The following is a 72089-nucleotide window of genomic DNA, read 5'->3' on the forward strand; positions in this document are numbered from 1 at the left end:
TTTCATAGTCAGTGTTGTCCCAGGCTACCCCACCAGGTATAGGATTGGCTGTGAAGTTGGCTGAAGAAAGTTCTGAAGAAAGTTCTCTTTTCTCGACGTGTGAAGATGTGTGTGGTTTGAGGATCAAGTTGATGTTCTGATTTGCTGTGTCCATTTTAGCATATTTTCCCTCAATGAAGCGTCCCAAAGTAAATACCATGATGAGCCAAAGTATGAGGATAAATGCACCAAAACCCACCCAAAATTCAATCCATGGAGAAACCAGATATGTTTCTTTCAGTTGTTTCAAAAGTTCCTTAGCTTTGTCTTTAAAGGATTTTGATGATGGCTGTGTCTTTGATTCACTGAAGCCGTCAGAGGAATCATCGAAGTTGATGAAGTACCCGGATGCAGTTCTGTCAATTGTTCCAATTGCTTCAGGATTTTTGTTCCTTGCATTTTCACTTGGTACTTCAGTATAGATTGGTGTGTCTCTGCTAAATGTCTTTATTTGGGTTTTAAGAGGTCTGAGTTCTATTGCATTGTTGCATAGTCCTTCTTGTTCTTCTGTAGGCGTTTCGAATGTGATAAGCCTCTTTGTTAGGACCTCTGTACTGGTAGCAAACCTTGGTGTTCTGCTACTTATTGGGAGTCCACTTGGCCTACTGTTTGTTATCGGCCACATGTTGTGGTTTTACCAGGTCGATGGATACAACTCTGTTCTCCTTTTTTCCAGCAAGTGGTGGTAGTACAACTGATCTTGTCCCGTTGACAGACAAGACAGGAACTGCTTTTCTGTAAGAAGGCCCAAATTCCTTCTTTACCGCGATCTTCTCCCTGACTAGATCCCCGACTTTTGGAATCCAGACAGGTCTTGCTGGGACAGGTGGTGATTCTTCAGTGGTTGTTGGCTGTTGTTTCAACTGTATGTTGCTCAGGTCTTTTCTTGTTTTGTTTAAGTCCTGCAAAATAGCCAAACGGTCTTTGACATCAAAGCTTTTTTCTATTACCACTGAAGTCTGACTATCAAGGTCAGAGATCAACATCCTAGTTCCGAATAATAATTCGTACGGACTGAATCCCTTCAGAGAATTTCTTGGCAAGTTATTTAGACTACGTTGGACACTTATTAGATGTTTGACCCACCCAGTTCCCGAACCTAATACCTTTGCCGTTATAGATTGCTTTATGTCACGGTTTTTTCTTTCAACAATTCCGTTCCCCTCAGGGTGAAATGGACAAGAGTACCGCAATTGCACGCCCATGCTGACCATGGCCTCCTTATAAGCCCTAGAGCTAAAAGCAGGACCATTGTCCGAATGCAGCATGCCAATTGCGTATGTGCCGATAAAGACTCGCAAATCTTTTATAACAGTTCTGGCGTCAGCCGTTCGCTGGGGCCACATCCATATTATAAGTGGAAACTAGCCTGTATATGTTAATCGCAAGCCATTCTTTTTGCTGGTAATATTATCTGCCTTGATACGACGAGGTATTAAACTGCTTCTCTCCCCACTGCGATCTCTGTTGCAGTTTGGGCAGTTTTTTACAAACATGGTGTAGTGCAGGCTCATGCCTGGCCACCAGTACCGTGATTGTAATTCTTCCAGAGAATCTTTTAATTTAAGGTGTCTGTGACCCTCGCCCATGTGTGCGTCTGCGATTAACAAGTTTCTCCTGTCCATGTTTGGAATCACTCTATCCCCCACTCCAGTGATTCGAGCAAAAGGGACGGAGTTTGCATCGATTATGTATGTATAATTGAGTGGATAGTTGATCGGTAACGCTGAACAGTCGCCTTTTGATGACGTTTTCACCGCCAGCATTGTTTCACCGTCAATGTATTTTAATGTACGCTTTTTTCGATCTACGGGAGCCGATTTAGTGGCTGCCGCTGCGGCTGTTTCAGCCAATGAATTCCCTACAACGTGAACGCCATCACGTTGATGACTCAGTGAGTGAGTCACGTGAGTCTTTGGTAGTTCTTTTTTCAAAAGAGCTACTTGTTCCCAGAGCAGTCTCTGCTTTATTGGTGCATCTGTGTCATCTTTGTAACCGTTCTGAATCCATGTCTGCAAATCCTTGTTATATGCTTTGACGCAGTAATATGAATCTGACACTATAAGCGTCGGGAATTCGCGATCCGCATTATCTAGCGCCATTTTCAAAGCTATTATTTCAGTTTGTAGTTCTGAATTAGTTTCTACTGAGTGTGATTTTGTTAATAGAGGTCTTAGTTTACCTCCGCGCCACACTTCTTTTGTAATCTCACATGTGGGGTTGTATGCATGTTCTCCCCAAACGGAGGGTTGAGCATGTCCGTCTGTATAGATTACACAGGCGTAATGTCGTAGAGGCAGAATGTCGATTGGCAGAGGATACGTCTTTTCATATTTTAGATTTTTTAATTCTTCTAGTTCTTAAAAAATTGTCAACCAGGCTATACTTGATAATTCATATCCTTCGTATAGAATTTTTAGATGGGCAATTCTGGATTTTTTGAAGTTGAATTTGTAACCCTCTGCAGCGAACCCAAGTATTATGGTGTTCACTCTTTTCAAGTGAGTCTCCAAGTCATCATCTGTTAGGTAAATGTCATCAACATAAGATAATGCTTCATCATCATATAGTAATTCTGTTACTCTCGCTGAGAATACCCCCGGGCTGTTCTTGTACCCCTGGGCTAACCGACAGAATTGTTTTTGAGTGCCATTTACTGAGAATGCAGTTAAATATCTGCTCTCCGGTGCTATGTTTTGACAAAAGAATCCATTGGAAATGTTCAAGGTAGTTTTGTATTTTTTGCGCACTATGTTATTCATTAGTGCAGCACTGTGTGAGTTTTGCACTGCAAAGGTTTTGCAACATGTGTTAAGGTGTCGGTAATCCAAAACTAGACGGTACGAATTGTCTGGTTTGGAGACCGGAAACAAAGGATTGTTCATTTGTGAGGTGCAAGTTTCAATCACCCCCTGGTATTCTAGCTGATCTAGTATTTCATTTACTTGTTTTTTAGCTTCTTGCTTAATTGGGTACTGCCTTTGTGCAGTTGGTTGTGATTTTAACTGGATTTTGTGAGGAGGAGAATCCTCATCCCATCCTACATGATTTTTATATAAAGCAGGTGCTAAGGCCACTGCCCACTTTCTAGCAAGTGTGTATTTTTTATGAATCGGTATTTGATTCGAGAAGGCAGGCATAATTACTTCTTCGCCATGAGGGCACTCCCTGACAAACTCTGGTGGCCAGTCTTTTTCAGCTAGAAGGATGTCATAGCCTTTGGAGAGGTTATCCCAAAATAGTCCCCTTATTTTCCTAGTCTTATCTCCCTCTATACGTAATGTTATCTCGTATATCTTGTGGGGCTTGCTAACTCTGGTGTCTGCAGTTTCCACTTGAAGGTATTCATTCGTGTCCACTGTCTCCAGATGATTCATAAGGACTTTGCGAGCTATGCTCACCTCTGCTGCGCTGTCTAGCATTGTCTGAGCCCACTCTCCGTTTTTCAGTTGTGTCCTCAGTATTCTCGGCATTGTTAACTACCTTGATACTGGCTACCTTCTTTTTTGGAAATTGTAATTTCTTTTTTAGCTGAGCAGGTTCCTTGTCTTTGGACTTGGCGTGCTCTTCTGATCGTCCTCTTCTTTCCGATTTCTGCGAGGAATTCTGAAAAGATTGAGAGGGACGTGTATCAATGTCTTGATATCTATCAGGTTTTTTAATATTATCCCTATTTCTAAGGTTATATCTATTCCCAGAGGGGTCACTCTGTGGTGACCTCTGTCTTTGGTTTGGAGATTTCTCTCTTCGCCTCGGAGACCTTCCTCTGGACTGGAATTTCTTTTCTTTAGGATTGGATTGTTTATTTCCATCCCAGTTCTTTTTTGGTGAATTATTATTATTAAAAAATATTTTTTCTGGACTTGTAGTCAGTTGCGGTTTTACTGGTATTCCACCTAGACTATCTCTGCCTAGTTCTTCATAGGATTTTTCTATGATTCTGGCAATTTCAGCTGGTTGGTCTGCTATATCTGTCTCTTTTAACCTCTGGCGGATCGCCACGTTTGCTGCTTCACCTTTTATGTTGGCTAATAATATAGCCGAGACCTGCTTGAAGTCTTTTAGTAATTTCATACCAAGAGTTAAAGCAGGTTCTGGACCGTATTCATCTTGAATTTGTTTTAGCACATCTGGTATTACCGAAATGGATGGAACACCGTGCGTTTTTGTGTAGATGGAAGCAAAGACTGTACCCCAAGTGTCACAGTCCTCAATGTGTGGTGCGATTCCCATTGGGAGACATATAGTCAGAATCCTAATGGGGTGGTGTCAGGAAACACCGCCTCTATTTGGGTGATTTTCTGTGCCAACCAGAATGGTATTTGTTCCCGTTTAGCTGGAACTTTACCTAGGCAGGATTGGATGTTCTGTGGTGTAATTTTATTTGTGTTCCCCTGGTGAGGGGTCAGCTGTGGAAGTTTAATCGCTGGCTGAATTGTTGAAGTCCGCATTACATACTGAACTAATTGTCTATGAATTTTTAGTAGTTGTTTTAGCTGTATTAACAGCTCTGCTGTAGACATTCCTTCGATGTCTGGATGTGGTGTGTATCCGGCTAAGACCGGCCACGTTGCTCCTGGTCTTCCTAAAGGACCAAGCCTTGTAATGTGATTGTTATGTTTTAGGGCGCCATCAAATAAGAGCAAATGCTCTTGGAATTTGAGTGGTACTTCCACCTCCTCGAAAGGAGTGTACGTTTCAGGAGGTTCCTCTACTTTGTAATAGTGGAAGTACTTTGTTACAGCATTTGCTGCTGGAAAATGTATCCATGAATAGTATACCTCTGTCTGCCGATATTCGTGTGCCTCGATTACGAATATGACTGTGCCACCTCTAGGTGTCAGTCCATTTTCTATAAGTTTTAAGGTTATAGATCTCCTTTTAATGACCGGAATGAGTGTTATATTCGGGTCTGCTGCTTGCATGGTAGCATCAGCATCTGCGAGTTCAGTTGCTAATCTAACTGCCTCTCTTTCATCATCACTCTCTGCCATTTTACAGACAGGATGGTATTATGTTTGTTTGCAGATCAGGTTTCTTTATGGAAACAGAGATTAGATGCACAATATTTTGGAACTGTTTATCCTTCAACGTTGACTATACCAAGAACCTTACATAGGAGTTCCCTCCTGCGAGGTTTTGGAGGATATTACCTTTCACCCACTCCAGACGTCTTTGGAGTATTTGGGAAAAGGGGTCTGAGTGAGAAAGCACGACTGAGTTACTCTAAATGTCTTACGTTAGTTTTATCGCCCTTTCCAAACGCGTTGGGCGCCATGTAGTGTAGCTCCTATTTTCCCAATAGGCTCTGCGCATTGGAATAGTACCTACAGCAGTAAAGGCCTAGGCCAGACGTTAACTAGGTCTACTACTGTCGATACTAGACTTAATTTTTGGGTTTGCCAGCTAAGCTCAGAGTTCGCTAGAAACTTTCTCGAATGTTCAAGGAAGGATTAACTTCCCTGATTAGACAAGAAGGGATTTAGTTTCTGACAACCATAGAACATGACAACTTTGCTCTCCCCTAATCAAGAGTCAATCTCAAGAGTCGTGTGAGCACAAGGCAATTATTTTACTCAGTCAGTACGTGCATTCTTAGTCTCATCAGAATGTAGAGAAAAGGAAGAGACGGGCGTGTTCAATAAAAAGGTGTTATTTATTGACCAGTCTCTTTTCTCGTACAAGAGAAATGGATCGATATTATTGCAATACTTATAGTTAAGTAAAGTGCATACATTAGAAGCAATAGTATAAAATAATACTGTAAAAACATTGATATGGTTTCTGAGCCATATGATGTTTAAAATGATTAAAATATATTTACATACACATATACATTTGACTAAACGTACTCAACTGGTGTTTCTAAATACGCCTACCCCGTGTACCTGACCTAAGTCTAATGCGTGGGCGGGAATAGAAAGTTACAGTTTAAGTTAAGTTTGTTTTTGCCAAGTGAATAACTAAAGAATTCTCTGTGAGGGGTTATTCAGTTCTGTACCTGGAAGTTAGGATGAATGAGGAATGGTATCTCTTTCTCTGCTCTCGATATTCCAGGCTGCCTGCGAGGGCTGCCCAGAAGCGCCGGTGCTGGGTCTCTCGGCTTGAGATAGCAGCGCGTCTCTCAGCGCGTCAGGAAGGCGGGGCTGCTGCCAGCGGGGTCTGCTTCTGCTCTCGGCTTCGGCAAGTATGGCTGCTCCGTCTTGTCACCACGCGTGTGTTTGCATAGGGCAAGGTCGGCAATATTTATACCTTAAAGGTGCCGAGATTGACGTAAGGATGGACATAGATACGTCAATAAAGATGTCATACGACTTGCTCGTTAGCACATTCTTTACTAAAGTTCTCTGTGAAATCAAAACAATGGCCGCACGGATTTTCCAGGTTGTCATAGGTTTGATTTGTTATGAGAACGTCGTATGCCTTATCAGGGGCTGGAGGAATGTCGCTTGTCTAATTAGATCTCAAGCGTTATGACCTAATCAGATAACACGTTCCTGTGCCGGAGTGTGACTGCGTCAGATAACGGTATCTGCATCATGGGGGTTTTCTTGCCTCTTGGGCTGACTGTTAGTTAACTTGATAGTTAGTTTAACCAGAATAGGGTCAGGAATAGGGGGACTGATTCAGAACCTATAGAAATACACGACAATTACACCTGACCCGATTGAGGCCATCCGTGAAATTGAGAAGCTGACAATAGAATACGGTAAATGCTCTGGATACTCCCTTAATAGAGAAAAGACAGTTATTTTGTGCACCGACAACATTGTATGTTTGGATCAAAGGAGAGTCGAGAAGGCTACCTATCTTGGTGTAACCATTTGCTCTAACACTAAACAATTAGTGAAGCTTAGTTTTGATCCTCTCCTTGTTAAGATAAAGAGGGATCTGGACAGGATAAACAGTCTTCACCTTTCGATTATAGGCAGAGCCAATTTCTTAAAAATGAATGTGTTACCTAGTTGTTTATATTTATTTCGAGCGATTCCTCTAGCTGTAGAGCACAAAATGTTAATACTGATTAAAAAAAGAAAAAAAAAGAAATTTCCCCGTTATAGTTAGTTGTACTCACTATAACTCGCTCGTCCGCAATCCACTGCTGATGATGTCACATATTACATCATTCATGACATGGGTCAGTGACATCACTGATGACATCTCAAATGACATCACTGATGACATCATCCATGTGACAATGAAATACACCTTATCACACACTAGTATAATATTTCTACACTCTCTGTAAAATAGAAAGTGTCATATTTGAAACCATTTTCACACCAATAGTAATTTCTAAACACCCACTCAGTGATTCATAGATCTATACACACATCTTATCACTTACCTATAGATTCAGTGTTATATGCAGAGAATAATTAACAGAACACTAACAAATATGTTTATACGCCTATTTCAACATTACACACCAGCACTTATAAAGACATCTTATTGACTTATGCAAACAATGGATCATACTTACATTTACTCACCTACACACTTATACAAACACCACTTCATCTATTCATATAGATAGTAACACACACTTAGTGTGTTATAAAATGACTATTAGAAATATACAGTTATCCATACAGTGACTCATACAATTACTAAGTCTTAGGCTCACTAATTAGATATTACTGTAACATACACTGCTGTTTTTTTCAAATTTAATGGAGATATACTATTGAGAGACATTTTTCATCACCACCACACCTATAAACATATACATTCACTGAAAGAACTATTATAACAAGTAGTCCTAACCTCATTTACCTACTGAATGAACTATTCACACATTTTTAGGCAATTACACCCCCCCACCAAACCAAATAGACATTCATTTACCCATACAAATACTTAGTTAAAAAACCAATAACAAATATAGCCTTTAATATACCAATTAAGTCAAAGCAATAAAGACTTTAACACAGTTAAATAACTACATAATATATATAGTGAGACTCTACAAATTAGACAAGGAAACAATCTATGACACTGTTTCTAAATCCATCATTCACACATTTACATTTATATATCCACTCATTCTTCAATGCAAACTAGTGTATTTATAACACATATTTAAAAATCAAAGCAAACCACATTCACTGGATGATGTCATCAGTGATGTCATTTGAGATGTCATCAGTGATGTCATCAGTGATGTCACTGACCATGTCATGAATGATGAAATATGTGACATCATCAGCAGTGGATTGCGGACGCGCAAGTAATAGTGAGTACAACTAACTATTACGGGGGAATTTCAATGGTTTTGTATGAGTAAAATGTCCAGCTAACTATAACTGGTGTAAAACCTATGTTTTTTTAGTGAATTTATAAGGTTTTTTAAATGCTAATTCCTAACTATAACGTGTGTCAAACCTATGTTTTTTTCAGTGAATATATATATATATATGTTCACTGAAAAAACCATAGGTTATAGACCATATATAGGGGCTCATTAGGATGGCGGTTTTTCCGCATCCTCTGGGCCGGCGGAATCCACCGCCGGCCCGGAGGATGCGGAAAAACCGCAGCGGACCCACCAAAGACCCACCGCCACATTAGGATGGCTGGTGGGTCCTGGTTTCCGTCCGCAGCTTTTCCGCCGCGGTTGGCTTACAACCGCGGCGGAAAAGCTGTAATATGGTGACGGTGTCTCTCAGACACCGTCCACCATATTAGGATGCACAGAAAGAAATGCTTTTACACGGCGGATATTCCGCCGTGTAAAAGCATACGGAGCTTCACTGCGGGGGCCCGTTGCGGGCCCCCTGGGTGAAGGGGGGGTGGGGGGGTGCACATGGGGGGTACCTATGGTACCCCCCTGCATATGTATGCAGCAAGCGGCAGGCACCGCGCGGTGCCTGCTGCTTGCTGCATACATATGCAATGTATGCTTTTTTAACATTGCGGCGGGTGCAGCTTGAAGCTGCACCCGCAGCAATGTTAAATATCCAGGATGTGACCGCCAGGGTGGCGGTCACATCCTAATTTGCACGGAGGGACCGCCGCAGCCCATGCGGACGGTCCCTCCTACTCTAGGGTGGTGGACGGACGCAAGTCCGTCCGCCATCCTAATGAGCCCCTTAGTTAGGAATTAGCATTTACAAAACCTTGAAAATTCACTGAAAAAACCATAGGTTATAGACCATATATAGTTAGGAATTAGCATTTAAAAAACCTTATTTTACTCACACAAAACCATTGAAATTCCATATATAGTTAGTTGCACTAACTATATATCGCGCACCCGCAATCCACTGCTGATGATGTCACATATTACATCATTCATGACATGGTCAGTGACATCACTGATGATATCACTGATGACAACATCCAGTGATTATGTGTTTCTGTAAAGTTTAAATATGTTTTACATATTGAAGAATGAGTGGATGTATAAGTGTCTGAATGAAGGTTTTAGTAGGTGCGTGATTGACTGTATGAGTGAGTGATTAAATGCGTCTTACTGAATGCACGGGTTAGTGACTAAACTGTCTGAAAGTGTGCATCAGTATGTCTGTTGTTGTGCAAGCTGCTGCATGTGTTGATCAGTAGCTATATAAGTAGCTATATGGGTTATTGATTGGTTGCACAAGTATTTGTATGGGAGACTGAGTGTGTGTATGGCTGGCTGGGAGGTGTGTGACTCTGTGCAGATCAATGTGTACTTGTATCAGTGATTCTATAAGAGAGTAAGTATGTGTTAGTATATGTTTCAAAAATTTAAGGTGTTCTGTGTTTAACTGTATAGATGAGAAAATGGAAGTGTGATTGATTCTTTTCAGGACTGACTAGGTGTGTGAGTAACTCCATGGATGAGTGGCAGAGTGTGAGTGTCTGTATAGGTGTATGAGTGCATATGATAGTGTTGTAAAGATGAGTGATTGTATGTATGAATGATTGTATGAGTGAATGTGTGTGTAGACATAGGAATCAGTGAGTGCGTATGTAGTAACTAGTAATGGTGTGTCAATGGTTTCAAAAATTATACTCTCTATTTAACACTGGGTGTAACGGAGGTTATATTAGAGTGTGAGGAGATGCATTGTATTATCACATGAATGATATCATCAGTGATGTGATCATTGATGTCAAGTGAGATGTCATCAGTGATGTCATTTGAGATGTCATCAGTGATGTCATCAGTGATGTCACTGACCATGTCATGAATGATGTAATATGTGACATCATCAGCAGTGGATTGCGGGTGCGCGATATATAGTTAGTGCAACTAACTATATATGGAATTTCAATGGTTTTGTGTGAGTAAAATAAGGTTTTTTAAATGCTAATTCCTAACTATATATGGTCTATAACCTATGGTTTTTTCAGTGAATTTTCAAGGTTTTATAAATGCTAATTCCTAACTATATATGGTCTATAACCTATGGTTTTTTCAGTGAATTTTCAAGGTTTTGTAAATGCTAATTCCTAACTATATATGGTCTATAACCTATGGTTTTTTCAGTGAATTTCAATGGTTTTTTAATAGCAAATATCATAAGCTGTCGAATGTCAAATACGTGGTAAGTAAAAACATTTTCGTGTTTATGCACACTGATCTGCTTTGAATGCTGCCCCCCCCCCCCTCATTTCTATTAGGAGTACTCTCTCTTTGCAGATAGTGAAAGGTAGTTAACGCAGGCCTTTGCCCCCGTTGTAATACGTGGTGCCTGCTTCTCTCTCCATTTGATTGATTGTTATCCAAGCATTTACTGTTTTAGAATTGGTTCTCTTTGGTTCATTCTCTATTTACAAACAAACACAGAGTCGCAATACTCTGTTTAGTCTTTGCAGATAACGAAAAATCGTGTAAAAAAACATAAGGAATCGAGCAAAATCAGTAGGCCACTAATGGGATCTCTTTTTGACCTCGCTAAAATAGAAACATTAGGAACAACCCCTCATGACAAATACGAAACTAGTGAGATGAACTAAACTCCACACCATGATGGCTGCAATACAGCTCGACTCCGCCACCCACCCCGCCCAAAATAACGATAAAGAGCGGCTGCCATGATTGCTCGCGGAATGGCCACGACGGAGCTACGAAATGGTGGTGCTCTCATGCTAACCCCAGCTTCAGTCTGAAACATCCAGAAACACTGTAGACTACCAATTCGATCAGTTCCGGTAGCGCCCCAACGTAACCCGGTAGAGAAGAACTAGCCCTCCCCTCTTTGACTGATGGTTCTTGTTGCCTGTCCCTTCTGTTGTCATTTAACAGAACTATTTAGCCTGCTGAAAAGGGTTGTGTTCCGACCGCTGGTTGGTGGAGACATTTCGACTATATTCTGGACCTGCGTTGTCGCGTAATGCGTCATATGACGCGCCGCGTTAGCGCATCCGGAAGTGATCCGGGGCGCGACGCGCAGCGCGTAACGTAAGCATAACAGGTCATGTGACTTGTTAATAAAACTTTTCATTGGTTCATTTTACTTTTCTTATTCTAATGATGAAAGGCTTGGTCATATGACCTAAAAATTACGCTTTTTATTACTTCCGAACATTATTTTTTCTTAAACATATATGTTATAATGTTCCAGGCTAATGTACTTTCCCGGAAAATTTACAACTGTCCTGCAAGTAAAATATTTTCTTTTTTCGAGAAAAAGGGCGTTTCTTCGTCCCATGACGGAGCCGTTGAGCAAAAGAGGGTCGACCTGCTGTCTTAGTCGCCGATACTCTTGAATATGAGATTCTTATCGATCACTTTATGTTGCAGGAGTAGAAAACACAACAGCCCTTGACCATTTATCTTTACTGCGTTCCTGCGTATTATACCTTTTACCCTTCATGTAATTGGTCTGCTTTATTTCACTTGCCTTTTACTGATTCTAAAACAGTGACTATTATTAAAAACTTTACCAATGTAAATACTACTACCATGTTTTCTTTTAAAAACCTTTATTGTGAAAATGTCAGTATACAAATACGGGCCTATAACCACGTGCGCCGGCCACGGAGCAAACTGTAATCGTATATGATGAGGAGACATTTACACTGTAGAGAAACGTTACGGGCGGGCCATTAGGTTGCAAGAACTAAGGTGTCTAACAGTTGCGGAATCGGTGGACGTACATTTTATAATTAAAATACGACAGGGCCAGTTACAATAAAATTATCTAGATATACATTTGCGGGCAAGTACCATGGGTGACGTTAATTCGAACTTTCAATAGTACAGTAATCAATAACACATCACAACTTAATATCAATAGAGATGTCGAAATATTCAATCTATTCTCGTCCCCGCCCGCCATGTGCTTCAAAACTGCATACGTATCTCGTGATATCAAAGTTTTACAACAAGTACACAACAAGGAGTTACGAGTCCCATTTATTCCGGCGCCATTTTGGGCGAGGACGGGCAGGTCCAGGATATAGTCAAAATGTCTCTACCAACCATCGACTATGATGATGTTCATATGCTGTATTTATTAGAGTAACACTCATCTGTCCACATGAAATTAATTTGCCACAATCTAAACATGTCATTTTAATCTTTCCAAACTTCTTCTAAATATTTGGGACCGTTTCCCTTGCCTCTGATGCTGTCAGTGCCACTTCTTTGATGAATGTACTGGCAGGTCGAGGGTTCTTCTCCAAATCTCTCTTTTATGCAGCACTATAATTAATCGGTGCCACCTCTCCATATGATGATGCATGGTATAGTTACCATAACTATATTTTTTTTCGGTTCCTCTGGAGAGTACATCGTGGCAGATGAAGCTTGTAACGTACCGGGCATTTACCTTTTTTTGCATGTAGAGGAAAGGAAAAAAAATTCAAGCGTCCGAGTTCTAAGGTGTCCCAGGGCCATTTTAGTGGACCAGGCCCAAATCCAAAGAACAGGCCGCCATTTTGAGAGTCCTGTTGCAGCCGCCTGTCGCTGTAGCATCAAGAGCGGCCGAAACTCAGCTGAATGGCAACTGAAACGGTAAAGGGGCGCCCCACTACAGCAGACGAGCCTCTACCTGGGAAGGCCCGTTCACGCCGCCTCCCCCCCCCCTTCGGGCACCCCACGCCGTTATTCGGAGCAGTATTGTAGGATGGCCACACCAGTGCAGCAACTTGCTAGACACCACCTCGGTGGTAACCGAATCTCAGCGCCTTGTGGTGTCTCCTATTCAGAAAACATTGTTGTGCTGCCTTCGACCTATTCGCCGCAAGTGCGCACGCAACTCAGCTGCATAGCTTGCTAGACACCACCTCGGTGCTAACCGAATCTCAGCGCCTTGTGGTGTCTTCTATTCCAAAAATATTGTTGCGCTGCCTTTGGCCCCATTCGCACATCGGTCCGCTACTGACGCCACCTCACAGGCCAACGGGGCGCCCCACGTCGACTTTCAGCATTGTAGGATGGCCACACCAGTGCGGCAACTTGCTAGACACCACCTCGGTGCCATCCGGATCTTGGCATCTCAGCGCCTTGTGGTGTCTTCTATTCAGAAAATATTGTTGCGCTGCCTTTGGCCCCATTCGCACATCGGTCCGCTACTGACGCCATCTCACAGGCCAACGGGGCGCCCCACGCCGACTTTCAGCATTGTAGGATGGCCACACCAGTGCGGCAACTTACTAGACACCACCTCGGAGCCATCCGGATCTTGGCATCTCAGCGCCTAGTGGTGTCTTCTATTCGGAAAATATTGTTGCGCTGCCTTTGGTCCCATTCGCACATCGGTCCGCTACTGACACCATCTCACAGGCCAACGGGGCGCCCCACGCCGACTTTCAGCATTGTAGGATGGCCACACCAGTGCGGCAACCTAGACACTAACTCGGTGCCATCCGGATCTTGGCATCTCAGCGCCTAGTGGTGTCTTCTATTCGGAAAATATTGTTGCGCTGCCTTTGGCCCCATTCGCACATCGGTCCGCTACTGACGCCATCTCACAGGCCAACGGGGCGCCCCACGCCGACTTTTACCATTGTAGGATGGCCACACCAGTGCGGCAACTTACTAGACACCACCTCGGTGCCATCCGGATCTTCGCATCTCAGCGCCTTGTGGTGTCTTCTATTCAGAAAATATTGTTGCGCTGCCTTTGGCCCCATTCGCACATCGGTCCGCTACTGACGCCATCTCACAGGCCAACGGGGCGCCCCACGCCGACTTTCAGCATTGTAGGATGGCCACACCAGTACGGCAACTTACTAGACACCACCTCGGTGCCATCCGGATCTTGGCGCGTTGTGCTGCCTTCGGCCTATTCCCACATCGTTCCGCTACTGACGCCGCCTCACGTGCCAACGTATTTTCTCCGCATTTTATACCCTATGCCACATAACAGGTCATGTGACTTGTTTATAAAACTTTTCATTGGTTCATTTTACTTTTGGTTTCCTAATGATGGAAGGCTTGATCATATGACCTAAAAACAACACTTTTCATTGGATGAAAACTTTTTTTTTCCCCAAACGATGAAAGCCCCACCTTGTTTCTGGATGTTTCAGACTGAAGCTGGCGTCAACATGAAAGCACCACCATCTCGTGGCTCCGTCGTGGTCATTCCGCGAGCAATCATGGCAGCCGCTCCCCACCAGAAGCCTGCAGGAGTCGGGGGCCCTCAAAACTTTTGTTGAATCCTCAAGGCGGAGGGGACGCTTTCGAGAATGGGGTCCAAGACCTAGCAGACAAGCGTGCGATTTCCAAGGTGTCCCAGGGCCATTTCAGTGGACCAGGCCCAAAAAGGAAAGAGCCTGCCGCCATTTTGAGAGTCCTGTGACAGCCGCCTATCGCTGCACCGCAAGAGTGGGCGCCACTCAGCTGAATTGCGGCTTTTGACACAGTGGACCAAAAGCGGACGGAATGGCAACTGAAACGGTAAAGGGGCACCCCACTACAGCAGACGAAACTCCACCTGGAGAGGCCCGTTCACGCCGCTTCCCCCCCCCCGGGGCGCCCCACGCCGTTATTCGGAGGGCGGCAACTTACTGGACATCACCTTGGTGCCATCGTTCTGCTGCCTTGGAACTATTCGCACAACAGACCGCTACTGATGACCCACCCCCCGCGACGCCCCACGCCGGATACCGAAATCAGTGCGGCACCCAGGCAACATCACCTGGGTGCCGTCCAGAAATCTGGACGTTGTGCTACGTTGGGACTATTCGCACAGCCGACCGCTACTTCCTTCATTTTCCCTAAAAATGTTTAAATGTTTTTACTGTTTTTGTTTTGTTGTATATATTTATAAGTTATTAAAGTTTTATAATCTTACTACTTTGTTGGAGTGCTATATATTTTTAATGTGACACATAATTGTAAAAACTTTGATGTACAAAGAGTCATCCCTGGAATCTTCCGCTTCAGGCTCGGTCCCCTCCCCAATCACAATACAGGATGGTTTTCAGATAGTAGGAACGCGTGTGCTGTGACGGATCTCATCGGGTGTGGGCCTTGATCTACTATAACTCCTTTGAAGAGGGGTGATTCTTTACAGCTGGGGCCATAAACTACATCTGCAGGGCTAGCTGATAGCCTAGGACCGGCCTGGACAATTGGACACAGAGGAAAAGGAGTGTCAGACGGTGCGGTAGTGAATAGGGCGAAAGGGAGGTGTCGGGCGGGCACAGGGTGTGATTCTCAGGGAAGAGCAGCGCAGATGGGGGAGGTTTATTACCCATGCATAAGACAGAGAGCGGAGGTGACCAGTGCCTGGGGGAGATGCTTGCGAGGGTGGGGAGCCATGCTAAGGATCGACAGCGTACAGAGAGTGGGTCTGGTCAAGGCATCTAAAATGGCTGCCGTGCACGACAAAAGTGTGGCATTTGAAAAAAGGCAAGATGGCGCAGACAATGTTTTTCAACACTTCCTGATTTCCTTCGAATCGAACGTTAACAGACGTTCGTGCATATTACCAAAGTTAAGCGATATTTATCCCTAACGATGCTTAGCAACGAATTTTTTACCGCTAAGCATCGTCAGAAATTATCGCAGACAAACCTTGCTATTATCAAGGTTTATCGCAAATGCGATGAAAAACGACCGCAATGCATTAATATCGCTGAAAAGTCAGCGATATTCATGCATTACCGAGCTAATGCTCTTAGCCATGTTATCCACCTCCCATTGGATAACATGGCTAAGAACTGCTCAGGGCAGGTGTTACTTTTTGGAGATATTCGCGCTTAGCGCGAATATCTCCAAAAGTTGGTAATAGGAGATAGCGATGTTAGCGACTGTTTCCAGTCGCTAACATCTTGACATGCCCACTTTGCATGTCATTAGTGATAAATATCACTGACATGCAAAGTGGAGCCCAAGATGGTCGCTATCTCCTACTAGCGGTCGCTAACTGGTGTTAGCAACAGCTAGGTAATAGGGAGATAATTTTATCTCCGCGAAGCGGAGCGCTGTTACAGATATATATCTTTTTTTGAACGTTAATTTCTCAAAATCCACTGGAGCACATATATTGAGACCTAGCAAAGGCACATCGGGCTACCAGTCCCTACAATTTTGCCAAGTTTCGTGCAAATCCATTCAGCCGTTCGATTATTATTATTTTTTTTTTTTTTGCCCCGCGGGGGGCCCTTTTAAAACCTCCACATCAAACCTAAGAGGTCAAGGAGGATCTACTATGCCCCCTTATGGTCATTTGCCCCTTCGCTTTGGCCTCCTCTTGACTCTCGATCCTACCGAGAGACAAGATGGCGGCCGCTACGGACTGTTTGGAATGTTTACAGACGCCGGAGAACCAATCAGCTTCGCAAAGCTCCGTAACGCGAAAAGTACGCGAAGCGGAGCGCTGTTACAGATATATATCTTTTTTTGAACGTTAATTTCTCAAAATCCACTGGAGCACATATATTGAGACCTAGCAAAGGCACATCGGGCTACCAGTCCCTACAATTTTGCCAAGTTTCGTGCAAATCCATTCAGCCGTTCGATCGGGTGTGGGCCTTGATCTACTATAACTCCTTTGAAGAGGGGTGATTCTTTACAGCTGGGGCCATAAACTACATCTGCAGGGCTAGCTGATAGCCTAGGACCGGCCTGGACAATTGGACACAGAGGAAAAGGAGTGTCAGAGGGTGCGGTAGTGAATAGGGCGAAAGGGAGGTGTCGGGCGGGCACAGGGTGTGATTCTCAGGGAAGAGCAGCGCAGATGGGGGGAGGTTTATTACCCATGCATAAGACAGAGAGCGGGGGTGACCAGTGCCTGGGGGAGATGCTTGCGAGGGTGGGGAGCCATGCTAAGGATCGACAGCGTACAGAGAGTGGGTCTGGTCAAGGCATCTAAAATGGCTGCCGTGCACGACAAAAGTGTGGCATTTGAAAAAAGGCAAGATGGCGCAGACAATGTTTTTCAACACTTCCTGATTTCCTTCGAATCGAACGTTAACAGACGTTCGGGCATATTACCAAAGTTAAGCGATATTTATCCCTAACGATGCTTAGCAACGAATTTTTTACCGCTAAGCATCGTCAGAAATTATCGCAGATAAACCTTGCTATTATCAAGGTTTATCGCAAATGCGATGAAAAACGACCGCAATGCATTAATATCGCTGAAAAGTCAGCGATATTCATGCATTACCGAGCTAATGCTCTTAGCCATGTTATCCACCTCCCATTGGATAACATGGCTAAGAACTGCTCAGGGCAGGTGTTACTTTTTGGAGATATTCGCGCTTAGCGCGAATATCTCCAAAAGTTGGTAATAGGAGATAGCGATGTTAGCGACTGTTTCCAGTCGCTAACATCTTGACATGCCCACTTTGCATGTCATTAGTGATAAATATCACTGACATGCAAAGTGGAGCCCAAGATGGTCGCTATCTCCTACTAGCGGTCGCTAACTGGTGTTAGCAACAGCTAGGTAATAGGGAGATAATTTTATCTCCGCGAAGCGGAGCGCTGTTACAGATATATATCTTTTTTTGAACGTTAATTTCTCAAAATCCACTGGAGCACATATATTGAGACCTAGCAAAGGCACATCGGGCTACCAGTCCCTACAATTTTGCCAAGTTTCGTGCAAATCCATTCAGCCGTTTGATTATTATTATTTTTTTTTTTTTGCCCCGCGGGGGGCCCTTTTAAAACCTCCACATCAAACCTAAGAGGTCAAGGAGGATCTACTATGCCCCCTTATGGTCATTTGCCCCTTCGCTTTGGCCTCCTCTTGACTCTCGATCCTACCGAGAGACAAGATGGCGGCCGCTACGGACTGTTTGGAATGTTTACAGACGCCGGAGAACCAATCAGCTTCGCAAAGCTCCGTAACGCGAAAAGTACGCGAAGCGGAGCACTGTTACAGATATATATCTATTTTTTGAACGTTAATTTCTCAAAATCCACTGGAGCACATATATTGAGACCTAGCAAAGGCACATCGGGCTACCAGTCCCTACAATTTTGCCAAGTTTCGTGCAAATCCATTCAGCCGTTCGGGCTAAAAGTGAGGCCAACCGCCCTATGGAAAACTCAATGTTAAAAACACGTTTTGGGACCCCCCTTTTTTCTCGGCCCTCCCTTGACGAACCCCCCCCGAATTTTCAGGGGCTGCTCAGAAACAAAATGTTTCATTTTCCTGAAAATTTCAGCCAATTCCGTCCACAAACGCCAAAGTTATTAGACATAGAATTTTCAAAAATCCCATAGAGAAAAAATCCTAACTATATATACCTACTGGCGACCGCCAGTAGGTAATATACATATATATATATATATATATATATATATATATATATATATATATATAGGTTTCACACATGTTATAGTTAGCTGGATATTTCACTCATACAAACCCTTTGAAATTCCCCCGTTATGGTTAGTTCAGCTAACTATAACTCGCACGCCCGCAATGCACTGCTGATGATGTCACATATTACATCACTCATGACATGGTCAGTGACATCACTCATGACATCACTGATGACATCTCAAATGATATCACTGATTACATCATCCTTGTGACAGAGTGGCAGACCTGCTCTCAGCGTAATATAACCGTTGATACACACATTCAAAAATAGAAACTAACATTTTCCAAAAAATGGAGATACCAATACCACTTACAACAACCTATACAGTAATTCTACCATCTACATACACATCCACTCATTCACCAACACTTCTATATAGTCACTCATACATGTAATCACTCTTCATTTGTACTCATACACCTATACATGCTGTTACACCGACACTCATCCATAGAGTTACTCACACATGCAAATAAACTATCAAACATCCATTTACTTGCATATACAGCTATACACAAACCACTATACTTACTTTTACAGAAACATACACATACTTACTCTCTTAAATAATCACTTATAGAAACACATATTTTTTTATACAGGAACTCTTCCAATCTCTCACTCTCACATATACTCACTTACATACATCAATACTCACATATAGTAGTTTAAAGCATATGTACTTACTCATAAAGACACTATTGAGACAGTCATTCACTCACTAACACACCCATGCACACAGTCATCCACCTATACACTCCTGCACACATGCTGTCTTCAAAACACATACAAACAGTGAGTCACTCATTCATGCATCTATGTACTAAGTAATATCCCCCACCGAACCATACAGACACTCATAGTGATACTCAAAAAACAACTAATCACCTATATAGGCATTATATACACATTTATGGGAAGAGTATTTATTAAAGTGTATAGTGCAAAACTATGTAGAAAATGTGTGTACTAGGCAACCATTCTTAAATGTGCACATGTGCACCTTTAGTTGAAGCCTAAAGAATTTTGCTCTTGAATCATGCTCATAGCTTAATAAACATTTATTTAGAACACCTTGACTAGCATCAGCAACTTGCTTAAGAATTTGCTGACTTAAAACTTGTGTTTCTTTAACTGCCTCACATCATATTAGATCACCTACCTAAATACAATGAGGTTGTCTGTGACTGCTTGAAGAGATAATGATTTAGATATATTCTAAGAATGCTTCACAGAATAACATTGCTTAGAAGGTTCCCATGAGAATTTTCCTCCATGTAACAAAGTCCTGAAACAATGTTTTATGGTGTATTGGCGTGAATGATTACCAAGGGAATCGGGAGAAGAAGGTGTATTGGCGTGAATGATTACCAAGGGAATCGGGAGAAGAAGCAGTGGAAGTTGACGACTCAATGGAATGAGTGGTTTCCATTGGATGAGAGGAGATAACGTCTAATAAGTTTTCATATATTATTTTGTGATTTGATGTTAAGTAGTGTTCCTAGCTAGTTAGGCGGAGACCGTCTCATACTCTGATCCAGATCTCTTGTTCCCTGCCTAGCAACTCTTTTACCGGAGAGTTGGTCTTCTACTTTTGTTGCCGACAGCTACTGCTGAAGGTGACTTTATTTTTCTTTACCCAAAGACCATTTTCTGATCAATGCTACTGCAAAGATCATTCTATTATTGATGATTGTTACTGCAGCTGTAGGGAACTCGACTGAGTTTCCAGAAAAACTCTTTATGGGTAGTTCATCTTATATTCTGAACCTTGCTCTTTTCTCTAGACAACTCTTCATAGCTTTCATTTAGAGTACATTAGATTAATGGGGTGTCACCCACAAAATCAAAAGGACCTGGGTATGTATGATATAATAACAGTGGTCCTTGACTATAGATTTACATTGAATTCATCAGTAAACCAATTTAAAGTAAGCAATGCGAATGGATCTGCATTTTAAAGACTGAATCTGTGTGGGAGAAAAAATTGTCTTATTGCTAGACTCTGTGTATGGCATACAGAGACAGTACCCAGGGTAAACAGCTATATTTGCAAGAATAGGAACCAAAAAGGAAAGGCACAATGTCCAAATTTCAAATTTTATCAGCAAAAAACAGTCACATTTATTTACAATACCAAAAAGGGCAATACTATTGGTATCCGGCGCAAGTGCTAATAGGAAAGGAAAGAAAAGGGTGCTCAAGTGTTAAGTAAAGAATAGAGAATTCATGCTAAAAAACATTTCCAATATTTACAACAATATAAACAAGCGGTAACTTCCCACAAGTAGTAATACAAGAAGCCTGTTCAATTCCTTCCAGGGTGAATAATGGAAGGGGGGATGAGGACGGGCTAGACTATGATACAGGCAATTAACAAAGTGGGCGTCGACGTTTCGACCCTATTGCTCGTGGGGATTTTACTTCCTCGGCTGCGGGTCTTCTTCAGGACAAGGGGGGGGGGGAAGAACTTGGCCGCAATTCACTAAAGTTCTGGATCACCACCTGTAATATAGAATTAAGGTGGATTTTAGCCAAGATACAGGTTAGAAGTTAGGTTATTTAGGAAAATGTTGGAGGGGTACATTACCAATTGGGCTTATTTGGTCCAGATTCCGCCAATTTTAGTGGGTCACCTGTTGGGTACAAGGTGGGATATTGGTCAGTGATCAACTCCCTAAGGATCACTGACTACAATTCATAAAAAACTCCCTGTATGGAGTATCCGTCAACTCACCTATCTGCAGATCAATTTGACTACCGGTGAGTTGGCTCAATCAGCCAGGAGATGCAATCTGTGGGGAAGGAACCCACTAATTAGTTCCAAACAGACGGTGAAACCTATGTAGCTTAAGGTTTAATGGTAGGTGTAACAATGCACTTACCAATGTATCTTGGTTCCAAGGCTGTGGTTTACCGGCGCCCCCGCGGGCAGACCGGTGTTGATTTTAACGTGCCACTTCTGTCTAATTGACCAGGTATAGGCGTGTTTTCGCTGTTTAAATTGGCGTCGTTTTACTACAGGAGCCGATATCTGAATAGAAATGTAAATGGCAGACGCATTAATTTCATGGCTGCTTCTATTCGTAGAGAGACAGTTCACAAAGTGCGAGGGGGTACTGGCCTCAACAACCCAGTGTGTTCCGAGTATGTCTCACCTGGATTGAGTTGGAATGGCTCTGTCACAGAGGACCCGGTCAACGATTCACCGTTTCCGAAGCGGGACGAACAAAGCGTCCAGCCACAGTTACTATATCCGCGTAGTGGTGGTAGTCACGTGTGACTTTGTCAACCAATGGCCTTTAACTTGGCCCAGAGTTAGGAACACAAAAAACGGACTGAGTAATTAGCATGGTGTTTCAGACAGCCCCAGAAGCTTTAGAGTAGGCTAAATTCCTTGGCTAGTTTATTCAGATTCACTTTATGGAACACTTTGTATTGTCTTATGCTGTCACTAAACAATCTGTTCTTGATATTTCTGTAAACTGACTGATCTAATTAAAGATGACCAAACAATACTAAGATTTTAAGATAAATTATGGTGTTGAATCTTCATCAACATCTCATCTTTGACTAAGCATTAATCATCTGTTTGTTGAAGATATTGTTTATGTTTTTGTTTTCGCTCCATTCTATTACTCTCCATTCTAAACGGTGGCAAAGGCCTATTAACCTTTACAAGAGCCATCAGGATTTCCCATGTGACGAAATTTGTAAGTTGGGTGTTTAGTTTTCAATACTGTTCTTGACTGCTCCTCAGGCTCCTGCATTTATGTTTAGATCCCACGGCTGAGCTGGCTCTGTTCACAACAGCATTTTCGGTTATTACAACTAATATTAAGAAGGATGCAATACCCGGGCATCCAGCACCCATACGAGTGGCTAGTTTGACTATACTTCTGCTCGGGCTCAGTTGCATAAAGTTTTCAATATGAAAGAAACCCAGAGAGGCAACATTAGTTGAGAATACCCGAACACGGTGTAAGAAGGCCCTTGAAGTTAGAAAGAAAGCTATTAGAGAGGCAGCCTGGGACACGCTGGTAGAGGTTGGAGCTTGAAAAGACAGTAGGACCTTTTGGAAGGTAATACATTAAAAGAATCTTGAACCCTCCAAGGAAGTTCATATACATGAAGGGTCGTGGACTGATTATTTTTCTGCAGAATACTCTGACCAGACCATGTCTCATTGTCAGAATAGTGCTAGGGATTCTAATTATCACAGTGACCCTCTGGTATTCCAATTAGGGGAAGTAGAAAGGCAGTGATGAAAAGCAGCAAAGAAAAGGCACCGGGCCCAAACGGGGTCCCCCTTGACCTGTTTTGTGACCAGCTAGACCTAAGGGCACTGCTACTTACCAATGCTTTTAATGTGATTACCAGGATGGGCCCCCGTTATAATTTTCATCTTCAAAAAAGGAGATAAGCTCTCCCAAAAAACTATAAGCCGATCTTCCTCCTGGATGCTACTGTGAAGGTCATTGTAAGCATACTAGTACACAGATTGGAGGAATAGGAGAACTTAAACAATATCCTCTCGGATATTCAGGATGGTTTAAAAGGAGATGGGCACTGTTGGTTAATGCCATAACCTAAATCTTTTGATAGGAAAATATTCAGAGGCGAAAAAGGGCTAAATCTTCCTCTCTTTTATGAATCGCCTTTAACTGCGTTTTGCATTGAGAACTGTGGTCTACTATGAAGGAGTTAGGTGTAGAGGATGGGATTAGTACATTGACTAGACAATTGTACAGTGACTCTGACGAATGTCTGAAATTTGGCAGAAATGGTGAATGCATGGAAGATTTAATATCAGAGGAGGTGTCAGACAGGGTGCGTATTAGCTCCCTTTTTATTTTCTCTGTATACAAATTGCATGAAGACAGCTATAAAGATGAGGGACACTGCATATGTGGTCTGCATCATCTCCCCGTTCTACTTTAGGCCAATGATGCTGTGCTGATTGCTAGAACAGGGAGAGGGCTCCAAGGGCTTATTGATGATTGCTTATCATTTATTCATGACCTGGACCTAAAAGTTAATGAGATGAAAATGTTTGCCATGACTTGCTGGGGCTCACCTGAGGAAAAAACCTGCCCTTTATATCAAAAAGTTTGAAATAAGTGAGGTTGAATCATTCTCCCTTTTGGGGGTATCTTTTGATAGCAAATATACATTGAAGTCTATGCTGTCAAACAGTATAGCCTTGATGGAGAAATCCATCAACGGCCTGCAAGTATTATCAAAAAACTGCTTTTCTAAAAAACTGGGAGACAAACATATGAAAGAACTGTGGATTTGTTATGCCAGCAAATGTGTGGCGGCAGCAAATTATGACAAAGGCATCTGGGGTATGGTGTATCAGGAAGGTGTCCAGTGGATGGAAAATACAGTTTTGAAATACTCATTAGCGGTTCTACCTAGCTGTTCTAATTACATCTGCCACGATTAATTGGGATTGCCATATATTACGGCTACATTTAAGTAGGCCTCTCTTTTACTCTGGCATTCAATCTGATTACGCAGTGAAACAGTTTTAAACAAAGTGATTTTAAAGGAATATATGAACTTTGACCATGCCCTGGTGATCCCATGGTTAGTATATGTCAAATCTTACTGCAAAGAGATCGGGCTCCTGGATCTCCTTATGGTTCCAGATATTCATCAGGATATTGACAAATACACGCTTAAACAACTTTGCCTGCGAATCCTCAGAGAAGTAGATGGGAGCAGGAGATAGTTAAAGCCACTGTCTCGGCATATAAGTTGGGCTCTACTGAGGAAGGTCGTCAATTCTATCTGTTCTTAGTTCCGAATGCTCAGCATTGTTTTGTTTTAACCACATTATTTTTCAATGTGTTACCAATATTGATGGGTAAGCCTGATATTCACTGGTAAATTCGTGCTCTCACTTTTTAAAGTGTTTTTAATTTAGACAGAGCAGACCAGCCCTATTCTTTCTGCAACAACTGCATAACCCTCTAGTTTGTAGATCTAGTGTCTCTTTTTTCTTGCAGATTAAAAAAATTCGCAAGCGTACTAGAATATTACGATGTATTAGACTGAAGTGTCTTCTTAAGCATACAGTGAATTTTAAGAGTATTTTTTTTAGCTATAAAGAAACGGATTTGTTAAGATGGGTTTTAGTTTTATTTGAGATCTGTTTTCTTTTATTTCTGTGCTGTTCTGTGCTTTTATGCTACTGATGAGTGACGAATAAAGCTTTTCTGACTGACTGATCATAACTTTATGTAATTCTGTGATCTAGCATGATAAACTGGCACTCCGGGCTGACAGGAAACCAAAAAGGAAACAATTCCTTCTCTCTTGTGCGCTTAACTTTTTCTAGCAACAACTGTGATAATTTTAGGGTCTGAATAATAAACTTTAACCCTGTATGTAGTTTTATGTGGGTGTAATGATGAAAAGTCAAACACAAATGAACTGCTAAATCTTTTTCATGCCTTTAGGTCTGTAAAGCGGGTGCCCATTATATTGTATGCTGTATCAGCTGTGAGGAAGCTATGCACTGCTGCTGCCCATACTATTCATGCTAAAAGCTTGTTAGTGCTTTTTTTTACGGAAACAAAACCATTATCTGCACTGCCTACCACTCTTGATGGTACATAGCCCTGTGAACTGGTTAGCTTTTTTTGTTGAATACATTGCTGTTTTGATGATCAACAAATAATAAATGAAGCTGTGCTATTTGGATTCAATCATGTGACCTATCGGTTCCATACAGTGCTTCAGCAGGAACACTAACCCATAGGGCAAATGTTATGCTGCTCAGATCTCTGAATCCAGTTACCATTTTTGGTATCCTATTATAGTTTATTATAATCTGACCAGAGAGTCTTGGTTGCATTCTACTCCACCCCAGACCCAATAGGCTGATTTAAAAAATGCTCTACTGAATATATGTAGCATAAATGCGGCCGCTTTACATTTTGTGTTTACCAATATGTTTATTAGTGGTGGTGGGTGGAGGGACACAAAAAAAACACCTTTAGCTGGCCGCTGTCTCTCCTGAGCTCTTGTCTCTACCGAAGCCATCATCTCACCTCAGCTTCCGTTACGAACAAAAAGCACCCAGGCTACCTCTCCTAAGCCAATCACAACGCTGCAATGCAGTATTTTGATTGGTCTGAGTGCCGTGTTTCGGTGCTCAGACAGACAGTGGGAGCCTGTGCATGTTTCTTACCAGGCTGTGCATTGCAGCCTGGTGGGGAACATGCAAAGTGCGCGTGACTGTTTGGCCGACTCAAGAGGCTGGCCAAGCAGTCTTCCCACTTGGAGTGTGCAAACCACTCCTCCCCTGTGCCACCAACTCCACCTCTCCCTAACCCAGCCCTGTAGTGAAAAATAAAATGATAATAATGAGGTTATTATCATTTTATTTTTCCTTTCTACTGCTCTGAGAGCTATAGGCGATGCTCCTCTACCTTAGCGGAGGAGCCGCCCCTTCTAAAATGATAATTGCCCTGTTAACTAGCAATGAGAATCAAAGGCAATATGCACAGTTTAAAATATCCCACACATGTGCAGGTGCAATGTACTGGGCATGAAGGCAAAGGTGACGTTGATTGTCTTTGTGCAAATATGTAATGATGCTCAATCTCTGCTTATTTAAGGCCAGTGGTGCCCAATGTAGGTCTCGGAAGGCTGAATCCATGTCAAAGTTTGAGGACAGCCACACAAGAAAGGTGCATAACATGATTTGGAAACGGTTTTGTTAACACAATTAGTCGCTATCTGCAGATTTGGCATTATTCCAGTTGTCTTTAAACACATCTGCGTTGCTCCATCAGTATTGAGCTTTAGTTTTGCAGACACTGAAAAAGTCACAAGGAGCCCCATCTTGTTAATATTTGCAGGAGATTCTTCATGGGGCTGGCTATTGTGCGAATGTTGTAAACCACCTACAACATATCAACAAACCTCAGGTTATGTATTTCCTCTCTCCATATTATTGATAATAATATTTTTATGAAGTGTTTTAACAGCATTTCATAATATGATAATATATATGCTTTATGCGGTCCTTCTAAACACTATTTCTTTCACCTGAGGCACCATGGGGCAGATGTACGACCGTTTTCTGCAGTTGCAAACGAGAATTCGGCCCGCTTACTACCGCAAATTTGGTCAGTCCAGGTACAAACCATATTTTGTGATTTGCTAACCTATTAGCGACTCGCAAAATATAGCTTGCAACTCGCTATTCGGAAGGGGAATGCCAAGGGCATCTCTTCCTAATAGCGAGTCTGGCTGCAATGTATGATTGTTTTGCAACCGCATTTCCAAAACACTCGCAGTTTACCACCCTTTTCAAAAGGGTGGTTATCCACTCACCCCTTCCCCTTTGTGAATGGGTGTGGAAATATTTTTTTAAAGAAGGCAGTGGCGCCAGGGACCACTGCCTGCTCTTAAAAAATTAGACTGAAAAGTTTCATTTTTCTTTTTCAAATGCATCCCGTTTTCCTTTAAGGAAAATTGGCTGCATTTAAAAAAAAATGCTTTGTTAAAAAAGCAGTCACAGGCATGGTGGGTTGTTGATCCCTGTGAGTGCTAGCTATTCCCAATGGGGTTGCAAATTGTGATTGCCTCATGAATATAAATGAGACATGCAATTTGCAACCCCATTGGGAATCGCAAAAAATGTCTGAGACACTGTTGTACATTCTCTTTTGCGAGCCGCAAATTGCCAGTCGCAATTTTTATGCAATTTTCGACTCGCTAAAGTGAATGTTCGTACATCTGGACCCTAATCTATTATCAACCTTAACTAAACCCTGCTGTCCTTTAAAATTAGACAAGCCTGATTGGCTTTGCCAATGCTTATTTTAAAAGAGGCCATCTGGTGAAAGATGTCATAATGCATCTCAAAAACGCAAGCAGAAGCCATCAAACAAATGAATATTTTAGAATGGTTGTTGGTGATTGTTAGAGATGCAGGACTGATTAATGCAAAAAAAAAATTCTCTTGGCTGGATGTCCCCTTTAAATTCACAATAGAGGGCTTTCAGCAGCTAATCTTTTGATGTGCTTTTTCTACATGCCTCTGAAGTACATTTTAGATCTCTGTGGTGCTGAATGCCTTTAATCCAGCGTATTCGAACAAACAAATCCGTCCACAATCTCTTGCCGATTGGACAGTCCAGCAGCGAGTGGATTATGTAGTCAATTGCTTTAGAGAAGTCAAGGCTTCAAATTAAATTTATTAAATTCAATTTGTGGACTAAATTTAATCTCTGCCACACAGTCTGACTATTATCACACCAATGCATTTTCCTATGATTCCCAGAGAAAACTCGAGCAAACCTTACCTACAATTCTGAAAAACTACATGAAATTTGGCATTATTAAGTGATATGCCGTTCCTGAATCTAGTGTCCAAAATGGATATGGGAAGAAATTTAGTGCAAAAAACGTTAAATCACGTATGACATGAGCAGCAGCTCGCATTTGTTTCATTCAAGTTGTTCCCAAGCTCCGGGATGTGATTTTTACCTTAACCTCTTGGATGCTCATGACGAGCTCAGCTCGTCATGAGTCACGGCGCTCCGGTGCTCATGATTAGCTGAGCTCGTCATGACCGCGCCCATTCCGTGGAACGCTCGCACGCTGGGCTGATTCCCCTGCTGTGCTGAACGTTCCATTGGAACGGGCGCGGTCATGACGAGCTCAGCACGTTATGAGCACCGGAGCGCCGTGGCTCATGACGAGCTGACTTCGTCATGAGCATGGGGGCGCTGTACGCGCCCCCCGCCCCCCAGCACAGCGGGGGAATCCCGCCAGCGGCGAAGGGGTTAATAACATTTTGCTTAAGCGACTTGGAATAACGGTGTGATCTTGTGCGTTTGACAGAGTAATCGTAAAATGCAAATGCCAGAAAATACTCAAGATCATGCCAGTTGAGAGGAAATTTCCAGCATGTCTATGCCAGAGGCCATATATATGACCCCAGTTGCATTATGCTTGCATGATGCAATGGAATACATATACGACGCAACAGAAAAATGAGATTTATGAAGCCACGCAAGACCACTTTGCGTGGCCCTGAGTGGCTTCATAAATTTCAAGTAAAGCAACTGAGCGCAAATCGCTGTGTTGCCTTACTCTGCGCTAGGGAGGAATTCTATGGGCGTTGTGTGGGTTTTCCCAGGCACCACCATTAGTTTATGACAGATTTACCACAATTTGTAAACCTGGCATTGCACCAAAACAGATACACCTTCCCAGGAGAGGCTTAACGAGGAGAAATATCTTTATTTCTCCTCATTACTTCCTCTTTCTATCTGTGCTACTTTCTGAAGCACTCATAGATAGAGGAATGTGCCTCTCAGGATTTTTTCTCTGCAGGAAGCTGCCCTGTCCTCCACAAAATAATCCTTCATGCAACAGAGGTACCCTTGCACCATGGTGATTAGGCAGACATAACACAGGGAAAAAGGCAGCAATGCGCAATATTCTTTGAAATATGATGCATTCCTGCCCTTTCCCTATCACGCAGCACAGCGCAGCAAGGTGACTTGCTGCGCAGCACTGTGCGACAATGTCATAAATGTGCCCCCTAGTCTCATGGCCCCACACACACTGCATGTTTCCAGCTTTACTGCATTTGTTTCACCAACATGTCTTTCTGGTAAAGCACAGTGAGTATTATTTGTGGACTGAACTCCTGCAGCCACCAATAACAAACCATTGGCAAAGCCAATAGGTCACACCTATTCGAGATCTATTGGCTTTGTCAATGTTTTATTTTAGCCAAGCTGTAAAGCAGCATGGCTGAAAGTTTAAAAAAAAACGCTATGACATGGTCAATGCTGACTGCGTCATAGAACATTTGTTTTTTTAACTTTAATCCATACTGCACAGCACAACATAGCAAAAAAAAACACTGACCAATCCAATAGACCTCACATAGGTCAAACCTATTGGCTTTCTTTAATTATTAGGGAAAAAAGCATTATGTAAGAGGTTTATCTGTTGCGGGATCAGAGGTTAAGCATTGTTGGGTCTTGTTAGGAGGGAATATCGTTGCACTAGAGAAGGTACATCACACAATCATCGAGACGGGTCTCCCGGCATTCAAGGGAGTCCTCCTGTTTGACTAGCAGTCTCCTGGATCTGACTCTTAACTAACTTCGGAGACCGCTTGCAGCTCACTATAGATTTTGGCTGCCTGCACCTTGTGTGGCCGCTGCGAGAAGAAACTTTTTTTTGTTCAGAAAACTAGTGAACATAAACCCAGCTCACAATTCTAACCTTCAGTGTTCCTGTACTGAAAGGGATTTCCCTGGTGGGTGAACACCGTCCTCAGAGGAGGTTCTGGATAGGCTTGAAATACAGTGTATGCAAAGCTGCACCGAAACATAAAAAACATTGGCAAAGTCAATAGGTGACATCTATGTGAGATCAATTTTCTTATAAATTTTTGTTTTGCCATGTTTGACAACTGAGCAGCTGCTATGCAGCATGATTGAAAGTTAAAAACAAGCATTTGCAATGCAATAGGTCTCGCATTAGGAAAGTTTGAGCTATTGGTATTGTAAACGACACATTTTTTATTAATGTTTTATTTTTGAAAATACCGAAATTAATAGCGTTGTCATTTACAATGCCAATAGTTATAACTTTTGCAAATGTGACACCTATAGCATTTGTAATGCAATATGTGTTGTATTTACGTGACTTACATGTATTGATATTACAAACAACAATGGGTTTTATTTTTTTTTCAATAATTAATACTTAAATGAAAGTTATTATAATTTATAATGGCACTAGCTTAAAGTTTTGTAAATAACTTTTGTGAAGATTATGTTCAGTGTATTTTATTGTGACGAAAATCCAAGAACGGAAGTGAAATATTAACATCTTTTTGTTACATTTGCAATAAAGCTTGAAACATTGAGAGAACATGTGTGAACCTGGTGTTTTTGAATGGTTGCGCAGATTGATGCAGTGGTGGCGCTGAGTGATGTTGTGATGGCGAACGAGTGATGCTGTGGTCTTCAGTGATGCTGTGGTAGCGCATAGTGATGTTGTGGTGCCGCCGAGTGATGCTGTGGTGGTGCCAAATAAGGGTAAGCCTGCAATATGTGCACTACCTGGCTCGTTGTCTACAGCAATATTCACGCATATGTTTGAAGTAAACTGTTTAGCCTCCTTCTCCCAGAGTACCTGTTTGCTGCTCAGTAGAGACAGTACACTCCCATTAAAAGCATTGAAGCAGTGCTAAGAAGTGCCGGTACTATTCCTTCCAAATTAAAAAAGTGCAGGTACTGGATAACTGATAGTGCCTGTCCATTTAAAGCACTGACTGAGAAGCACATAGAAGCAGTTGCAGGATCTGCGATGAGGCTGAGTGTGTGTTTCATGGCTCAAACACGAAGAAAGAAAAGAAAGCCAGCGATAAAGGTAGCATTGCTACGTAACTTCCTCTCCCGCCGAGAACAGCGGAAAGAAAACACAGGCTCCACGGGAGCTTGCAGACCGACGGTGTTTGTCCTAAATGCTTCAAGAGGTGCCTCCACGGGGAACATGGACCACAGAGGTGACTCATTAATGAGGAGAAACCTGGTAGTGGAGAGTACATTCCGAACAGATAAGTGAGAGGGTGAAGCGAATAAATACAGAACACAGATGAAAGGAGCGCTTTCCCTTCAGAGAAGGGCATTGCGAAGTATGCTATGGCACCCGGGAGACAGACAGCAGTTTCAAGTTCTTGGCAGGCATCAATGACAAAATTCAATCTAGTGCCAAATAAGGGTAAGTCTGCAATATGTGCACTACCTGAAACCTTCACTCACAAGAAGAAGCGAGAGAAATAAAAAAAAAATCAGTTTAAAATGGAAGGAATTGGACAATACATAGGATCAGAATGAATTATTGTGAGGGGGCAGAAATAACATACTTGGAGCAGACATGGTCTCATTGTAGATCCGCCATGGCGATGTACAAAGCAAAATAAATAACTGTTATTGGGCCTTCCTAAAGTTATTGAAATTGTAACCCAGATTTTTCGATATCAGCACCCTGAAGCACTCTGCACGCAACATGTGGCGCTTTGGAGATCAATCAAAAATAAACGGTTTCACCCAGAGTAGTGACTAAAAATCGTCTGGGGTGGTAGCTTTTGTTCAGCAAGCTCCTGTTTTTTTTTAAAGATATGCACTGGTGATACATATTTCAGGACTGTTTAAATGGTGCAAGTGGTAATGTAGGTGGAGCTCAATTCCTATTTTAAACAAGAATTGTAAATGCAGCGGACATCAAAGGAAGGGTGGCAGGGGAAAAAGGACATTGCTGTGGGGAGGGGGGAGGAGAAATGCGACACGGCCTGGCGGCCGTGAAAAGTGCGAAATGATCCCTTTCAAGTGAAGCTGCTGGAGGCAGATGGCTGGCTTTCATGTGCACGCGCTTTCAGGTCAAGGCGCTTGGCCATTGAGCTTGCTTTTCACGGGCACAGCATGAAATCGCCCGATGTTTAAGCTCTCGTTAAGCCCTTATATTCTCGCAAGCTCAATGCGCAAGCGCATTGACAGGCGAGACCTAAAAAAGCAACAACAATGGCCTCATTGTATATAATGGAAATGGCAAATGAATCAGTTCTTGTGGGAGAGAGTGTGGCGTAACGGGGTAAAGAGCAGCGGACTTTGGAGCGTGGAAATCAAGCATTGGAGTCGCTCAACATCCTGTGATTGGCAAAATGAATATGTCTTTATGTAATGTTACCGGGGCCGTATTACATAAGGTGCCCCGGGGACGCAATGGGCATTTGCGCCCGCTTTGCACGCCCCCAGGGCACTTTGGTATTATAGAAGGGGGTGCGGACGCTTGTGTGTTCCCTTCTATAATACCGATAGCGCTGGCGCACTGGCCCTCCACTGCCACCTTTCCAAAGGCACCAGAAAATTGAGAAATAGTCAATCTCATTTCAGGCCTGTCTGCCCCAGACACTGACTTTAACTTGTCTTACAGCGGCTTGGAACTTAAGATCTGCTGATCACAATCTTGTAGCAGTAGAGAATCCACTCTGTGCTGACCCCAGACCCTGTGTCTTCTACCTCCCCAGCTGCCTGCACTGAAGGTCCCTGCCACCCAATATTAGGGTCATTTCTGCTCTCCAAGCGCTTAAAAACGTCCTTAAAATACAACAACTGGAAAGTTACAATAACTGAAACATTCTGTTGTAAACAAGTAAAGTTCCCATCTTCATGCTTTGATAGCCTGTAGATATGCACTGTCATTGCTAGCCTGTAGATATGCACTGTTATCGCTAGCCTGTAGATATGCACTGTTATCGCTAGCCTGTAGATATGCACTGTCATCGGTAGCCTGTAGATATAAAGTGTCATCACTGGCCTGTAATTATGCACTGTCATTGCTAGCCTATATGCACTGTCATCGCTAGCCTGTAGATATGCATTGTCATCGCTAGCCCATAAATATGCATTGTCATCACTAGCCTGTAGATGTGTACTGTCATCGCTAGCCTGATGATATGCATTGTCATCACTAGCCTGTAGATATGCATTATCATCGTTAGCCTGTAGGTATGCGCTGTCATCGCTAGCCTGTAGATATGCACTGTCATCGCTAGCCTGTAGATATGCATTGGCTTCACTGGCCTGTAGATATGCACTGTCATCGCTAGCTTGTAGATATGCGCTGTCATCGCTAGCCTGTAGATATGCGCTGTCATCGCTAGCCTGTAGATATGCTCTGTCATCGCTAGCCTGTAGATATGCACTGTCATCACTAGCCTGTAGATATGCATTGGCTTCACTAGCCTGTAGATATGCACCGTCATCACTAGCCTGTAGATATGCACTGTCATCGCTAGCCTGTAGATATGCGCTGTCATTGCTATCCTGTAGATATGCGCTGTCATCGCTAGCCTGTAGATATGCATTATCATCACAAGCCTGTAGATATGCACTGTCATCGCTAGCCTGTAGATATGCACTGTCATCGCTAGCCTGTAGATATGCTCTGTCATCACTAGCCTGTAGATATGCACTGTCATTGCTAGCCTGTAGATATGCATTGGCTTCACTAGCCTGTAGATATGCACTGTCATCGCTAGCCTGTAGATATGCATTGGCTTCACTAGCCTGTAGATATGCGCTGTCATTGCTATCCTGTAGATATGCGCTGTCATCGCTAGCCTGTAGATATGCATTATCATCGCTAGCCTGTAGATATGCACTGTCATCGCTAGCCTGTAGATATGCACTGTCATCGCTAGCCTGTAGATATGCTCTGTCATCGCTAGCCTGTAGATATGCACTGTCATCGCTAGCCTGTAGATATGCATTGGCTTCACTAGCCTGTAGATATGCACTGTCATCGCTAGCCTGTAGATATGCTCTGTCATCGCTAGCCTGTACATATGCACTGTCATCGCTAGCCTGTAGATATGCATTGGCTTCACAAGCCTGTAGATATGCACTGTCATCGCTAGCCTGTTGATATGCACTGTTATCGCTAGCCTGTAGATATACACTGTCATCGGTAGCCTGTAGATATGAAGTGTCATCACTGGCCTGTAATTATGCACTGTCATTGCTAGCCTATATGCACTGTCATCGCTAGCCTGTAGATATGCATTGTCATCGCTAGCCCATAAATATGCATTGTCATCATTAGCCTGTAGATGTGTACTGTCATTGCTAGCCTGATGATATGCATTGTCATCACTAGCCTGTAGATATGCATTATCATCGCTAGCCTGTAGATATGCACTGTCATCGCTAGCCTGTAGATATGCATTGGCTTCACTAGCCTGTAGATATGCACTGTCATCGCTAGCCTGTAGATATGCATTGGCTTCACTAGCCTGTAGATATGCGCTGTCATTGCTATCCTGTAGATATGCGCTGTCATCGCTAGCCTGTAGATATGCATTATCATCGCTAGCCTGTAGATATGCACTGTCATCGCTAGCCTGTAGATATGCACTGTCATCGCTAGCCTGTAGATATGCTCTGTCATCGCTAGCCTGTAGATATGCACAGTCATCGCTAGCCTGTAGATATGCACTGTCATCGCTAGCCTGTAGATATGCATTGGCTTCACAAGCCTGTAGATATGCACTGTCATCGCTAGCCTGTAGATATGCTCTGTCATCGCTAGCCTGTAGATATGCATTGTCATCGCTAGCCTGTAGAGGAGTACTGTCATCGCTAGCCTGTAGATATGCACTGTCATCGCTAGCCTGTAGATATGCATTGTCATTGCTAGCCTGTAGAGGAGTACTGTCATCGCTAGCCTGTAGATATGCACTGTCATCGCTAGCCTGTAGATATGCGCTGTCATTGCTATCCTGTAGATATGCGCTGTCATCGCTAGCCTGTAGATATGCATTATCATCGCTAGCCTGTAGATATGCACTGTCATCGCTAGCCTGTAGATATGCACTGTCATCGCTAGCCTGTAGATATGCTCTGTCATCGCTAGCCTGTAGATATGCACTGTCATCGCTAGCCTGTAGATATGCATTGGCTTCACTAGCCTGTAGATATGCACTGTCATCGCTAGCCTGTAGATATGCGCTGTCATCGCTAGCCTGTAGATATGCTCTGTCATCCCTAGCCTGTAGATATGCACTGTCATCGCTAGCCTTTAGATATGCATTGGCTTCACTAGCCTGTAGATATGCACTGTCATTGCTAGCCTGTAGATATGCACTGTCATCGCTAGCCTGTAGATATGCACTGTCATTGCTAGCCTGTAGATATGCGCTGTCATTGCTATCCTGTAGATACGCGCTGTCATCGCTAGCCTGTAGATATGCATTATCATCGCTAGCCTGTAGATATGCACTGTCATCGCTAGCCTGTAGATATGCACTGTCATCGCTAGCCTGTAGATATGCTCTGTCATCGCTAGCCTGTAGATATGCACTGTCATCGCTAGCCTGTAGATATGCATTGGCTTCACTAGCCTGTAGATATGCACTGTCATTGCTATCCTGTAGATATGCGCTGTCATCGCTAGCCTGTAGATATGCATTATCATCGCTAGCCTGTAGATATGCACTGTCATCGCTAGCCTGTAGATATGCACTGTCATCGCTAGCCTGTAGATATGCTCTGTCATCGCTAGCCTGTAGATATGCACTGTCATCGCTAGCCTGTAGATATGCTCTGTCATCGCTAGCCTGTAGATATGCACTGTCATCACTAGCCTGTAGATATGCATTGGCTTCACTAGCCTGTAGAAATGCACTGTCATCGCTAGCCTGTAGATATGCACTGTCATCGCTAGCCTGTAGATATGCGCTGTCATTGCTATCCTGTAGATATGCGCTGTCATCGCTAGCCTGTAGATATGCATTATCATCGCTAGCCTGTAGATATGCACTGTCATCGCTAGCCTGTAGATATGCACTGTTATCGCTAGCCTGTAGATATGCTCTGTCATCGCTACCCTGTAGATATGCACTGTCATCGCTAGCCTGTAGATATGCATTGTCATCACTAGCCTGTAGATATGCATTATCATCGTTAGCCTGTAGATATGCATTGGCTTCACTAGCCTGTAGATATGCACTGTCATCGCTAGCCTGTAGATATGCATTGGCTTCACTAGCCTGTAGATATGCACTGTCATCGCTAGCTTGTAGATATGCGCTGTCATCGCTAGCCTGTAGATATGCGCTGTCATCGCTAGCCTGTAGATATGCTCTGTCATCGCTAGCCTGTAGATATGCTCTGTCATCGCTAGCCTGTAGATATGCACTGTCATCGCTAGCCTGTAGATATGCACTGTCATCGCTAGCCTGTAGATATGCATTGGCTTCACAAGCCTGTAGATATGCACTGTCATCGCTAGCCTGTAGATATGCTCTGTCATCGCTAGCCTGTAGATATGCATTGTCATCGCTAGCCTGTAGAGGAGTACTGTCATCGCTAGCCTGTAGATATGCACTGTCATCGCTAGCCTGTAGATATGCATTGTCATCGCTAGCCTGTAGAGGAGTACTGTCATCGCTAGCCTGTAGATATGCACTGTCATCGCTAGCCTGTAGATATGCGCTGTCATTGCTATCCTGTAGATATGCGCTGTCATCGCTAGCCTGTAGATATGCATTATCATCGCTAGCCTGTAGATATGTACTGTCATCGCTAGCCTGTAGATATGCACTGTCATCGCTAGCCTGTAGATATGCTCTGTCATCGCTAGCCTGTAGATATGCACTGTCATCGCTAGCCTGTAGATATGCATTGGCTTCACTAGCCTGTAGATATTAACTGTCATCGCTAGCCTGTAGATATGCGCTGTCATCGCTAGCCTGTAGATATGCTCTGTCATCGCTAGCCTGTAGATATGCACTGTCATCGCTAGCCTGTAGATATGCATTGGCTTCACTAGCCTGTAGATATGCACTGTCATCGCTAGCCTGTAGATATGCACTGTCATCGCTAGCCTGTAGATATGCACTGTCATCGCTAGCCTGTAGATATGCGCTGTCATTGCTATCCTGTAGATACGCGCTGTCATCGTTAGCCTGTAGATATGCATTATCATCGCTAGCCTGTAGATATGCACTGTCATCGCTAGCCTGTAGATATGCACTGTCATCGCTAGCCTGTAGATATGCTCTGTCATCGCTAGCCTGTAGATATGCACTGTCATCGGAAGCCTGTAGATATGCATTGGCTTCACTAGCTGTAGATATGCACTGTCATTGCTATCCTGTAGATATGCACTGTCATCGCTAGCCTGTAGATATGCGCTGTCATTGCTATCCTGTAGATATGCGCTGTCATCGCTAGCCTGTAGATATGCATTATCATCGCTAGCCTGTAGATATGCACTGTCATCGCTAGCCTGTAGATATGCACTGTCATTGCTAGCATGTAGATATGCTCTGTAATCGCTAGCCTGTAGATATGCACTGTCATCGCTAGCCTGTAGATATGCATTGGCTTCACTAGCCTGTAGATATGCACTGTCATCGCTAGCCTGTAGATATGCATTGGCTTCACTAGCCTGTAGATATGCGCTGTCATTGCTATCCTGTAGATATGCGCTGTCATCGCTAGCCTGTAGATATGCATTATCATCGCTAGCCTGTAGATGTGCACTGTCATCGCTAGCCTGTAGATATGCACTGTCATCGCTAGCCTGTAGATATGCTCTGTCATCGCTAGCCTGTAGATATGCACTGTCATCGCTAGCCTGTAGATATGCATTGGCTTCACTAGCCTGTAGATATGCACTGTCATCGCTAGCCTGTAGATATGCTCTGTCATCGCTAGCCTGTAGATATGCACTGTCATCGCTAGCCTTTAGATATGCATTGGCTTCACAAGCCTGTAGATATGCACTGTCATCGCTAGCCTGTTGATATGCACTGTTATCGCTAGCCTGTAGATATACACTGTCATCGGTAGCCTGTAGATATAAAGTGTCATCACTGGCCTGTAATTATGCACTGTCATTGCTAGCCTATATGCACTGTCATCGCTAGCCTGTAGATATGCATTGTCATCGCTAGCCCATAAATATGCATTGTCATCACTAGCCTGTAGATGTGTACTGTCATCGCTAGCCTGATGATATGCATTGTCATCACTTGCCTGTAGATATGCATTATCATCGCTAGCCTGTAGATATGCACTGTCATCGCTAGCCTGTAGATATGCATTGGCTTCACTAGCCTGTAGATATGCACTGTCATCGCTAGCCTGTAGATATGCATTGGCTTCACTAGCCTGTAGATATGCGCTGTCATTGCTATCCTGTAGATATGCGCTGTCATCGCTAGCCTGTAGATATGCATTATCATCGCTAGCCTGTAGATATGCACTTTCATCGCTAGCCTGTAGATATGCACTGTCATCGCTAGCCTGTAGATATGCTCTGTCATCGCTAGCCTGTAGATATGCACTGTCATCGCTAGCCTGTAGATATGCACTGTCATCGCTAGCCTGTAGATATGCATTGGCTTCACAAGCCTGTAGATATGCACTGTCATCGCTAGCCTGTAGATATGCTCTGTCATCGCTAGCCTGTAGATATGCATTGTCATCGCTAGCCTGTAGAGGAGTACTGTCATCGCTAGCCTGTAGATATGCACTGTCATCGCTAGCCTGTAGATATGCATTGTCATCGCTAGCCTGTAGAGGAGTACTGTCATCGCTAGCCTGTAGATATGCACTGTCATCGCTAGCCTGTAGATATGCGCTGTCATTGCTATCCTGTAGATATGCGCTGTCATCGCTAGCCTGTAGATATGCATTATCATCGCTAGCCTGTAGATATGCACTGTCATCGCTAGCCTGTAGATATGCACTGTCATCGCTAGCCTGTAGATATGCTCTGTCATCGCTAGCCTGTAGATATGCACTGTCATCGCTAGCCTGTAGATATGCATTGGGTTCACTAGCCTGTAGATATGCACTGTCATCGCTAGCCTGTAGATATGCGCTGTCATCGCTAGCCTGTAGATATGCATTGTCATCGCTAGCCTGTAGATATGCACTGTCATCGCTAGCCTGTAGATATGCATTGGCTTCACTAGCCTGTAGATATGCACTGTCATCACTAGCCTGTAGATATGCACTGTCATGGCTAGCCTGTAGATATGCACTGTCATCGCTAACCTGTAGATATGCGCTGTCATCGCTAGCCTGTAGATATGCATTATCATCGCTAGCCTGTAGATATGCACTGTCATCGCTAGCCTGTAGATATGCACTGTCATCGCTAGCCTGTAGATATGCTCTGTCATCGCTAGCCTGTAGATATGCACTGTCATCGGAAGCCTGTAGATATGCATTGGCTTCACTAGCTGTAGATATGCACTGTCATTGCTATCCTGTAGATATGCGCTGTCATCGCTAGCCTGTAGATATGCTCTGTCATCGCTAGCCTGTAGATATGCACTGTCATCGCTAGCCTGTAGATATGCATTGGCTTCACTAGCCTGTAGATATGCACTGTCATCGCTAGCCTGTAGATATGCACTGTCATCACTAGCCTGTAGATATGCGCTGTCATTGCTATCCTGTAGATATGCGCTGTCATCGCTAGCCTGTAGATATGCATTATCATCGCTAGCCTGTAGATATGCACTGTCATCGCTAGCCTGTAGATATGCACTGTCATCGCTAGCCTGTAGATATGCTCTGTCATCGCTAGCCTGTAGATATGCACTGTCATCGCTAGCCTGTAGATATGCATTGGCTTCACTAGCCTGTAGATATGCACTGTCATCGCTAGCCTGTAGATATGCTCTGTCATCGCTAGCCTGTAGATATGCACTGTCATCGATAGCCTTTAGATATGCATTGGCTTCACAAGCCTGTAGATATGCACTGTCATCACTAGCCTGTTGATATGCACTGTTATCGCTAGCCTGTAGATATACACTGTCATCGGTAGCCTGTAGATATGAAGTGTCATCACTGGCCTGTAATTATGCACTGTCATTGCTAGCCTATATGCACTGTCATCGCTAGCCTGTAGATATGCATTGTTATCGCTAGCCCATAAATATGCATTGTCATCACTAGCCTGTAGATGTGTACTGTCATCGCTAGCCTGATGATATGCATTGTCATCACTAGCCTGTAGATATGCATTATCATCGCTAGCCTGTAGATATGCACTGTCATCGCTAGCTTGTAGATATGCATTGGCTTCACTAGCCTGTAGATATGCACTGTCATCGCTAGCCTGTAGATATGCATTGGCTTCACTAGCCTGTAGATATGCGCTGTCATTGCTATCCTGTAGATATGCGCTGTCATCGCTAGCCTGTAGATATGCATTATCATCGCTAGCCTGTAGATATGCACTTTCATCGCTAGCCTGTAGATATGCACTGTCATCGCTAGCCTGTAGATATGCTCTGTCATCGCTAGCCTGTAGATATGCACTGTCATCGCTAGCCTGTAGATATGCACTGTCATCGCTAGCCTGTAGATATGCATTGGCTTCACAAGCCTGTAGATACGCACTGTCATCGCTAGCCTGTAGATATGCTCTGTCATCGCTAGCCTGTAGATATGCATTGTCATCGCTAGCCTGTAGAGGAGTACTGTCATCGCTAGCCTGTAGATATGCACTGTCATCGCTAGCCTGTAGATATGCATTGTCATCGCTAGCCTGTAGAGGAGTACTGTCATCGCTAGCCTGTAGATATGCACTGTCATCGCTAGCCTGTAGATATGCGCTGTCATTGCTATCCTGTAGATATGCGCTGTCATCGCTAGCCTGTAGATATGCATTATCATCGCTAGCCTGTAGATATGCACTGTCATCGCTAGCCTGTAGATATGCACTGTCATCGCTAGCCTGTAGATATGCTCTGTCATCGCTAGCCTGTAGATATGCACTGTCATTGCTAGCCTGTAGATATGCATTGGCTTCACTAGCCTGTAGATATGCACTGTCATCGCTAGCCTGTAGATATGCGCTGTCATCGCTAGCCTGTAGATATGCTCTGTCATCGCTAGCCTGTAGATATGCACTGTCATCGCTAGCCTGTAAATATGCATTGGCTTCACTAGCCTGTAGATATGCACTGTCATCGCTAGCCTGTAGATATGCACTGTCATCGCTAGCCTGTAGATATGCACTGTCATCGCTAGCCTGTAGATATGCGCTGTCATTGCTATCCTGTAGATACGCGCTGTCATCGCTAGCCTGTAGATATGCATTATCATCGCTAGCCTGTAGATATGCACTGTCATCGCTAGCCTGTAGATATGCACTGTCATCGCTAGCCTGTAGATATGCTCTGTCATCACTAGCCTGTAGATATGCACTGTCATCGAAAGCCTGTAGATATGCATTGGCTTCACTAGCTGTAGATATGCACTGTCATTGCTATCCTGTAGATATGCGCTGTCATCGATAGCCTGTAGATATGCTCTGTCATCGCTAGCCTGTAGATATGCACTGTCATCGCTAGCCTGTAGATATGCATTGGCTTCACTAGCCTGTAGATATGCACTGTCATCGCTAGCCTGTAGATATGCACTGTCATCACTAGCCTGTAGATATGCGCTGTCATTGCTATCCTGTAGATATGCGCTGTCATCGCTAGCCTGTAGATATGCATTATCATCGCTAGCCTGTAGATATGCACTGTCATCGCTAGCCTGTAGATATGCACTGTTATCGCTAGCCTGTAGATATGCTCTGTCATCGCTAGCCTGTAGATATGCATTGTCATCGCTAGCCTGTAGAGGAGTACTGTCATCGCTAGCTTGTAGATATGCACTGTCATCACTAGCCTGTAGATATGCGCTGTCATCGCTAGCCTGTAGATATGCATTATCATCGCTAGCCTGTAGATATGCACTGTCATCGCTAGCCTGTAGATATGCACTGTCATCGCTAGCCTGTAGATATGCTCTGTCATCGCTAGCCTGTAGATATGCACTGTCATCGCTAGCCTGTAGACATGCATTGGCTTCACTAGCCTGTAGATATGCACTGTCATCGCTAGCCTGTAGATATGCGCTGTCATCGCTAGCCTTTAGATATGCTCTGTCATCGCTAGCCTGTAGATATGCACTGTCATCGCTAGCCTGTAAATATGCATTGGCTTCACTAGCCTGTAGATATGCACTGTCATCGCTAGCCTGTAGATATGCACTGTCATCGCTAGCCTGTAGATATGCACTGTCATCGCTAGCCTGTAGATATGCGCTGTCATTGCTATCCTGTAGATACGCGCTGTCATCGCTAGCCTGTAGATATGCATTATCATCGCTAGCCTGTAGATATGCACTGTCATCGCTAGCCTGTAGATATGCTCTGTCATCGCTAGCCTGTAGATATGCACTGTCATCGGAAGCCTGTAGATATGCAATGGCTTCACTAGCTGTAGATATGCACTGTCATTGCTATCCTGTAGATATGCGCTGTCATCGATAGCCTGTAGATATGCTCTGTCATCGCTAGCCTGTAGATATGCACTGTCATCGCTAGCCTGTAGATATGCATTGGCTTCACTAGCCTGTAGATATGCACTGTCATCGCTAGCCTGTAGATATGCACTGTCATCACTAGCCTGTAGATATGCGCTGTCATTGCTATCCTGTAGATATGCGCTGTCATCGCTAGCCTGTAGATATGCATTATCATCGCTAGCCTGTAGATATGCACTGTCATCGCTAGCCTGTAGATATGCACTGTTATCGCTAGCCTGTAGATATGCTCTGTCATCGCTACCCTGTAGATATGCACTGTCATCGCTAGCCTGTAGATATGCATTGGCTTCACTAGCCTGTAGACATGCACTGTCATTGCTAGCCTGTAGATATGCATTGGCTTCACTAGCCTGTAGATATGCGCTGTCATTGCTATCCTGTAGATATGCGCTGTCATCGCTAGCCTGTAGATATGCATTATCAACGCTAGCCTGTAGATATGCACTGTCATCGTTAGCCTGTAGATATGCACTGTCATCGCTAGCCTGTAGATATGCTCTGTCATCGCTAGCCTGTAGATATGCATTGGCTTCACTAGCCTGTAGATATGCACTGTCATTGCTATCCTGTAGATATGCGCTGTCATCGCTAGCCTGTAGATTTGCTCTGTCATCGCTAGCCTGTAGATATACACTGTCATTGCTAGCCTGTAGATATGCATTGGCTTCACTAGCCTGTAGATATGCACTGTCATCGCTAGCCTGTAGATATGCACTGTCATCGCTAGCCTGTAGATATGCGCTGTCATTGCTATCCTGTAGATATGCGCTGTCATCGCTAGCCTGTAGATATGCATTATCATCGCTAGCCTGTAGATATGCACTGTCATCGCTAGCCTGTAGATATGCACTGTTATCGCTAGCCTGTAGATATGCTCTGTCATCGCTACCCTGTAGATATGCACTGTCATCGCTAGCCTGTAGATATGCATTGGCTACACTAGCTTGTAGATATGAACTGTCATCGCTAGCCTGTAGATATGCATTGGCTTCACAAGCCTGTAGATATGCACTGTCATCGCTAGCCTGTAGATATGCTCTGTCATCGCTAGCCTGTAGATATGCATTGTCATCGCTAGCCTGTAGAGGAGTACTGTCATCGCTAGCCTGTAGATATGCACTGTCATCGCTAGCCTGTAGATATGCATTGTCATCGCTAGCCTGTAGAGGAGTACTGTCATCGCTAGCCTGTAGATATGCACTGTCATCGCTAGCCTGTAGATATGCTCTGTCATTGCTATCCTGTAGATATGCGCTGTCATCGCTAGCCTGTAGATATGCATTATCATCGCTAGCCTGTAGATATGCACTGTCATCGCTAGCCTGTAGATATGCACTGTCATCGCTAGCCTGTAGATATGCTCTGTCATTGCTAGCCTGTAGATATGCACTGTCATCGCTAGCCTGTAGATATGCATTGGCTTCACTAGCCTGTACATATGCACTGTCATCGCTAGCCTGTAGATATGCGCTGTCATCGCTAGCCTGTAGATATGTTCTGTCATCACTAGCCTGTAGATATGCACTGTCATCGCTAGCCTGTAGATATGCATTGGCTTCACTAGCCTGTAGATATGCACTGTCATCGCTAGCCTGTAGATATGCACTGTCATCGCTAGCCTGTAGATATGCACTGTCATCGCTAGCCTGTAGATATGCGCTGTCATTGCTATCCTGTAGATACGCACTGTCATCGCTAGCCTGTAGATATGCATTATCATCGCTAGCCTGTAGATATGCACTGTCATCGCTAGCCTGTAGATATGCACTGTCATCGCTAGCCTGTAGATATGCTCTGTCATCGCTAGCCTGTAGATATGCACTGTCATCGGAAGCCTGTAGGTATGCATTGGCTTCACTAGCTGTAGATATGCACTGTCATTGCTATCCTGTAGATATGCACTGTCATCACTAGCCTGTAGATATGCGCTGTCATTGCTATCCTTTAGATATGCGCTGTCATCGCTAGCCTGTAGATATGCATTATCATCGCTAGCCTGTAGATATGCACTGTCATCGCTAGCCTGTAGATATGCACTGTCATCGCTAGCCTGTAGATATGCTCTGTCATCGCTAGCCTGTAGATATGCACTGTCATCGCTAGCCTGTAGATATGCATTGGCTTCACTAGCCTGTAGATATGCACTGTCATCGCTAGCCTGTAGATATGCATTGGCTTCACTAGCCTGTAGATATGCACTGTCATTGCTATCCTGTAGATATGCGCTGTCATCGCTAGCCTGTAGATATGCATTATCATCGCTAGCCTGTAGATATGCACTGTCATCGCTAGCCTGTAGATATGCACTGTCATCGCTAGCCTGTAGATATGCTCTGTCATCGTTAGCCTGTAGATATGCACTGTCATCGCTAGCCTGTAGATATGCATTGGCTTCACTAGCCTGTAGATATGCACTGTCATCGCTAGCCTGTAGATATGCTCTGTCATCGCTAGCCTGTTGATATGCACTGTTATCGCTAGCCTGTAGATATACACTGTCATCGGTAGCCTGTAGATATGAAGTGTCATCACTGGCCTGTAATTATGCACTGTCATTGCTAGCCTATATGCACTGTCATCGCTAGCCTGTAGATATGCATTGTCATCGCTAGCCCTTAAATATGCATTGTCATCACTAGCCTGTAGATGTGTACTGTCATCGCTAGCCTGATGATATGCATTGTCATCACTAGCCTGTAGATATGCATTATCATCGCTAGCCTGTAGATATGCACTGTCATCGCTAGCCTGTAGATATGCATTGGCTTCACTAGCCTGTAGATATGCACTGTCATCGCTAGCCTGTAGATATGCATTGGCTTCACTAGCCTGTAGATATGCGCTGTCATTGCTATCCTGTAGATATGTGCTGTCATCGCTAGCCTGTAGATATGCATTATCATCGCTAGTCTGTAGATATGCACTTTCATCGCTAGCCTGTAGATATGCACTGTCATCGCTAGCCTGTAGATATGCTCTGTCATCGCTAGCCTGTAGATATGCACTGTCATCGCTAGCCTGTAGATATGCACTGTCATCGCTAGCCTGTAGATATGCATTGGCTTCACAAGCCTGTAGATATGCACTGTCATCGCTAGCCTGTAGATATGCTCTGTCATCGCTAGCCTGTAGATATGCATTGTCATCGCTAGCCTGTAGAGGAGTACTGTCATCGCTAGCCTGTAGATATGCACTGTCATCGCTAGCCTGTAGATATGCATTGCCATCGCTAGCCTGTAGAGGAGTACTGTCATCGCTAGCCTGTAGATATGCACTGTCATCGCTAGCCTGTAGATATGCGCTGTCATTGCTATCCTGTAGATATGCGCTGTCATCGCTAGCCTGTAGATATACATTATCATCGCTAGCCTGTAGATATGCACTGTCATCGCTAGCCTGTAGATATGCACTGTCATCGCTAGCCTGTAGATATGCTCTGTCATCGCTAGCCTGTAGATATGCACTGTCATCGCTAGCCTGTAGATATGCATTGGCTTCACTAGCCTGAAGATATGCACTGTCATCGCTAGCCTGTAGATATGCGCTGTCATCGCTAGCCTGTAGATATGCTCTGTCATGGCTAGCCTGTAGATATGCACTGTCATCGCTAGCCTGTAGATATGCATTGGCTTCACTAGCCTGTAGATATGCACTGTCATCGCTAGCCTGTAGATATGCACTGTCATCGCTAGCCTGTAGATATGCACTGTCATCGCTAGCCTGTAGATATGCGCTGTCATTGCTATCCTGTAGATACGCGCTGTCATCGCTAGCCTGTAGATATGCACTGTCATCGCTAGCCTGTAGATATGCTCTGTCATCGCTAGCCTGTAGATATGCACTGTCATCGGAAGCCTGTAGATATGCATTGGCTTCACTAGCTGTAGATATGCACTGTCATTGCTATCCTGTAGATATGCGCTGTCATCGCTAGCCTGTAGATATGCTCTGTCATCGCTAGCCTGTAGATATGCACTGTCATCGCTAGCCTGTAGATATGCATTGGCTTCACTAGCCTGTAGATATGCACTGTCATCGCTAGCCTGTAGATATGCACTGTCATCACTAGCCTGTAGATATGCGCTGTCATTGCTATCCTGTAGATATGCGCTGTCATCGCTAGCCTGTAGATATGCATTATCATCGCTAGCCTGTAGATATGCACTGTTATCGCTAGCCTGTAGATATGCTCTGTCATCGCTACCCTGTAGATATGCACTGTCATCGCTAGCCTGTAGATATGCATTGGCTTCACTAGCCTGTAGATATGCACTGTCATTGCTAGCCTGTAGATATGCATTGGCTTCACTAGCTGTAGATATGCGCTGTCATTGCTATCCTGTAGATATGCGCTGTCATCGCTAGCCTGTAGATATGCATTATCAACGCTAGCCTGTAGATATGCACTGTCATCGTTAGCCTGTAGATATGCACTGTCATCGCTAGCCTGTAGATATGCTCTGTCATCGCTAGCCTGTAGATATGCACTGTCATCGCTAGCCTGTAGATATGCATTGGCTTCACTAGCCTGTAGATATGCACTGTCATTGCTATCCTGTAGATATGCGCTGTCATCGCTAGCCTGTAGATATGCTCTGTCATCGCTAGCTTGTAGATATGCACTGTCATGGCTAGCCTGTAGATATGCATTGGCTTCACTAGCCTGTAGATATGCACTGTCATCGCTAGCCTGTAGATATGCACTGTCATCGCTAGCCTGTAGATATGCGCTGTCATTGCTATCCTGTAGATATGCGCTGTCATCGCTAGCCTGTAGATATGCTCTGTCATCGCTACCCTGTAGATATGCACTGTCATCGCTAGCCTGTAGATATGCATTGGCTTTACTAGCCTGTAGATATGCACTGTCATCGCTAGCCTGTAGATATGCATTGGCTTCACTAGCCTGTAGATATGCGCTGTCATTGCTATCCTGTAGATATGCGCTGTCATCGCTAGCCTGTAGATATGCATTATCAACGCTAGCCTGTAGACATGCACTGTCATCGTTAGCCTGTAGATATGCACTGTCATCGCTGGCCTGTAGATATGCTTTGTCATCGCTAGCCTGTAGATATGCACTGTCATCGCTAGCCTGTAGATATGCATTGGCTTCACTAGCCTGTAGATATGCACTGTCATCGCTAGCCTGTAGATTTGCACTGTCATCGCTAGCCTGTAGATATGCATTGTCATCGCTAGCCTGTAGAGGAGTACTGTCATCGCTAGCCTGTAGATATGCTCTGTCATCGCTAGCCTGTAGATATGCATTGTCATCGCTAGCCTATAGAGGAGTACTGTCATCGCTAGCCTGTAGATATGGACTGTCATCGCCTATCACATATCACATAGCAAGCAGGAATGTGTGTGCGTGTGTATGTGTGTATGTGTTCTAATGTTTAAAAAACAAAATTGGGATTGACTTTCTGTGCACATAATGCTGTCTTGAGATGCTTGGAGCAGCACAAAGACAGTAGAAGATTTTATTCATCTGGACTTCAGTTAATGTGCTACACTAGGGTCAGAATCCCACTCACTATTCCTACTCTAACACTAGACTGTCAACTTCCCAAGCTCCTCTCACATATTGTATAGCATTTGACTAACCTCAGCATGACAAACGCTCAGCATAACTTGCTTGAAGTAATTAGTCTACTTTGATAAGCTGTTTACTTCACACTGCGCTCACATACATCCTTTCTCCCAGATGTAACACGGTGCCTGAACTCACCACATATTCTATTACTCTCACATTAGACTCTGGTGCATTCCACTTCAAGCTCTTCATATAGGCATCAATCTTGTAAAATGCTTTTCTCAACAACTATCCCGGACAAGGGGGATACAAAGTAGGTTTCTCTCTAAACCACTGTAGAGATCACCACAATGCTATTTCGTCTACTACATCTACCGCAGCTGGCACCAGGCAAATCACTCTACTCATTTTGGCTATGGCATTGGAGAAATACCATGGATACAAAGGTATCTCCAAGTGTGCTATAAAGATTGCTCAGCTCCAATGATGTTCTGCTAGTGTACCTACATCTCCGCTTTGACCGGACATTGCAGCCGGGAACAACCTGCTCTCTGGACACCAAGTGACACTTGACAGCTGTCACACTCGCTCCAGTGTCTCTGAGAGCTTCCACTCTATGGCCATTAATGGTCACCCACTGCCTATATTTCTTAGTGTTACTAGGCAGAGGGGGTGGAGGGACCAATTCCATGTCTCCTAGAGAGACCAGGGACATCTCTGCGGGACCCTCCCCACCATGGGCAACCATCTCCTCCCCTCCTAGGGCTACACTCGCCAACTGACGGGGAGCTGCACGTGGTGGTGCAGTAGAGTTCTTCAAGGGACACTGAGGATCATAAAAACGGTGTCCCACCTGCTTACAAGCGAAGCAGGTCATTGGGCCCCTACGAACAGGTTTACCTGTCGAGCCTCTGATTTCTTATCTGGGGGAGGCTGGGAACCCTTCCCTTGGGGATTACTTTGTGGCCCTTTCTGGAACTCCCTCTGTTTACCCTTGTCCCCCCCACTCTTCTGCTGGGGACCCTGCCCACCTTTGGCTGAGTCTCCCACTGGACCCTTGTGGACCCTGGTACTGACCCAGCGGTCCGCCTCTTCAGCAAGTTTTCTAGGGTTAGATATCTTGCTATCAATAAGGTGCTGGCGCAGCTCTGGAAAACAGTTATTAGACAAGTGCTCCCAAGCAAACAAATCATAAAGAGCATCATAACTTTCCACTTTGCTGCCCTTTACCCAACCATCCATGGCTCTGCAAAAATATGACACATATTCCACCCACGACGTACCAGACAACTTCTTACATTCTCTAAAGGCCTGTCTGTACTTTTCTGGGGTTAGGCCATACCTTAACATTAAAGCATCTTTCATATGAGCATAAGACATCCTATCCTCAACAGGCATGTCTAACAGGGTATCTTGTCCCTCATTCACAAAGCGACCCCACAACCCCGCTCCCCAATCCTTCTCAGGGACCCGGTGGGCCAACAATGCTAACTCATATGCTTTAAACCATTGACCAATATCCTCATTCTTCTGAAAATCTTTGATCACATCTTTAGGAAAATAAAACCTACTTTCTGCAGGCACAGATGGGATGCTGCCACCAGAGGGATTCAATTCTAACTCTTTAGCTTTGAGCTCCAACTCCCTCATCCTGGTATCACGCTCAAAAGCTAACTTCTCTCTTTCAAACTCTAACCTTTTGATCTCCATATCAGCTTCTCTCCTGCCTCTTGCATTCTCTATTTCCAACTGCCCATTTATCTTAAGTTTTGCCATTTCCATGTTGTAAGCTCGCTCTTTCGCCCTTTCTTCCCTTTCTTCAGGAGAAAGACCTTTGGAGGAAACACTGCTGCCAGGAGGGGATGTGGGCCCATTCACTGGCACCTCCTCCTCCCCTTCCTCTGTCGGTACCACCACCGGATCAGAGGGATCTCTGGCCTCTAACCAGGCCTGCAATGCTTTGAGATAATCTGGCCTCCTTGAAATGCCGGTGGTAGGAACTTGCAACTGCTTGCAAAAGGATTTCAGCTTCTTTAACGGATAGTCGTTCATCTTACTCCCATCAAATTCCTCCTCAACAACAGGTGTAGTGCCTCCAGCATTACTCATGGTCAAAACTGGCAGTTTCAAAAATCAAGCTCCAGGAAAGCGGAGAACAAAAATAGGATATCCAACCAAAACAGATTGTCAATGCGCTATGGTCTGCTTTCACTATGTAGCGTACACTAATCACTGCACATGGGTCATGAATGCAAAGTTCAAATCCCACCGCTGACCCACCAATGTTAGAAGCGGCTGTCTCTAGTTGGCAGAGGTATACACTTCTGACAAATAGGGACACACCTTTTCTAGTCAGGGCAAGGGGATCACACACTTAGATAACCCCTGCTCACCCCCTTGGTAGCTTGGCAAAGCAGACAGGCTTATCTCAGAGGCAGTGCGTTAAGCATTTATGACCACATACAGTAATAAAGTGAATACACTACAAATGGACACGACACAGTAGTATTATAAAAATAAGGATTTTTATATAAGGCTTAGCACAAGACCAAATAACGACAAAAATATACCACAGTCTTAATAAATACTCTTGGAAGGAAAAATAATAGTTCAAGCACGGTTTCTTCTTAGCACAAAGTCTTTAGTATCAAAAGCAACTCTTCTTCTCTAAAACACAGTTCTTGGCAACAATGTAACCCACACGGGAGTCACACGACGTCGAGGCAAAGTTAATCCAAAGGTTCGGCGTCGACCGCGAGGAGCGCTACGTCGAGCCCGGAGTCGCACAGACCCCCACAACACAGTACCTTGGAAAACTGAAGCACTCGATGATCAGCGGCGTCGAGATGTCCGGCGTCGCGTCTTCGGCGTCGATCGGGCCTCGGAGTCGGGGCGATCTGCAGCGGCGTCGACCGAAGTCAGGCAGGAGCAGCGCTCACGAGATGAAGCAGGATACGGCTTCGTCGATGTCGATGTTGCAAGAGTGAGCAGCGCTCACGGCGTCGAGAGGGCTCGAAGTCGATGCGATCAGCAGCGGTGCCGACACGAGGTTACTTGGAGCTGGAGCCGAACTCACGACTCACTGGCGTTGTTGTTGGCGTCGATCGGGCCCGGCGGCCGGCGTCGAGGAAGCGGGACACTGGAGCCGTTACTCACGATGTCGAGCTGGATTCGTCGGCGTCCGTCGGCGTCGAGGTTGCTGGATTCTTTCAGAGGGGCTGGATTCACAAGTTCCAGCAAGCAGCACTTTAAGCAGATGAAGTCCTTTAGCCCTGTGACTTCAACAGGAGACTGGCACTCTTCCAGCCCTTGGAGATTTTCTTAGCAAAGATTGAGAGTACACACACAGTTCCTCTCTCCTGGTTCCTTGGCAAAAATAAAGAAGCAATGCAGGATTCCCCCAACAAACAGCACTCTGGCAGAAGGGGTAGGCAGTCCTTAGACAGCAGGCTTCTTGTCCTTGGTTCAGGTTTCCTTGTCAGAAGTGATCTAAATTCTTGGTTCAGGGGTCCTTCTCTTATACCCCTTTTTGGCTTTGATCCCTTTGTCCATGCAGGGGAATTTCCCCCCATCCTGGGTTTGTTGTGGGTGTTGCCAGGCCGAAGCACCTGGCCTATTCACTGTGCAGGGCAGAGTCTTCAGCCGCCCAGCAGGAGCGGAGCCAGCATTGTCACTGGCAGGGGCAGGGCCATCAGTTGCCCGGCAAGAGGTGGGCCAGGAAAGTCCCAGGCAGGCACAGAGTCATCAGTCGCCTGGCAGGGGGGCGGAGCCAGCATTGTATCAGGCAGGGCAGGCTATCAGGAGCTACTCTTCCCCTACTCTCAATGCAAATGCCCCACTCATCCCACACTGACTCATTCAGACCTCTGGAGCCACCCAGCTCCTGTCACACGCACACCAGAACCAGCAGAGACCGGTAGACAGTTAGACAAGAAAATAGCTACTTTCTAAAAGTGCTATTTTCAAACACAGAGTCCAAAAACCATCCACACAAACGGATGCGTTATTAAACCCTGAGTTCAGGGATACCAAACTCGACATTGCACCATGCTCCCCGAGCCCGCTAGGATTATAGCATTAATAATCCTGGCAGCCCATTCTAACTGATGGAGAGCAGGTTACCTTACACTAGTGAAAAACGAATATGGCTGTAATTCACTATTAGGACATGCCAACCTTGTCAGGCTTGTCCTACCTTATGCTTACAATGCACCCTGCCCGTGGGCCTACCATAGGGGTGACTAACATGAAGTTAAGGGAAGGTTTAGAGACTGGCAACTAGGTGTACTTGCGCAGTCTGCGTGACAGTACCAGACTGCACGTGGTCTAGCAATGGTAGACCTTCAGACATACTTTTACTAGGCCGCTCTTGTGGGTGGCACAACACGTGCTGCAGGCCCACTAGCAGCATTTGTATTTACAAGCCCTGGCACTCCTGGTGCACTCTACTAGGGACTGACAGTAAACCAAATAAGCCAAACATGGAATTCAATCAACACAGCAATTTCACATAGGGAGCACTTGCACTATTGCACTGATCAGCAGTGGCACAGTGCCCAAAGCATTTACCAGCAAAAACATCGTAAACAGAGGAGGCAAACAGAAAAAATGGAGGAGAGACTCATGCCAATGATGCCAGGTCTAACATTCATATGGGGGCAAGGACGGCTTTCCAGGTTCTAAATGCTTTTCTATGAAGGGTTCTACCTTAAGTGGTAATGTGAATGGAAAGACCAGAAATAAACAAGCCGTGAGCGTGCACGTCCCGAAACCGGAAGTTCGGGAGCGTCACGGCTGTCGCGCGGTGGCTGCAGAAGTCGGGAGGGGCGACTGAGGACGTCGATGGGTGAGTGGGGCTTAGTTGGGGGGCGGGTGTGTGTATGTGCGTGTCTGTGTGTGTGTTCAGGGGGGGCTGCGTGCGTGAATGAGAGAGGCGCTGTGTGAATGTGGGACAGACAGGAGATGTGCACGGCGCCGGGAGGCTGGGCATGCGCGTCCACGATGTTAAATCTGCGTGCCAAGCCCAGTTAGCTAAGAGGGGAGAGGGGGTTGCCTGTATGTGTCTGCCTGCGTCTGGGTGCCTGCGTGTGTGTGTGTGTGTGTAAGTAAGTGCGTGTGCGCGCGTGTGTGTGTCTGTGTGCATGCATGCGCGTTAGGCTGACTTGCTGGGAGTATGGGAGGGAAGTGCACGGCGCGGGACGGAACGTTCGCGCACCCAAATCCGGCCGCTTTCAAGCTCGTAACACCCTCTTGTCCTTCCTCCCCCCGAGACAGACAACATTAGGTCTCCAGCTGGACACCTGCATCCTTTGGATGCAGTTTACCAGCTCGACCTAAAAAAGCACTATGATGAGGTCAACACTGGCCCCCTCATGGCACTTTATTTCCTTTTCTGCCATACTGCACAGAAGTTGCGCTGCTGTGTAACATGGCAAAAAAACATTGACAAAACTAATAGATCTCAAATAGGCAAGACCTTTTGGCTTTGCCAATGCATAGCAAAAAAACACTATGACACAGCCAGCGCAGACTGTTTCACAGCTCTTTTTTTCTGGGAGGAAGGAGTAGGTAAAAGGGTCAATCAAACATAGGGGTAGGTGGTCACGGGATGGGACAAGCAACAAGCAATGACTGGAGGGAGGTGAGTGGGGTTTGGGGCAAGCAACAACAGGGGTAGAGGGCTGGGGGACAGACAAGCAATGACAGGGAGGGGTGCAGGGGGGATGAGGAAGCAATGATGGGGAAGGGGTGCAGGGGAACGACTGAAGCAGCAATGCAGGAGGGGGGGTGGGTTCCACCAGCACTGACACGGGGCGATTGGGGCAGCTGAATGCAGCAATGATGCAAGCGAATGCTGAGTGCAAGGAGCAATTATGGGGATGCGCGGCTGCACTGAAGCAATAATGGGGACGAGCTAGGAGCAAGCAAAGAGGCAATGGTAATAGCAAGTAACTATGAGAAAAGCAAGAGCAGGTGCAAGCCGCAATGATGCGAGATGGGTGTGGGTGCAGGTGTAAGCGGCAATAAAGAGGGTGTGTTTATAAGCAGCAATAATAGGTGGGTGGGTAGGTGGAAGAAAAGACACAGGAGGGCTAGTGGGCGAGATACAAGCAAAGATGAGGGGGAGGAAGGGAGAAGAGTTGCAAACATATACATGCTCTCTCATGGAGTGTTACAAGTTAAATAAAAAGTACCTCCAGAAGCATTCTACCAGTGGAAGGACACTGACAATTGGGTAGAAACTCTATATGGTCCATACTCCAAAGAAGGGACAGATGCACGACGAGAAAGTGAAACCAGCACGCGTTGACCATGGAGAAGCAAGAAATGAGAGTGATGATTAAACCAACCAAAGGTAGGTAATGCTATGCCCTTTTAACAAAAATATGTTATTAAAAGATATTAGAAGTGACAGCGCATGCGCTGTCTCAGACGTGACCTGAAAAGCTAGCTACACTGGTATTGTTCAGGAAGGTGAAACTACAATGAACTGATTATAAAGATGCTGCATCACCCGCAGTAGCAACTTGTTTTTATTTTCATTGGAGATTGAGGACAAAAGAAAATGAAAGTATCAAGGCTTCCTCAGATTAGTTGTCTAAATCTAGGGTTACAAATGTAGGTTCAGGGGAGCCAGAACATCATCACCTTGATGCTTTAATTGAAACTTGAGCAAATTCTCTCCAGATAAAGAATTCTTTTCAAGGGCCTCCTACAGAAGGGTTTGTTTTTAGGAAAGGGCAACATGTTCATTACACCTGCCTATGTGAGTGAAGAACTAGAGTTTGTTCCAAGCAGCAAGCTGTCAAAATTCAACCAATTACCTTGCACCTGGTTTCCTGTCCACTGAGGAAAGGACATCTTGTTGCTGTACTTTGTTCTGGATGCACAGCACTCCTATACTTTTTCCTCATACCATTCCAGCCCTCAAACATCGTATCCCAGAGGTACACCCAGGAATCAAGCAATGTAGAAAGAAAATCACATGGCTGGAACGAAGTAGGCAAATCCTGATCCCACATTCTTATTTTTTTGTCAACTTTGTGGTTGGAAAATCTGGCAAACTATTTTTTATCTGACATCTCTATTTCTACTTGACTGGGGCTTTGCCTTCCTTTGTTTTTCCAGGTTTCACTAGATTGACTGGGCAGTGTACATGTCCTCTGTTTTTATTTTGCTTAACTTAATGGTATTTTGTTGCTTTGGTGTCTCTCCAGATGCTGTAAGTGTGAATGGCAGGGTGGTAGATTTGCATACCCTTCTTTTCAGTTCTTGACCTAGAAGATGCATAGGTTGAAAGACTCTTAGGGGCTGATTTAGATACTAGCGGAGGTCTGTTTCACCACCAGGGTGACCAAAAAAGCTGGTGGTCAATTCCAAAGGATTAGGGGAACCACCGTCATGATGGCTTATGTCAATTCTGTTTGCAGTTTAGTACAAGGTTCTTTTAACATGACTTAGCATTCCACCTAAGTGTTTTCTTTTCCAGTCCAGTTCGAGTCTCGGCGTCGGTTCAGAATCCTGAGATTTTGGGCAAGCCCTTTAATCTTCCCGTGCCAACCAACAAACAATACATGTGTCCTTGTGTAATGTAGCTGGTTCTAATGTAAAGCTCTCCAATACCTTCAGGCCAAGTTTGCGCTATAGAAAACTGCAAAAAAATAAAAAGAAGATAATGTTTGGGCGAATGAGATTGTGTGCAGAAATGCCCATATTTATGGATTATAATTACTGACGCCCCAAGAAGGGAAGGATTTTTTGAAGGAGGCAAAGAAGTTTGAATAGATTGAACGTTCTATCTGGTTTTCCTTAGAAGTTTAACATTATTTTTCATTAGTCAAATGCAACTTAATTATGATAACTTTTTCACTCTGATTACTACATGTTAGGTATATATTTCACTGTTTCACGCCTCTTCAGAAATGTTTTTGATTACCTTGTCGGGTTGGATCACTAATGCTGCTTTCTGTTTCAAACCTTTTCTTTATCTCATAGAAACGTAAACCTCTCCCCCCAACATTTTGAAGGCAGGGACTGCCACGGGCTGCAAAATGCCTAGCTACTCCACTGGGCCATTCCAAGGCATTGACGAATATCGGAAAAATTATTAAAAGTATTAGTCCATAACTGTGGGAACATTAAAAGAAGGAGCTGCATAAATTTCTTGAAACTTGCAAGATAGTACAACCCCAGATAGTCTTGAGCTGATGAAAAAAATATCTAGTCTACATAATGTCTAGTTTACCCTATTAAATACACCTGGATGTTGTTTTTGGTAACATTATTAAATACATCTGGGTGTTGTTTTTGGTACTTCAGGGACGATTTTCTTTTAGTTTGTTCCACAGTTGTATGTTATAATATCTGTAATTTTGTAAGCCACATTATGTCTGGGGTTCCGGAAATTAGCAGCTGAGAGTTGGACATTGTTCACGTTTGAAAAACTATTTAAATGGAATAACTAGAAAATGTGGTTTGAATAAATTGCGTTCCTTGTCTAAGAACATTACACTGCACTATCTATTTTGATGTGCTCAATATCCCCTTTACTTCAAAGAAGAGCGTAGCCAGTGCAGCACCTTCTGGGCACCTAATAATCTCCAGACAAGCAGATGTGGCGATGCCTGCTGATCATACCCATGCAATGCCCCTCTGACCCACAATGTCTTATTACTATTTTGTGTGTCAGAGCTTGCGCTCGATCCTCTGGCTGAAAAACCAATAAGGCTGATTCTCTATCTCCTGCGGCCTTATCAGCGCATCTCTTTCAATTTTTCTGTGTCCAAGAGATTCTTTTACCGTAGCTCGATAGATTTCAGAGGAACAGGACGGTGACCAGAGAGGTCGGACTAATGTGATTGGCTGGGCCGTAATCTCGCACTCGAAACCAACGACAAGCATCTATACATCTTAGTAATGAAATCTGCCACGTGCTCAAACAGGATTACAAGACATCTTCTCGCCAAAGGACCATTGCTAACGAAAGTCACAGCCCTGAGGTGAACATGAATTAGACGCAATTGTGCATTTAGGGTCAGATGTGCAAGGCATTTTTGAGGTCGCAAACCCTCCGATTTAGTAATAACCAGGGGTTTTCAGTCCACCAAACACTTTTACATATTTACAAAACTCATTTTGCATTTCAGAAAAGTTTGTCCGAAATGCAAAATAGGGTTAGAAATTATTTCCAAATCACAAGTTTGAAGGGGCATGTAATGGGCGTCCCTTCCAAAGTCTGATTCAGTAAGCTTTGTATAAAGTGTTTGCAACCATAATTATAGTGGCAAACCATTGCTCAGTTACAGACTCCCAAGTCTTGGTAGTAACTGATTTAACAAGCATTTGCAATGCAATAGGGCGCGCATTCATGCAAGTATGAGCTATTAGCATTGTAAATGACAAAGCCTTTTATTTATGTTAAGGGTTTTAAAACAGTGTGGGCTGTGCTTTATGGCAGGCATGGATGGAGGGAGGGATGTCTCAGCTGCAGCTCTAGCCTCGTACAGTGCCCCTGCTATTACTAGTGAGCGAGAGGTGCTGAGGTGGTGGTATTGGTGGTGGTGGTATTGGTGGTGGTGGAATTGGTGGTGGTGGTGGTATTGGTGGTAGTGGTATTGGTGGTGCTGATATTGGTGGTGGTGGTATTGGTGGTGGTGATATTGGTATTGGTGGTGGTGGTATTGGTATTGGTGGTGGTGGTATTGGTATTGGTATTGGGGTGGTGATATTGGTGGTGTTTGTGGTATTGATGGTGCTATTGGTGGTGGTGATATTGGTGGTGCTGGTGGTATTGGTGGTGGTGGTATTGGTGGTGGTGGTGGTGGTGGTGGTGGTATTGTGGTGGTGTTGGTATTGGTGGTGGTATTGTTGGTGGTGGTGGTATTGGTGGTGGTGGTATTGTTGATAGTGGTATTGGTGGTGGTGGTATTGGTGGTGGTAGTATTGGTATTGGTGGCAGTGGTATTGGTGGTGGTGGTATTGGTATTGGTGGTGGTGGTATTAGTGGTGGTGGGCGGGGTGAGGGTGATATTGGTGGTATTGGTGGTGGTGGTATTGGGGGTGGTATTGGGGGTGGTATTGGTGGTGGTGATGGTGGTATTGGTATTGGTGTTGGTATTGGTATTGGTTTTGGTGGTGGTGTTATTGGTGGTGGTGGTGTTGGTTGTGGTGGTATTGGTGGTAGTGGTATTGCTGGTGGTGGTATTGGGGGTGGTATTGGTTGTGGTATTGGTGGCGGTGATAGTATTGATGGTGGTGGTGGTGGTGTTGGTAGTGGTATTGGTGGTGGCGCTGGTATTGGTGGTGGTATTGATGGTGGTAGAATTAGTGGTGGTGATATTGGTGGTGGTGGTATTTGTGATGCTGGTATTGGTGGTGGTGGTGGTGTTATTGGTGGTGGAGGTATTGATGGTGGTAGTGGTGGTATTGGTGGTGGTGGTATTAGTGGTGATGGTATTGGTGGTGTTTTGATGTTGTAAGTGGTGGTGGTATTGGTGGTATTGTTTTGGTATGGTGGTGGTGGTATTGGTGATGGTGGTGGTTTCAGTGGTGGTTATGGTATTGGTGGTATTGGTATTGGTGGTGGTGGTATTGGTGGGGGTATATGTATTGGCAGTGGTATTAGTATTGGTGGTTGTGGTGGTATTGCTGGTGGTATTGGTGATGGTGGTATTGGTGGTGTTTCTACTGGTGATGGTATTGGTGGTGGTATTGGGGTGGTACTGGAGGTGGTGGTGGTATTGGTGGCGGCATTTGTGGTGGTGGTGGTAGTATTGGAGATGGTGGAGGTGGTGGTATTGATGGTGGTATTGATGGCGGTGGTAGTGGTATTGGTGGTCATATTGGTGGGGGTGATGGTGGTGGTATTGGTGGTGTTGATGGTGTTGATGGTGTTGGTGGTGGTATAGGTGGAGGTGGTGGTATTGGCGGTGGAGATGGTATTGGTGGTGGTATTGGCAGTGGTGGTGGTATTGGTGGTGGTTGTATTGTTGGTGGTGTTATTGGTGGAGGTGGTGGTATTGATGGTGGTTGTATTGATGGAGTTGTTGTTGTTATTAAAACTGGCTTTTGAAAACAAGCCATCATGGGGCTTTAGTACAGATAACATGTAACACAGATGTGCTGTTGTCAGCTTCAGCCCATTAGCAAAGGATTGTTGTGCTACCTGGAATTCAGATGACTTTGCTAATCATTTCTAAATCCATTATACTTGTGGGGCTGAAACAGACACAATATAATACAATGTAAAAGTGATTAAAAGTAGGCGCCCTTGTTACAGCAGCGACCGTGCTGCTTAAAAAAAACACAAGCGGTTTAAGTTGAAGCAGGGCATGACGGGCCTGCAGTAAGAGAAACTCAATAAAGTAAATAGTGCTTACAGACTGAATAACAGGTCCTGTGTAACAATCGAAGGAAAGGGGTCAGTAGCCATGGAAGGTTACAAATAAAGACAGGGCCGTACTAAGGATGGACTAACAAGCCTATTAACAAATCCGAGGGCAGTACCTTGACATCTGCTGAACCTTGTCAAATGAAGATAGGCTCCTGTCTTGGTGATCATCTCACAATTCATGTCCAATATCCCAGATGATGTGCCACCTCACAAATGGAGGTGGGTTAGGGAATGTAGCAGACTCCTACAGTGGGAAGAGAGCTGACGAGGACTGACCGAGTTCATCTACAAGATGCTCACCCTTCTTTTCTGGTCACCTGCCAAATCTAGCATCTATGCACTCAAAGAAACTATGAAAGTTCTTTTAGAAAGATAATGTCACAAAACAGTCAATAACCACCTTACACTTTCTCTTTGTGCTGCTAGTTTCGAATCGAAAACAAAAAAGTGATAGAAGGGGATACTTATATGAACCCGAACCATTAATAGTAGCTCTGTATACATTCCATTCCATCATCTGAATTAATTTGTGCAACTAAAATAAAGTGACGATCCATATGCGATTGAGTCTACCCGTATCCTCAAAAGGGGCAGACCCACCTGAGCTACTGGACCTTGTTCACTCTGCAGAAGTGTCTCCTCTGAGAAAAAGGGAGATCGAGAAGAGAGAGCAATGTCCTGTGTATCTGAGGACAATAGCATTCGGGTGGCACTTACTGTGCTTTGGGGACTCCTTTGAGGATACCTTTGAAGTGCGGTGCTAGTCATGGAACAGCATGTTTACGATTTTACTTCTGAAAGTGTATTTTGATTTCTGATCGTACTGGTTTGACACCACAATAGAGGCTCATTTGTGGTACTGCAATCAAGTGTTAACAAGTCATGATTAGGATGAAGGCAGTGGTTGCTCCAAACCCTCAGCAACTGTCCTATACACCCAACTTTTAGTTCAAGAACCCCATATGAGGCCTCCATCATCCACACTAAATTAACCTCCATCAGTAATCTCCTGGACTATACAACAGTAATCCACCTATGACTTTTACATAACAACAAATGTACCCCTACATGCCTCTCCCAGTACTGAGATTCCTTATGTACACAAAACAAAATTTGCATCTTACATACACATTCCGATGTGTTGTCCTTCAAAATCTGCTCAAGTAGCTCACTGGATTCTGCTGCATATAGCTACCTCTGTCATGATACGTCTCTCCAACCCATGAGTTCTAGAGTTTCTCAGAACATTAAGTACAAGTGTGTTAGCTCAGTGCAACTCAAGTACAGATTTATCTCTTGGATACTGTAATTTGGATACAAATCAGTCAGAGTACTTGTAAAGTCTGAAATTAAATCTTAATTGCTTCAAGGTGCAAGGCATGGAAGAGTAGCCTGTACTTAGATGAAGAAGGGTAAGCTGATTACGTTTATGAAATGTAACCAATCAATCAATCAGATTTATAAAGCGCGGCTACTCACCAGTGAGGGTCTCAAGGTGCTGGGTGGGAGAAGGGGCTTTTGATCCGTCTGAGCACTGGGGTACAATCAAAGAGCCAGGTCTTGAAATTCTTCCTAAATTGGGTCAGCATGTGGATTTTCTGAGTTGGAAAGGCAGGGTGTTCCATGTCTTTGTAGCAAGGTAGGAGAAGGTTCTACCTCCCGTTCTAGTCTTGTGAATCCGAGGGACGGTGGCCAGCTTGGCGGAGTGGAGGTATCTGGTGGGTATGTGCAATGAGAGGAGGTGGTTCAGGTATGCTGGTCCTGTGTCATGGAGGGCTTTGTAGGCGTGCATGAGGAGCTTGAAAGTGATTCTTTTGTTGATTGGGAGCCAGTGGAGTTTTCGGAGGTGTTTAGTGATATGACTGCGGTGAAGGATGTCGAGGACCAGTCTGGCTGCGGCATTTTTGAAAGTTCTGTAGTTTCCTGGGGAGTTTTTGGGTGACACCTGCATAGAGTGCATGTAGCCGAGTCTACTGCTGATGAGTGCTTGGGTGACCATTTTTCTGGATTTGGTAGAGATCCCTCCTGGAGCCAAAGATGGCCATGGAGACTGCAAGCCTGGCTCCTGCTATGTCCCGGAATGCCCCCCCCCCTCACCAGGACAAAGCTGTTTGCTATGGCTTGGTGGGAGCTTCACTGTTCCCACCAAGCAATAGCAAACTGAGCATGCATTCAGCAAGCGAGAGCATTGAAAATGCTCTTCCTTGCTGAAAGTGGGCACAATTGCTATGATATAGAGGGAGCTGAATGTTAGCAGCTTCCCTCTGTGTCAAAGCAGTGCTATCTCCTGCAGGATGCGGAGAGACAGCATGGACTGTGGAGGCACCCACTTTCAATGGCCAGGGCCTGGGGATGGGTCCCCAGGGCTCAATTTGGCCAAGGAATAGGGGGTGGGCAATGCAGCCCCACTCCCCTATCTGTAAATGGCTGGGCCCTATGGGATGGGGTCCACAGGGCTGAAATCGGACCTGGGACTTCCCCCAATTAAAAAAAATAAGAAATAAAGAAGTGACCAGGCCCTGGGGATGGGGTCCCCCGGGACCGGAATTGGCCTAGGTAAGGACCCCCTCAGCCCGTTATAAAGAAAAAGAATGGACCGGCCCCTTTCTGAACCACCCTGCAAATGTGCCTCCTGCCCCAAACTGGGGATGACGTCTCTATGGCTGCGGAGGGTAGGTGGGGCCAAGCACCCCTCTTGTCACCTCCAGTAATTCCCACACAGCGGGATTGCTGTGAGGTCATCCAGCACTCTGAAAATGTGCCTCCTGGTGCGCTTCTGGTTGAGGGATGAAGTAATCTTGGCTTCAAAGGGTTCTTGGGGACCATCTAGCCCTTCTGTTACCTGCAGTAAGTCTCACGCAGCATGCTTGTTGAGAGGTCTTCAGAGGTCACAGCCCTTTCTCCACCACTCTCCAAACGCACCCCCTGGCATACTGCTGGTTGGGGGATGAAGTCCCCTCGGCTCTACAGTGTGCTTGGGGGCCAATAAGCCCTCCTGTTACCTGCAGTATGTCCCACACAGCGGAATTGCTGTGAGGTGTTTGAAGGCCATGCTTCATTTCGCCACCACTCAGCAAACTCATGTCCTGGTTCATTTCTGGTTGTGTGATGTAGTCCTTTTGAATGCTGAGGGTTCTTGGAGGCCCAAAAGCTCTCCTATTAGCTCCAGTAAGTCCGACATATCAGGGTTCCTGAGAGGTGGTCGAGGGTCCGCCCCTTTTTCCACCACTCTGCAAATGCTACTAGTAGTTAAAAAATCATAGAAATTCACTGAAAACAACAAAGCTTACAGGGACGTTATCTGTAGGAAATAGAATTTGAAAAACCTTAGAAATTCACTGAAAACACCAAAGGTCACAGGGCCATTATAGTTAGGAAATTGATTTTTTTTTTAACTTAGAAAGTCACTGAAAAAAAAACAAAGGTTACATGGACATTATAGTTAGGTTCAGGCTTCTCTTGTACAAAACCAGTGAAATTCAGCAGTTATAGTTAGCTGAACTAACTATAACTCCCACCTCCACAATGCACTGCTTATGATCTCAAATATTACATCACTCACGACATGATCATTGACATCAATGATCACATCACTGATGAGATTTCAAATGACATCACTGATGACATCATCCACAGAATCAATGATGCACCACTCAAACCCCATATAATTTTACATGCAACCACTCCCACACCACCATTCACAGACCCAAACCAGTACGTACACACCCACTCACTGATTCATAGATCTACATACACATCCACTCACTCACCCATACAGCCACTCATATACCCCTCACTCACTAATACTGGCACTGACATGTCTAATCATACACCCATACAGTCACTCACACACCTAGTCACTCACTCATACAATAAATCACACTGCCACTTACTCGCCCATACAGAAACACATACACCTACTCACTTACTCATACAGATACTAACACATATTCACTTACCTGTATAGTTATTGACACAAACACACACTCACCCAAACAGCCACTCTCACATTCACTCACTCATTCACCCATACGCTCACTCATATACCTCATTACTCACTTATGCTACCTTTCTCAAGCCAGTTACTCACCCATATACTACTGACACTCCAGCTTAACCTCTCTCATCATCCCGCTGTGCATCTATCTGCCATTTTGACATCCACTCACTCAAACATACAGCAATACACATACTCACTCACCCATATTCGGTCCGCGAATCGCGCAAATTTGCCCAAAAATCCGCAAATCCGCAAGCTGCGGATTTTTTTGCTTGGTCGCGCTTGAAAAATACAATATCGCGCGCGCGGCGTTGATTTACCATGATTCTGAGTCCGCCGAGTTGTTTTTCTCCTGGTTTGCGTGTGCTGCGGCATTTTGGATCTTTTTTTTTTTTTTTTTTTTTTTTAGATTTTTCTTCGTCCTCATTTGCCTTGCCCTCCTCTCAGATAGCCGCCAACCGCCTAGTGTGTTGCACTCCCAGGTACTCAAGATTTTACCTATCACCCACTCGGAGACACGATTCAACAAGATTGGCAGAAGATGCATCTTGAGAGAAGGAGATGGTGGATGGAAGTCGACTTGCACCTACTCCAACTAGGTATTTAAACCTGAAGAACCAACGATGAAGTGGAGGGGGGGGGGCGGTCATATATCATAGGACCGGGGGAAAAAAAAAAAAAAAAAAAACGGGGACACTCTCCACTGGACCAGCAGGTCCCAAAAAGCCAAGTTACGTTTGCTGCAGGTTCTGGCCAGATCGACTTTAGATGTTTCATACATAGAGGACAACCAACTTGCATGTGATGGTGCCGTGTTTTCCGCCCAGACTTTACAAATTTGTCTCCTGGCCAGCAAAACTGCATAAAACAAAAAGGACTTTGCCTGACCAGTCATACCAGCATCCAAACCAAAGATAATTAATGGTAGTGTGATGGACAGAGAGGTATTTAAAATTGAGTCTAAAGTTGCTTTCACTTCCTCCCAGAACCGAACGATGTAAGGGCATTCCTTGAACATATGCACGTCTGAGGCCTCGATGCAGTTACATTTATTGCATTTCTTGCCTGGGAGGAATTTAGACAATCTCAGGGGTGAAAAGTAGGCATGGTGTATCGTAAACAGCTGGTTGCGTCTCAGCCATGCTGGTTTAACAATCTTGTATAGGAGGGTGAATGATCTCGTCCAAGTTTCAACGCTCTGTGCGCCTAACTCTTCCCCCCACAACTCCTCGGGAAGAGTAAACTCCCCATCAGCTTCCTCCAACAAACTCCAGTACCACTGGGCCACCTCTTTACCCCCCCCTTGTCGTTCCACCTGCTGTTGTTCCAGGCTACTGATCTTCCCAAGTGGAATCCCTATCCTACACAAAACCCTGGCCAGCTATCCAATTGTAGGTACTTAAATCTAGAGATCCCAGGGACCAGCTGTTCCCGCAACTCCTCCCAAGACCTCAACGCCCCTTCTGCCAATAATTCTCCCCATCTTGTTATCCCTCCATCCCTCACCGGGATCGCTAACCAGTCTTTTAGACATAGTGGAATACCCGGATAGTCCCACACAGGTGCATAGTTAGAGAAGTAGGGCAACCCTAATTTTTTCCTAATCTGTACCCAGGCTTTCGCCATGGACAGAAGAATTTTTAACTTGACTTTCTTAAAAAAATGTTGGTCCCCAAATTTAAAAAGGTATCCAGCAGTTGGTAACGCAGCTCCTACCAGCATGGCTTTAAACATTGTCCCAGTGGATGCATTCAATGGTGTTTTTAAAAGCATTCTCGAATGGGACAGCTGAAAAGCCCATGCGTAGTACTTCAAATCCGGCAAGGAAAGCGCCCCCTTTTCCCTCTTCCTCCTCAACTTCTTCCATGCCAGCCTCGACGATTTATAATTCCGAATGAAAGAATGTATTTCTCTCTGGTACTTATCTAAGGTTTTAACATCAAAGGCCAGGGGAATAGTATTAAAAATGAATGTAAATTTGGGGAGGATAGACATCTTTATCAAACTCACCCTGCCCAGTATGGTAAGTGGGAGGTTGGACCAAGATTTTAATAACTTCCTACATTCCTTATATACTGTCTCTAAGTTGACTTGAGCAATGTCCCCTACTTCTTGGGTCACCCGAATTCCCAAATACCGCATAGAATTGGTCACATCCAGCTGCAGATTGGGGATATTCCACGCCATGATGTCAGTTTTGCTGGCATTGATCTCATACCCCGAAATGCGACCAAATTCTTCAGCCCTCTTGATAACCGCAGGGAATTATGCCACCGGATCAGACGTTAAGATGAGAATATCGTCTGCATAAAGTGCAACCCGCCTCTCCCACTCCCCAAATATGAATGATGGAATATTTTCATCTCCCCGTAAGAGTTGAGCAAACGGTTCGATGTATAAATTAAAGAGAAGGGGAGAGAGCGGGCAGCCCTGCCTCATGCCCTTCATGATTTTAAAGGATTCTGTTAAGGCCCCATTAATAAGCAGCCTTGCGGATGGAACATTATACATAAGGGTGACGGCCCGACAAAATTGTTCGCCGAAGTCAAACTTCCTCAGCACTGCGGCCAAGTAGGGCCAATTGACCCTGTCAAACGCTTTAGTCGCGTCTAGGGTGAGAGTAGCCAATGGAAGAGAGAAAGCCGAAGCAATGTCTATTGCCCCCCACCAAATCATACGTCAATCAGATAGCTGACGCCCTTTAATAAAACCCCTCTGGTCATGGTGGACAATTTCCCCTATAACTGACCCCAATCTTGCTGACATAACGGAAGCAAAGATCTTATAGTCACTATTCAAAAGTGATATCGGTCGGTAGGACCCACACTCATTTGGGTCCTTACCTAGTTTGGGGATCAGAACTATAGTCGCCTCACCCCAAGATTTTGGGGGTGTTTCCCCCTTCCTAAGGATCCCGTTAAAAAGGGCTGTCAGTGTGGGGGAAATAGCATCACCCAAAGCTCGATATAACTCCCCTGGCAACCCATCAGGGACTGCTGCCTTCCCATGCCTGAGTTGCCTGACAGCTGTATTTACTTCGGCCTCAGATATTTCCATCTCCAGGCATTCACTCTGTACTGTGGAGAGAGATGGTAGGGAAATCTGGTCCAACCATGTATCCCTTGCCCGCTGATCATTCGGGGTGTCCTCCCTGTAGATCCCCTCAAAAAAATCCCTGAAAGCAGTACCTATCTCCTGATTAGAGATCCTGGCTACACTCTCCCCCTCAACCATGATTTCTCTGATGTAATTTTGGGCTTGGTCTGCCTTAACCTTCCATGCCAATATTCTGCTCGCTGCTTCCCCAAACTCGAAATGGGAGATCTTACTCGCCTCCCATCTCTTATTCACTCTTTCTTGTAGGATGTTCTCCAATTGGTTTTTCAACTCGCCTAACCTTTTTTGCTCATCAGGCGACCCTATTAAGGCCCCAAGCCTTCGTTCGATCAACTCCATTTCATGCTCGAGGTTCTTAATCTTCTCCCGATATATTCTATGCCGATATGAGGCTCTGTTTGTAATACAACCTCGCAGGAAGGCTTTCAGTGTCTCCCAGACCGTTACTAGGGCCGCGGATTCTAAGTTAGTCTCCAGGAATGAAGTGGTCTCAGTTGCCAAGAAACTGACTTCCTCTTCTTCCAATAAGATAGTACGGTCGAATGACCAAGATGGGTGTTTAATCTGGGCTTCAAGTTTAAGAGTGAATAAGAGAGCAGAATGGTCTGAGAGGTGGGAGGGAAGATAATTTATCCCAGACAGTAAAATCTTAAGGAGGTAGCTAAAAAGCGCATAATCGATCCTTGATTTATGCTTATATTTGAGGTTCCTGAAGGACACCCCTAATTGATTACCTGCCCTTTCCCTCCACAAATCTGCCAAACCTAGCTGTGACATAGTTCCTACAAGCATCTGTCTGGATTTGGAATACATGCAGGCTCTAGAATTGGTAGATTTATCAAGTTTGGGTTAAGCACAATGTTAAAATCCCCGCCCAAATAATAGGGTCTTGGGAGGTTATCAGATGGTACCTGATTTATTCCAGATAAGACGGGTCATCAATTTTGGGACCGTAATACCCAACCAGTATACACACCCAACCATCAATGGAGATTCTCGCCAGGAGCCATCTCCCGCTCTGATCCTCCTTATAGTCCAGGATCTGGACCTCTGCTGATTTTTTACAGAGTATTAGTACTCCTCTTATATTAGCATTGTGATCAGTGCATATAAATTTATCTACCCATCTTTCCTTTTTTAAGATCATGGTGGCCTCTGCTTTAAGAAGATGTGCATCCTGAATGACAATGATCGGCGCAGGGCAGTCTCTTAGATATTGTAGAATACGCTCTCTTCTACTCCCCACACGCAGACCATTAACATTCCAGGACAGAAATTAAATTGAGGTCATCATTTGATGTCTATCCTCCTCCCCTTATACTTACAACTAAAAGAAGGCTGGAAATATACACAACTAGAACATGGAACTAAGGTAAGAAGGCATGACTCCTGAGTTTTTTTTGTTCCCCCCCACTCCCCACTCCCCACCCCTGAAGAACCCTCCCATACTTACTCCCGCCAGATGTAAAGCCAGATTTGCGTCCTCTGACACCCTTCCCCTTTTGCACCGCTAGTACTCCTTGAACCCTCCTGGAGCAAACAAACTAAGGTAGGAATGTTTTTCAGAGAACCCCAACAAACCCCAACAAAAACCTAAACCTACCTCCCCTTTTTTTCCCAATTCCTTTTAAAGCCCAATGCATCACCCCATTTTATGTGAACAAGAGAAAGATATATATATATTTTTTTTCCCTTCTTTCCCCTTTTTTTTGTATTCGTGTTTCGTACCTTTTATACCTTTAACACACCCCAGATTCTCCCTTTCTATCTCCTCAATACTACATTCTCTACCCCCCTTCTATACCCGCTCATAAGATTTTTGGATTGGGCGTCAAGTGACTGAGGAAAATATACTTATAAGTCAAGCTATAACTACCACACCCTACCCCTAAAGGGAGGAGGTGGGAAAAAAATTAAAGCAAAATTGAAGTCCAATCTGAGTGTTGCACCGCTAAACTCCACCCTGATAGTGATTACTAATGGACTCCAACAGTTCATCGGCCTCCAAAGGGGATCTAACATTGTGCATCTTATTGTTGTACATGACCCGCAAAAATGCGGGAAACCTCATCTGTACAGTAGCGCCAAAAGACCTGAACTTATCCATCCTCTGGCCCAGTTCCCACTGTCTATCCAGAGTGGTTTTGGAAAGATCAGACCGTACTTCGAAAGAGAAGTCAGGGCCCTTTAGGGTTTTTGTTTTTAGAGAGAGATTTAAGATTTTTTCCTTCAGAGTATACGTAAGGAAATTGATCAGAATATTCCTAGGCTTTGTTCTACCAGGATTTAAGCGGAACGGGTCCCGATGTATTCGTTGGATATCTTTCCCCACCTCCTCTATGGATTCCTCTAGATTAAGTGAGTCCTTCAGTACTTTAATCATGAAAGTCTTGACATCTCCCCCTTCCTTCCCTTCCGGGATCTTCAAGAGTCTCAGGTTGTTCCGTCGTGAATAATTCTCCAACGATTCGACTCTTTCTCCCATAACATCTCCCTCTCTCCGTAGATTTTGGATCTTAATTTCAGCAACCTCTAGACTAGACTTCAAGAGCCCCACGGAGCCCTCAAGTACCTCTGTCCTTTCACACAGCCCATCTACTTTTTTCTCCAGTACCTCACATGATGCTCTTATCTCATTCTGATTGGTCTTAGATATCAGGAAGTCGTTTCTAATTTCTGCCCTCATAGAAGCTATTGACGCCACCAGGGCCTCCAATGTGCTCCCCGCCTAATTTACTTTCCCGCTCTTGCACCCCGCACCTGCATCTGCCCCCTCCTCTTGATCCATTGGGGCTTGCTCACAACCAACGTCATTCTCAGCTCCCATTTCAGGGAGCGGGGGTAACTCAGCCATCTCTAAGGCTAATATTGAGGTAGTAGTGATAGAGCTGTTAATGAGAGTACTTGAAGGCGTGGATGTATCTAGGAGTACTGTGGGTAAGTGAACCGATGTATCTATTGCTGTAGTGGGTATCAAATCCAAAACCTGGGGCAGAACTTTAAAAAAAGAGCGCAAAGATGGAGTTGACCTTCCGGTGGTGCTATTGGGATATCTAATATTAGCCCCCTTCTGTGAACTACCCCTGGTTTTGGTGCCTTTACCCACCTCCTTGCTACAGCTACTGCTATTGCTAATGCTATTGATGCTTGCCCTCTGATCAACCTTGTGGCTTTCTATGCCGGCAGTAGAAGGTGTATCCCCAAGCTTAACACCCTCTATAGCAAAGCATTCTGGGGCTTGTAGTTGCAGTTTTTTTTCCTAATTTCAGGCCATTTGGCTGCACTTTTTGGTGCAAGGAGTCCATTTTCTTTGGGGGGGGGGAGGAAGGAAGTGCCCCAGAGTTTCCAACTTCCTGTTCCTGTCCAGCAGGCTCCTCCCAGTGCTTTGTCCATGTCCTGGTCACTTTTGATTTGGATCTGGAGCTGGAAGGATTACTTTTTGTGGCTGCTGCTGGATATTTGTATTTGAGGACTTTTTGGACTTTGGAGTTTGGATCACTTTTGGACTTGAGATTTTACAAGTAAGTTGGGTTTGTTTGTTTGGGGCATTGCAGTTGCTGCAACTTCAGTTTTAAAACTTTTTTCACAACTTAAAAAAAATATATATTTTGGGTAGCCAGAGTATCCAGTAGGCCCAGGGTTAGTCATGGGTGGATGATACAACTGCTTCTGTGATTTGTTTTTTAACTTAATTCTCATTTATGTCGTGGAATTTTAGCTCACTGTTATATGTTGATTTTTTTTTAAATTTTGGGGTGCCTGTAAAGCCTCACTAGCCAGTAGGCCCAGGGGTAGTGAGTGGTGCATGGACCAAGTCTTTCTGTGTCTTGAATTTAAACATCATTGAGGGCATGGATGGCATTGGATTGTGGTGATTTTTTTGTGTTTTTTGACTTTTTGGGGTGTTGTTGGCGCCTGGCCATGTGGGTGGGGGCCATTTTGAGGCCTGGTACAGGCAGGGCCTGGCCATGTGGTGGGGGTCAAGGGGCCATTTTGAAGCCAGTCAGTGTGCTCACGCCTGCACCCAGTTTGCCTTGCTTTCAACCATTATGCACAGCGGTAGTGAGTGGTGCATGGACCTAGTCTTTCTGTGCGGTGTCTTGAATTTAAACATCTTTGATGGCATGGATGGCATTGGATTGTGGTGATTTTTGTGTTTTTCGACTTTTTGGGGTGTTGTTGGGGCCTGGCCATGTGGGTGGGGGCCATTTTGAGGCCTGGTACAGGCAGGGCCTGGCCATTTGGTGGGGGTCAAGGGGTCATTTTGAAGCCAGGCAGTGTGCTCAGGCCTGCACCCAGTTTGCCTTGCTTTAAACCATTATGCCCTGGGGTAGTGAGTGGTGCATGGACCAAGTCTTTCTGTGGGGTGTCTTGAATTTAAACATCATTGAGAGCATAGATGGCATTGGATTGTGGTGATTTTTGTGTGTTTTTTTACTTTTTGGGGGTTTGTTGGGGCCTGGCCATGTGGGTGGGGGCCATTTTGAGGCCTGGTCCAGGCAGGGCCTGGCAATGTGGTGGGGGTCAAGGCTCAAGGGGCCATTTTGGAGCCAGGCAGTGTGCTCAGGCCTGCACCCAGTTTGCCTTGCTTTCAACCATTATGCCCAGGGATAGTCAGTGGTGCGTGGACCTTGTGTTTCTGTGGGGTGTCTTGAATTTAAACATCATTGAGGGCATGGATGGCATTGGATTGTGTTGATTTTTGTGTGTTTTTCGACTTTTTGGGTGCTGTTGAGGCCTGGCCATGTGGGTGGGTGCCATTTTGAGGCCTGGTCCAGGCAGGGCCTGGCCATGTGGCTGGGGGTCAAGGGGCCATTTTGAAGCCAGGCAGTGTGCTCAGGCCTGCACCCAGTTTGCCTTGCTTTCTTCCATTAGGCCCAGGGGTAGTGAGTGGTGCATGGACCAAGTCTTTCTGTGGGGTGTCATTAATTTAAACATCATTGAGGGCATTGATGGCATTGGATTGTGATGATTTTTGTGTGTTTTTTGACTTTTTGGGGAGTTGATGGGACCTGACCATGTGGGTGGGGGCCATTTTGAGGCCTGGTCCAGGCAGGGCCTGGCCATGTGGTGGGGCTCAAGGCTCAAGGGGCCATTTTGGAGCCAGGCAGTGTGCTCAGGCCTGCACCCAGTTTGCTTTGCTTTCATCCATTATGCCCAGGGGTACTCAGTGGTGCATGGACCAAGTCTTTCTGTGGGATGTCTTGAATTTAAACCCCATTGAGGGCATGGATGGCATTGGATTGTGGTGATTTTTGTGTGTTTTTCAGCTTTTTGGGGTGTTTAACTGATGTTCCTCTGGTTTCCATTGCT

The sequence above is a fragment of the Lissotriton helveticus genome, chromosome 3_1 (genome assembly GCF_964261635.1).
Source record: "Lissotriton helveticus chromosome 3_1, aLisHel1.1, whole genome shotgun sequence".
Lineage (NCBI taxonomy): Eukaryota > Metazoa > Chordata > Amphibia > Caudata > Salamandridae > Lissotriton > Lissotriton helveticus.